General features: G+C 28.3%; 2 protein-coding genes across 4 annotated transcripts in view; one reads left to right on the forward strand and one right to left on the reverse strand.

The window, feature by feature from the left end:
• Window positions 1-4,074: 4,074 nt before the first annotated feature.
• On the reverse strand, window positions 4,075-35,431 carry TRAM (translocating chain-associated membrane protein 1). Of its 3 annotated transcripts, none has more exons than XM_087153860.1 (10): window positions 35,196-35,431; window positions 33,777-33,831; window positions 32,145-32,263; window positions 27,514-27,630; window positions 18,339-18,403; window positions 17,461-17,545; window positions 13,656-13,726; window positions 12,290-12,400; window positions 9,869-10,173; window positions 4,075-4,320 (listed from the first exon to the last, which is right to left on the reverse strand). In XM_087153860.1, coding segments are annotated over exons 1-10 (1,056 nt in total). In that variant the 5' UTR covers window positions 35,322-35,431; the 3' UTR covers window positions 4,075-4,318. The 3 variants fall into 3 exon arrangements, with proteins under 3 accessions (XP_087009986.1, XP_042910104.1, XP_071040093.1); XM_043054170.3 differs by having other exon boundaries at window positions 4,075-4,325; XM_071183992.2 differs by lacking the exon at window positions 4,075-4,320 and adding an exon at window positions 7,947-8,280.
• Window positions 35,432-61,024: 25,593 nt separating this feature from the next.
• Window positions 61,025-72,089, forward strand: part of LOC107446125 (uncharacterized) — a 16,850-nt gene continuing 5,785 nt past the window's right edge. Inside the window, exon 1 of the mRNA XM_043054172.3 lies at window positions 61,025-61,445. Within this exon, the coding sequence (XP_042910106.2) occupies window positions 61,397-61,445 (49 nt within the window). The 5' untranslated portion in view covers window positions 61,025-61,396. The remainder of the gene's footprint in view (window positions 61,446-72,089) is intronic.

The following is a 72,089-nucleotide window of genomic DNA, read 5'->3' on the forward strand; positions in this document are numbered from 1 at the left end:
TTTCTCAAGAGATTGTTTCGATTGTTGAAGAATTAGAAGGAAAACGTGAATTGATTTCGGGGCAATTAGGCCGCTGCTACAAAACAACAAAGGACATTAAAAACGCGTGGGATGAGATCGCTGGTGTTCTAAACAGCGTGAGTACCAGTGGTTACATTCGTTCCGGGGAGGAAATAAAAAAAGATGGAAAAATCTTTCACAAAAACAAAAGCTGCTATGATTCAGCAGTACAATAACTGCACAGGAGGAGGTCCTCCCAATGAGGAGTTCTTAAATGATCTTGAATTAAGAGTAATTGCTCTGTTGGGTCAGACAACAATACAAGGTGTCGGTTACGACAGTGCTAGAGAGTTTCAAGCAAAGCCCGTGGTAAGTACCTTGCATTTTTATATTAATTTTTACAGAATAGTTGTATGTACCTATACCGAGTGACTTTGAAATTATCAAGAAATGTAAGTTATTTAAAGTATGTTCGTAGGCACTATGATCTAAATAATATTTTTCAAAGTAACTTTTTTTTTTTTTCGTTTTCTTTCCACATTAAATCTTCAAAGAATAATTTTGATAGTTTCACAAAATTTGAAACTACATTAGTGTTTTTATAACAATATCTCTAGCAGACTCCAAAGTTTGAAGAATGATACTCAATATAAAATGTACTAATGCTTGTTAACCTTAAATGTTATTTAAAAGTAATTTATGTTAAATATAATGGTGCAGTGGTTCAATTTTTTCTCTGTTGAAGACTTCGTAATAAATTTTTTTCTTAATAGGAAAGAGCATCTAAAAAAAAACAGCAATTGATGTGGCTGGCACATCTCATTTTATTCAGGTCACCTTTTAGCCTGCTGAATTTCAATTGTCTACTCGGGTTTTGTTTTAATGCTGTGATTGTTTTAACTTTGAATTTTAACCAATTGTTCTTAGCATCCCTTTTTCTTATTTTGGCTTCTCTTATCCTTAACTAATTCTTTAATTGACGTTAACTTGTGTAGATTTTACAATTTACTTGATTTTATTGTTCTTAGATTTATCTATATCAACACCTGTTAATTCTTTTTTTTTCTTCTCTTTTTTAAATTCATCTTTTATACTTGGTTGCCTTATACTGGTGTTTTATCCCCTTGCATGATTTTACTTTTCTATGGTTTATTTATTATGGTTGTTGCAGCGTGAGCCCCCTAGCGGCAGAACACGGAGAGGACGAGAGAGTTTCAAAAAAACAGTAGTTGTAGGGAAAAAACGAGGAAAACGCCTTGCCTAACTATCTCACTAAAAACTTTTCATTAGCTATTATCTATCTTATTTCATAAATGTAAATACATCATGTTTTGTTAATCAATCCAATAAATGTTTTATAGTTCAAATCGATGATCATTATAGATATTTATTGTTAAATATATTGCCAAGCCCGAAAACAAAAGAGTAAGGTTGGTCTTACTGCTTCTAATAATTCAGAACAACACAAGGTAAGTGATACCTTCCCTTGATTCATTTTTTGAAAGTAGTGACGCCTCCAGTATAGAACAATGGTTTTAATTTTGTCGTTGCCGCAAACCCACTTTTAGTGGTTGTTTATTGTGATTTATTAGTGAATCATTGTGTAACCTATTTGCTTGTATCATTGCCTATTTGTTGTAGTTTGTATCATTGCCTATTATGTTGTGAAACTAATCTTTCTTAAATTGTGAATTTAAAAAATTACGCCATATGCCCTATTAAATCCCGGTTATTTATTTACATATCATCCGTCTACAAGAAACTTGGCATAATTAAACACTCCACTACCCCCTATCATCCTCAATCAGACGGCATGGTTGAGAAATTAAACGGTACCTTAATTCTCTTTGTCACCTTGTATATGAAACACAAACTGAATGGGATAGACATGTCTAGTTTGCCTTTATGGCACATAGGTCTGCTATTCATAAGTTTGCTCTGTATCAAAACATTATCGTTCTTTTCTTGCGCTTTTACAAATCTGTTTGAGTTGAAATTAAAAGTTAATGGCACTGGCAAATACCAGACTTAGAAATGATGCTCTAAACGTAAATAGTATACATAATTTTGGTAAGTTGATCCATCAGTTCTTTAAATAAAAGTCTGATGAAGAGAAGAAAAAAATGATCACTGGGGCACCTCGGGGTTGTGAGACCCGTGTTTACCTTGAAGTAAACCCCCTGAGGAGCACAATAGAATTAAAGGAAACGAATTGATCTGAAAGAAAGCATGTAAACCAAAGTGGTTTACCACAAAAAGTACTGCCCAATGATTAAAGCTTACTGCATATAATTTAAAATATGCTGCAATGTGAAAAAAGCATGTATTTAACACTACGGTTCATCAATGAGTGTGGCTTTGAAACTATGACAAACAAACGCCGCTGTTTAAGACTAAGAAAAAGAAAGCTTACTTGGCTAATCCAATTCTTATCAATATCTGAGTGTTTACATATCTGGCATACTATTCGAAGCATCATTATCTAATTTAAATCCTGATGTTAGTAAATAAAACGAAATAAGCTGCACCTCTTGCATTAACAAGCTCCTTTTCAAAAATTTATTTAACTTATTATGGATATGAACAGCTCACATGTCCTATTCTTTTATGTATGAATAATTTATTTTATTGCCTAGGATGCTATTCTGAAAAATCTACAGTGAGTATCGGCTTATAATTTAGAGTCGAATATTGTCACTATTAACAATAAGAAATAAAAAAAATTGTAGGATGCTTTTCTAAAAATAAAAACATTTCCCTTTTTTAACTCTGTTTAAAAATAATAAGCTATGAGAAATATACTATTTACTTTGAACACCCAAGAATTATTTAATTATTCACTTTAAAAATTTACCAAACATTATGTTTTCAAAATTTTTCGAAAAATTTAATTAGCAAAAAGTTCTATTCAGTTAGTCGATAGAATGTTGAGAATAAGAACACAACAGAAGGAATTATATTGTACTATACATTTTACTTAGAGAAATTAAATGAATGATAGAATGAGAACATTTACAATCGTAGCTCATGACTTTTCAAAATTTATTTTTTATATACCTATTCTTTAATCTCTTTTAGAAATTCTGGGCAAAAAGCCAACTCTAGGAAGAGAACAATAATATTTATTCAAATTAACATGCCTATAAGTAATAAGGCTGTAGATTATTATTAATAATTAACAAGATTAATATGGCTACTTTTGAAAACAGAGGAAGACGACTTTAATTAGTAGCAACTTACATGCATCATATTAACTCCTAAATATAATTCATAACTTAACTGTCAATAATTTAATGCGATATAACAAGTCATGAGAGTTGTACCTTTTCTACCTGGGGTCACACAGACACATTAAGGGATCACAAAATTAAAAGTTGCAAGTATATTTCATCAGACTCGAAACAAAAACATATTTTTTAGAATATTACACTAGTTAGTGTCATCACTCAAAAATTCTCTGATTATTACAGGAACATTAGGTAAAATTCAATGAAAATCCATACCATATTTTATCTATACCATGCAATTTTTAATCAGTAAACTTAAGATTTTTTTAAATTTTTTATTTGTATTGTCAAATATATTTTTGTGAGCAAAAGCATAATAAGAATAAAAACACGGAAAAGATTCACTAAAAAGTGGAATTTTATAAATAATTTTAATGGATGTTAGAATTATTTCACTCTAATCTCAATAAATGATTACTGTTGCTAATACTAAAATTATAAAAGCAATATAATTTCTTCTTTCTTTGAATACAGAAATAATAAAGTCGGCAAAATTACAAATTTTGATTTTTCGCTACAAAAATGTATTTGGTTGCTTCATGCACTTTTCGGAGGAGGGGTGCTCATTTTGGAAGACATCACTGTTACCATGCATGCAAACCACTCAGTTCAGGGTATGCAAAATGTTCTGAAAGTGTACTTTCAGTGCATGTTTAAAACACAGCTACGATGCAATAAAGCACAATTAGAATTTACTTTAGAAGAATTTTGTGCGAAGTTTACCTGCAATAAAGATTTGATTTGGAGTAATTAGCCACAACAAGCTGGAAAATATATTGAAAGAATATTAGAAAAAAAAATAACTTTATTGTAAACTCTGAAAAGAAACATAACATACAAAATTCTTTCTGTAACAGAAAGTTGTTTAAAATAAAAAAAGTCCCCCCACAATAGTACAGATGAAATTTTGTAAGTATATTCATTAGTGCCTTTTAGATTTAGGACTAGCAGCAACTGTAGCCCTTTGTCTCAAATCCTTCTTAGCATTTTGATCCACTTCAGGCAACTCATTCACATCATCTTCTGATGCCTTCTTCACTAAACAAAAAAGAATGAGTTTACAATATTCATTCAATATTAAAATGAACACTATTACAGCAATAGAAAAACAAATTATTGGTAGATATTAGTACTCAATTTGTGAAAAAACAAAATTAACACAGGTTTTGGCATTTTTTTAAATGAAAAATTATTCCTGAAGGAAGTTCTAAACCGAACACATTGTATATTTTCAATAAATTCTTTTATTTAAGGAGACAATCTAGAATTAGAACGAAAAGTCAAATGATGCTACACAAGCAAAAATCCTGGTGTGTTAACAATTTTTTCATAAACCACCATTTGGCAACTGCTTTTCAGGAATATTCTTTAAACTTATAAAAGGACCTAATAGTAATCAATACCAAGGAACAATTAGATGTAAAATGCCACCTTCAGAAAATTTTTTGCATATCAAATATATTACCCAAGCCTTTCAAATATTAATGATAAAAAGAACACCTTATAAAAAGGTTATGCCAAAGATGGTAACCATTTTCCCCTATCCCACACTTTCTTTTTTTAAAAAAAGGGAAATTTAAGTACATGAAGGCCAAAATGCATATTTGACAAAATTGAACAATACAGACTAAGTAAGTAACCATTTTCAACTGCCCCACACTTTTCTAAAAAGAAGTAAAACTTTAGAACATGAAGGAGAAATTGCCAATCTGATAAAATTTAGCAGCACAGACTAAAATGATTATTTCACTTCAAGTAGCTTTTCTTTAGAAAACAATTTAGTATGATCTCAAACAAAATACATGAATAAATATCATCATACAACTTTTCTTAAAAATACATTAATTCAGAAGTAATAATGCTCTTAAAACTTATAGAAACCAATGAAATTATATGATACCATTGATGCAGAAATGCTTACAAATCAAAGTTCAGAAAAACCTGAAACTAGCTCTCAGGGGTTAAAGATTACAGCTATTAAAAATTATTGTCTTAATAGTCCTCGAAATGCCTAAGTAAATGTGGTCTCTACATAAATTTTCATAATTAAATATTTGAACTGTGAATAATTTTATAGATCTACAATACATTAAATTTCCCAAGGATGGAATATTGTTTAGTTTGAATTACTTAATCCAACAATTGTTTGTTAATTATATAACAACTGTTTGTTAAACATACACTCACCATCACCAAAACTGATACTCTATAATTGTATGCTCACCATTAGAAACCAAAACTACAAACATCTATTATTGAGCTTTCCAGTGGAAATATTATTGCTATGGTAAAATTTTTGTAAGCAAGTACTTAGAAAGTCTTAAGTGAAAACTGTTGTGTGTGCATTAGAACAGATGTAATGGGGGAAAAAGTACTTTTTTGTGTATAATTATGGTGCTTAAATTGTTAGTGAAAATTTCGTACCAGCTCCTTAATAATCAAATTTAGTACAATTGCAAAGTAAAAAAAATACTTTCATATTTTTTACAAAGGCTTGTAATATATTACAAGGAACTTTTAATTTGCTGCATTTTTACTAATATTAGTGCAGGAGAATATTAGAATATAGAGTAATATTAGAACTGAAGAAAAAGAATGTAGATGGCAATATTAAAAAGTAGAATTATACTAACTTCAAAGTAAAAGTCAAACAGAAATAAAGTCAAGTTACGACATTACGGAAGTTTCTGATTTGGATGTAGTGTAACTATGTTAATAACGTTCAGCATTAAAGAAAAAATGATCTTACTACCAGGTTGTCTTACTCTAAGAAGCAGAAATTATTATTACTCATATCCCATTTCATTTTTGCTCGTAAATAGTCATCAATATTTCTTTTCTATCGTTAACAAATACATTTAATGTAAATGTGTCTTTCTTTAACAATTTTTGTAATTAGATAACAGATTATCACTAAGAAACAATTTAAGAAATATTTATTAATCAAGTAATAAAAAGAGTTGAATTTACATTCTAATGAAAAGAGATGAACTTCTACTAAAATTGTAAAGCAGAGATTTTGATAATAAATATTTATGAAAGAGGTTAAATTGGTTTATTTTTTATTATTTCTTATGCACCATAGCAATAATTATATTTAAAATACATCATATTCATACAATTGTCCATCATCAAAATTATTATTCAAGGAAGTATTCAATAAAGTTTTAAGGCAATAACTTTTTTTTCACAGGTATTATAAAACCCTACTAATGTTAAGATTTTATTGGTTTAAGCAATCACCGATCAAACCACTTTTTTTTTTATTACTAAGAACAATTAAATAACTAATTATGAAGTACCAATGGTCATAAAAACTATAATTTAAATAGAAAACCTGTGCATTTGTATACATCATTCAACAATGAATATCTAAAAAATCTAATCAATCTAACAATTAAATTTGATTACCAAAAAATTCATTAAAAAAGACATATGCATTATTAATATGCTTTCATTAATAAAAAGTTTAATTTTAAGTTTATGTAAAAATAATTAATAAGACTTAAAAAATAATAAAGTAACAAATAGACATCTTTTTAGAATAGCCTTTAAGAACAATTTTTTACTCTCATTTTTTTTCAAGCAAGTTGTGAACAATTTTTACTTTTTTAGCTTCCCCTCCCTCTCTCATAATATTGCAGCTTTATGAAATTGTATAGATTATATTAGCAAGGTTTTTACTTATTATGTAGATTTAAATGTGAACACTTTGTGTGTGCATTTTTTTAAGAATCCTAAAAATAGTAAAACCACATATTATAAACTTAGCCTGACCATGGAAAAACACAAATCAAAACTTATAAATAATGCACCCCAAAGAAATTTTACAAACAAAAAATGGTTATCTAAAACATTTTAATACTAACTAAATAAAAATGTTTAATTCATAGGCTATGATTAAATCAATTAGTATTACAGGGTAACAGTGATCTTAGTATATCTAGGGTTAATACAAAACTATAGATGGTTAATTACATCTATTATTGGTGTAATATTTGTATTTTGTAACAATTACTACAACATAATTAAGAGATTTATTCAAAAGAAAAATAAGCAAATTTTTTTCTCTTTTAGATGTGAACAATTGAAAAACACATTAAAGCAAATATTTATAATTAAGACCTTTCCATTAGGATATTAATATACAACTATTATGTTAGTTCATTCAAGTACAGTTATATTAACAAGTACAGACTCTTTTTTTTTTTTTTACCCCCCTTGGTTTTCTTCAAAATATATCTGGATGAATTGGTCAAACATACACATTATCGTAAAATGGAAGAACGGTTTTGGGAAAGAATGATGTTGACTTTTCGAATGAAGTTGCTTAGATTTGTATCATCTGGGATGCTTTTCGTATAGTTTAATTTCTTTAACTTATAACAATACTTATAATTTGTAAATTTAAAAAAAAAGAAAAAAAAATCTTATATAAATCTTGTCTGATCAAAAGAAAATAATAACTGCAATTCTACCCAAATTGTCCCTTTAATAATTAAAACAATATAATGATACCACGATTTGAATTTGCTACTAGTGTTAAGAAACACATTCACAAAACCATATGTGTACACATGGAAAGGATATATTTTCTCCCTTCAATATAGCATCCTTAACAAATTTGTTTTTATAGAAGAAATAATTTGCATTTGAATAGTAAATTAAAGATTTTTAATACAAACATGCATTTTAACATTTTTTTTCTCATATGCATATCATATACTTAAATAACTTAATTCTTATCACATTTTCGATATTTTCATAGGTATCTTAACCAGTAGCTTCACTTTCGACAGAAGATTTTGTAGTAGTTTTTGATGATTCAAACTTTTAATTTTTTGTTGCTTTAATTTTTTCACATGCTTTGCCAATTCACAATATTCTTCATTTTTTTGCTTGATTTATCATTTCCTTTTCTTTCATAGTTCTGCATAATAAAGAAGTTTTTTTGCAATGCAATGTGTATGACTTTTCTGTGCTGTTCATTTTTCTGCAAATATGACAAATTTTTTTTGTATAAATTGAACAAGTAGAAAATTATATTTATGTCTAAAAATAGGTACAGATCTTATCTTAATATTTCTTATCAATATTTTGTTAATCATAATTATATAATTAACTCAAAAATAAATAAATTTAAATTTAATATTTAAAAGATCTAATTAGTCAAAATTTACATTTGGGCTTAAAACTTGTAAATTTTGTTAAATGCAAGATTTTATTATTATTTTTTTTTAAATGATGCTGTAATATAATTCAAAAGCTTTACAGATGTCTACAACTACATAATGCAATTTTTTTTTTTTTTTTTTTTGATTTTAGCTGTTTGTTAAAAATTACAATATGTGAATTAAATAAAAATACATTGTCAATTTTAACCATGACTTATAAATCTAAAGCACAGCTCTTGTCGAAACTCAATATGCTATTAACAAAATTTTAATCTTTCTGAAACACACTTGAATCTTTAAGCAATACTTTTACTAATCTAGTCATAGTACTCACTTTTTTAATACGGGCAACTGAGAGACAAAATTTAAATTTAGAGGGGCAATGTAACAAAATTATTCTTCAGCTATTTTTATTTATCTGAATTAATTACTTCCCACAATACCATAGCTACAAACCCAGAAATCCTCACTTCCCAGAATATTTACAGCAGTAGCCAAATATTTTAAGGTAATCATCAATTGTCTGATTCTGCCCGCATTTGAAAACTTCTCTGCTCAATCAAAATGTTCTATTTATATAAGTGGTATGTAGTGGTGGAGAAAATCATTCTAAATTGAATTCATTAAATCAATCACAAAATGTAAAATCATGAAGTTTACTACCAATCTATTCAAATAAAAATGTTTCAATAAATCTGAACAAGTTGGCAGGTATGCAATACTAACAACTTTCAAAGTAATAATAATAAAAAACATTACATTTGTGATAGAGTCTTTTTTTCCCCCTTCCACAAACATAATCTGAGATACAATAAGAATCTGATACGAAGTGATAATAAAAGTTAGTTGGTTAAAAAGCTAGTTATTTGTTCAAATTAGTAAGTAAAATAAAATTAGTATTAGTAAGCAAAATAAAAATTAGTAACTTGTCTAAGGTCATTTTATAAAATATTTGTTAAATAAGCAAATTGTTTATATTTATTTAAGGTACCCTTCTGTAGTCATGTTTAAGGTTTAATCAGTTAACAGTATTTAAAAAACTAAACTTTTTATTGTAAAATTGTACACTTGTAATAAATAGCTTAGTGAAATGAAGATTTTCAGCTAATCAAACTTTGTTTGTTTCTTTCTTCATTTCTTTGGTTCATGAAATCTTAATAGAGAAAAATGCAGCAAAACAGAATTTAAGAATTAAATTAAATTTAAACTAAGTTATCTAAACCATAAATCACAATCATAGTGTCAAGCTCACAAAATAACAAAGGTAAAAGTGGCTAATCTGTTAAAGATATTTGTGGTAGATAATAGCATTTCTTCATATCATCATTAATATTATATTAAGAAAATCAGCAAAGCTAAATTTTTCTAACGAAAATGTTAATATAAAGTCCTATAATCATTACTTACATTCATCCTTTTTAAGCTTCTTTTCCTTCTTGGCTAGAGCCTTCTTCTTGCTAGATGCAATCTGGGCAGCTCTTTCTCGCATACGCTTCAAATGGAAATTAATAAAATTCCACATCATCCATGCTTGGAGAAGGCAGATTGCAAAGAGGCAATTGATGCGAATCACTTGTGTATTGAAGTTGCCAGAGGCAGGATCAATGATGCTCGTGGAACCCTGTTGAGCTAAGCCATACCAGAAAGTCAGGACTGAGAGGGTAATAGAACCCAATCTCACAAGCACAAACAAAGCATTCCATATGGTAAACCTAATAGGGGAAGAAAAAAAAGCATTAATTGACACAATGATCAGTATTTCAAGTCTTTGTTGAGTTTACGGGGTCACAAAACTTTTGGCTGCTTTTTAAATTGCCTAAAAGGAAAACATGTTAGCTTGCTCAAATTAAATTGTTGCAATATAAAAACATCTGTTGAAATGTTTATATTTTTAAAGCAACTCAAAATAAAATGAAGATAACATTAAGATAAGATAAGAAATTATTAAAAAAATTTATTATCAATTCATAAATGATATTCTTTTATTTAAAAAATATATGATTTTGTTTTCAAGTTTTTAATAAAAATAGACAGCTTTATTTTTTCTACCAATTATGCAAATAATTCAAACTGAAGGTAGTTTTCTAAATAGCTGCAAATTTTCAAATAAAAATTCTCTTAGGCCTTTAAACATGAATTTATACTACTATCTGCAAGTGTAAATTTAATTTTAATCATAATATCAGAAGAAAAAAATCTTTGAGGCCAATAATTGAAGATCTTTCTGGACAACATCAATCACATGTAAAAATTTTCAAAAGCGCTTAAGTCACTTAAAGCAAAATTTTCATAAGTTTAATACAGCTAAGTAAAAAATCTCTAATATCATTTTTTTTTAAAGAAACGCAGAAAAAAACTGGGTTCTTTTCAGATATTTTGTGGATATCCTCAAAATTTGCAATGCATGTTATATACTTAAAACATCTTCCTAAATTTTTTGAACAGTTATCAAACTGTAAAATGCAAAATATATAACAGAGATCTGAGTTTAAAAAGCGCACCTACATAATATAAAAGTATTACGAAGATATATAACACAGAAAACTTTCTTGAGACAGTACACTATAAATGAAAAATATCAGGTTGTAACGAAAGTTCCTTTCCACCGCTAATATCGTCTGCTAAAACATGGTTGCTCATATTTTGTTGGACGATTTTTCGAATTTGAAAGAAAGGGGATTGCATTAGAACACTCAGTTGTGATGTATGCAAAAAAAAAATATCATTATCATTAAGTACAACGTATCTGAAATTTAACTATCATTCTACCAGATTAGAACCATCATTTACTTCCAGTTTTATTGCAAAAATTCAGCTATGGAATATCGCTGAATCATGTGTACAGCTTTAGGTACTTTTGTATCACAACACTGCAGAGGTTTGGTACAGAAAGTTTAAAAACAAGAACTATGACATTCAAGTAGCTAAGCCATTTGGTCGGTATACTGATGTTGACGAGGCTCATGAGCAAGAACTTGTGAAAGAAAATCAGTATTCAACCAACTGAGAGCTAGCCTAAGAAGTTAGATGTATGTGCCATGTTCATTAGTCACTCTATGCATCACATAACTCTAAATACAAATTGAATCACTGAGTGCCACATCAGCTGAACATACAAGGACAGTTGAGTTCTGGCCTGCACTAATCTGCCCAAAACTCAACGCAAAAACTACATTCTTCAACACAAGACAAAATTTAATATACTTCAACACAAGCCAAAACGAAGGTTGGGCTACTTCCGGTGAGCCCATCAGTAGCCTCTCAAAGTATAATTTGCTAAACAAAAATATCATGTTTTGTATCTGAAGGGGCCGATGCATTATTATCCACTAAGAGTATCTCGGAAAAGGTAAAAACAACATACAGTAAAGTGTACAGCGTGATGCTAGTCTGTCTTGATACTGTTATCAAGGTAAAACACTCAACTGAGTTCCTACGCAAGACAGTACTGTTCCATCAAGATACTACAAAACCTTCAGACTTTCACCTTTATTTTACCTAGTTTTCAGGCAGAAGTCCTTTAAAACTATTAAAGCATTGGCAGAAAAATCATAGATTCGATAATGCTACTGCTGCTACCAGCACTAAGGGTACTGCTCCATATTTTTTCTTAGCATTATTAAGAACTTTTTTCGTGAAAAAATTTCATTACAATCCAAAATAGCCATCAATTAAAGGTTTAGGAAATCTTTATTTACTATAATTTTATTTTACTTCCACTTAATTTATTTATTTTATTTACTTATAATTTGCACAGTAAGTAATCCACATGTAGGGAATATAAATATAATACTCAAAGATTTAATAACAATTTAAATATTTCCATACCCATAGCTGGCAGCTTTGGCTTTTTCTGCAAAATACAGAAGTCGAGCAATATGGAAGACACATTCTACTAAATAGTGTAGAACAGATAAACAAATAGCAATTCTTGTGAAGCTACAAAAAAAATATACAAAGTAAGTCTTCTACAACAATAAATAACAGTTTGAGCATAAAGACAATTCATTTTAATATGACCCCTATCACAGAACTTTTTCGGGCTTTCTGCGACAAACACTGATATCTCTCTACAAGACATTTAATAATAACAAATATACTTCTTACTAATTTAAAGTGACAAAAGCACTGTGTTAACAAAAAAATAAAAATTTTATTTAGATAAAATAAATTGTATATATATATTTTAATAGAACATGCAATAAATTTTAGTCAATATTATGGGCAATATTCTCTGAAGGGGTCTCTTTTTCGCATTTTGTACATCATGATCACATTTAAAAATAAAAAAAAAAACTAATTAAAAATAGTGAAATTCCTTGCAGTAACCACCAGAAAAAAATATTAAAAAAAAAAAAAAAAAAAACTAGGAAATCATGCAAATCAGTTTCTTTAAAAAGGAGTTATACTCAAGCGCGTTTTATTTCGAGATTCGGTTGTGGTAATAAACATTGTATTAAAAATATCAGATTTTAAAAACCATCTGAAAATAAATAACAATAATTTCGAAAATACAACCAAAACACTATAGATATGATATTATTAGTGTAAATTGTGATTTACATCAGAAAATGATTATTTAAATTTTACACTCAGAAATAATATCAAGTGAACTGAATTCGCACATGTTGAAAGAAAGGTAAAGGATTAAGAGAGGTTGATATTGACCCTTCAATAAAATTAATTACAATATTGCTCTAATACTGCCAATAATCACAGATGTGTTGCAACTTAGAGTAAAATAACTCCGTAGTTAACTCCATAAGCATTCGAATGAATCTTCTAGAATGCCTTGGATTCATCTTTTTTTTTTTACGCAACTAATTCAGATGTTAACTGTCATATGAATTTTGGGAGGGAAAAAAACATAAAAGTGGGAGAAAAAAAAGCATACAAACTTAAATTCAATATTATCTTATTTATTATGCTAAAAAAAAACTTGGTCTAATTAACCTTAAATGTGAAAAAGTTAAAAATAGTGGGAAATAATTATTTTTGTTAAAATATTCAATCATTTTGGAACATTTTACAATGCATAATTAATATGTTAGAATGCTAGCAATTTACAAATATAATCATAATCTTACAGTTTACTTCTCAGTTTCAAATTTCATTCGTCCAACATTAAAATTAAGGGAAATTACTCTCAAAAAAAATATTTTTAGTCCTATGGTGCAAATCAAAATATACTCACTTTAGACAATAGGCGGCAGTTAAAAAGACCAAGTAAAGAGTGGTGTAGATTATTCTTGGCTTCATTTCATCCTATAAATAGTATACAGATCTTAGATATAACTGCAACATACATCACTATGAAAATCACTATGAGTTACTATTATCAGATATTAAAACCAATGCATGCTTTTCATTTTTATTTTCATAATATTCATCATAAAACTGTTTGAGAAATCTTAAATTTTCTTTTATTCATTATGAGCGAACAATTTTTTTTTATATACATGATTAGTGTCAAGTAAAGAATTAATTGTTTTATTTTTATCATATCAATGATATGAACGATTTTGCTTCATAACTATTTTCAATTTATGCATAATCTAGATACATATAATCAAAAATCAAAGTAAAAACGATAAAACACCGATTTATCGATTTGTGTACATATATATGCACACAATGAAAATCTCTGTTAACAACTGCGTCTAAACAACAATAACCTCCAAAAAACAACCACATGGTGCCAAACATTTTTCATCGAACATATACAACGGGAAACATCTGAACAGCAATTTCTGGAAACATATTTCCCTCAGCCTTTATTGCATTCAAGACATTTTGAAGCATCCTTTCGATAATCAATCATAAATTAGGCAGTTCAATTCAAATGCTCCAACTACAGATAAACTGCATCTTCAAGGGTGGTTGACAAAATTATTTTTTTTTTTTAAAAAAACGTGGAAAAAAGGTATGTTTATTCAGAGAAAGTATGTTCATGCGTCTGATTTCGTAATTCAAAATATTGTCTGCACCTATTATATAACATAGGGGTGCACAACCTTTTTGATTGAAGGGCCACTCACACAGCAGGTTTGCTCACGAAGGGCCGCACATGTATTTAGACATGTTAATGACAAATGTAGTAATGTTTATTTAAACATTAGCGTTCCATTTTTTTTTTACCAATAAACTTAGTAATATCAATAACTTAGTAGTGTTCCATTATTAGAATTCATTCAAAAATAAAAAAATTTATACTTTTTTTTTACAAAAAAAAAACTTGCTATTTTTATTATATGAACAATAGATTTTTCAAAATAAATAAACATTGAAGAAAAGAAATGTTTTTTTTTTATCATATCATGCAATACGAAAATTCATTTTAGAATTAAATTCTAATAAATAAAAAAAACTGCAATGCCCACAGAATGAAAGTAGGAAAAAGTTTAGTCATATTTAGGTATTATAAATTCACATTAAATATTTTAATTGAAGAAAATTTATAGGTTTTAAACAAAAGCCTAAAATAAAAAAAACTGTGATAGTTCAAAATAAAATTCAATGCTTATTTTGTAATGTACTTTATTATTTTATTTTATTAATTATTAAATTTTTTTATATCGTAAACATTTTCCCTTTTTTTATCGAAAAAGATCACTTAAGCAATAAAAAATTTAAATCTAAACTACAAACAGTGAGCAGTTTAAAAATTCACGTTTTCCGCCATTTTATGAATTTCTCAAGTTGAAATAACATTGCATTTAAATTAGGGAGGGATGTAACGAGTATTTGTCCATTCTGTGAAAAATTCAGTTGATTGAATGATCAGTCAAATATTCGGCAGAATATGTTTTAGAAAGGTATTTTTCCAAGATTTTGTTATTTTTGAATGTTTATAGATATTACTTTTTTTTTTTTAAAATTATAATCAGACAAGTCAATTTTGTCATTTTTTCGATACTTTGAGAATTGAGAAGGATTTTTTTCCATTTTTCGCTGTTTTTATTATAACCCAGCATTTTAACAGAAAGTCTCATACTATTAATTTATTATCACTCTTTCCCTGTACTGTAATATAAATAACCAGTAAATAGAAAAGTGTGATTTTCAGTATTAAAATTTTGTTTCAGGAACTAAGAAAAATTTGTTTTTACAGTTTTTCTTTTTTTTTAGGTATTTTTATTATGACTCAGCATTTTTTTTTATTTTTTAAATAAAGTTAATAACAAAATTTATTTTATAGCAAGTTTTTTTCTTCTAAAATTATGGCAATGAGAAAAATTTAAATTGAGATTTTCGGCATAAGATTTTCATTTAAAAAATTAAGAACACTTTCTATCTTTTTATTTTCTTTAAATAAAAAAAAAAAACTTTTTTTAAACATTTTCCTTATAACGCAGAAATTTTTAATAGCATTTCTGTTGACTTAATTCTTTTTTCTTTGCTTTTTCTGGTAATTGAAAAACTGAGATGTTCAGCTTTAAATTTTTTTTCCAAAAATTAAGATTGATTTTTATGTTCTCTGTTTCACTTTTCAACATTTTCAAAAACGTTCTTGATTGGCCTTATTTTTTAGAGTTAATTTATGAATGCGTTTTTCCAGGAAATATTATTCTGAGCATTGAAATTTTAGTTTCAGTGTTGCTATGCTGCTAAAATACTTTGCTATTGGGCCCCAAGTGTACGGAGTTCAGTCGATTTTTTCTTCTTTTTTTTTGTCGAATATTTGGTTTTTGATCAAATCACAATTCATTACCACATTCGACCAAATCATATTCGCTGCGGAAATAAAAACGTTGAGGAAATAAAAACGAAAGAAAAATAGCTAGGATTTATGATAAAACTGTACTGAAACACCGTATCAAAAACGGATTATTTAATTGCGCGATTAACAATCACGTGTCGTAATAACAACTAGTTAAATAACAGGATCGTCAAAATCATGTGGAAAAGTATAGAAATAATTTGGGGAAAATATATTTATGCTGAACTCATCACAAATAAAGCGTGTTAAATGCATGATTTAAAATTTGTATGTCGTAATAGAACAATTGGAATTTTTTATAATACATGGGAATGCATAGCAATAACTGTCGAAAAAAATTGCTGAAAAAAAAAGAAAGAATTGCAAAAAAAAAAGATAAAAAATCACTTAGATTTAAGATGAAATCGTCACAAATAAAGTGCACAAAAAGTGATTATTTAAATTTGCGATCTGAAACTAGCATCATAATAAAAATTCCGGGTTTTCGAAATCACGTAGAAAATCAGAAATAACCGCTTAAAAAAAATAATTTATATTTACGATAAAATCGGCTTAAACGTACATTTACTAAAGAATCTGTTAAAATTGATTGGGTCAAAACGTGATGACTTAAAAGTGCGATTAAAAATTGCCATTTTTTAAAATTTTTTTATTGTGTTTAGAAGCTCTCGCGGGCCGCACTTCAGCAGTCGAAGGGCCGCAGGTTGTGCACCCCTAATATAACATATTTCAAAACATCTCAGCGAGCCATTAAAATTGAGTCCTAGAATGTGAATATCAGATCATTAGATCAAAAGTTATTCAGATTGGTCAGTTTTTAATTTTGAGCAGTGTACCTTTATGTGTAATACCAGGTAAGTGAACTCATTTTACGCCATGTTGTTTGTAGCTATGCATTTTTTTACAAAACTACAAACAAGATGGCATTACATGTATGCTATTTGTAATTTTTTTCAACACCAATTTGTTTATAACTCCAAATACCAGCCACATCTTAACACAGGTCACATAGCCACAGACCCGCAAGGGTACCTTGTTTGACGGTTTCAAAGTGTGTGTAGATATATATACACACATATATATTAGTTTACAGCATTAATGCATGGTTTTAGACATATTCAAGCATTTATTCACTAAGTTATTTTACAGTATTTAAACACAATACAATTAAAAACAGGTTAATATTTTATTGGAAATAAAACATTAAGTGGGTCTAATATCTATGACACATGATAATTTTAAAAAGCTGTTTAAATAAAATGGTAAAAATTAAACATACCTTTTTAATTTTCTGGAAATATAATTCAGGATAACAATGAAGCCAGTAAGAGAGTTGTATTATAAAATAAAACTTGAACATAAATCTAAAAAGAAAATATTTAATAGATTAGTAGCAGCAACACAAATCAATCCTTGACTGTTGTGTAAATTTGCACCATGCAAAACATATAAGCTCAAAAATTACATACAATAAAACTGTTATTTTAAGCAGGAAAGTGAACAGGTTGTACTGTAAACAGTTTAAGAATTCAATTTTGTATCCTTAAAACAAATTATTACAGAAAAACAGTATAATTATCAATTACTCTCCTATTGTATCTTTATAGAAGATGTGGCAAAGGTAACTTAGCAATTTAAAATTATTCTTAATATAATCATCAAATTTACTTAAGAAAAACTTCAACACTCTATTACAAATCAAAATGCAGTTAAGATGTAAATGCAGAGAGTTTTTTTCTTCAGGGTAATAATTAAATTTTTTTAAATTTATTTATTGTTTATAGTAATCAAATATTAGTACTTGAATCAAAGTATACTTATGTTTGCAATTTAAAAAGAAAATTATATTGAATAAAGATTATTATGTTGAGTTTATTGATGATGATTAATATTGTTAACTTGTTTTTTATTACAGCCATAAAGCAGCATAAAATTATATTATATTATTGTTAAAAAGCTAACTATAAAATACACAATAAAATCACTTATATCTTCGGTTGTGACAAATTAAGGAAGAGTAGTGTAACTAAAAATCCCTATGCTGTTGACATTTTAACAAACTTTACAAAGTATTAACCATGCAGTATAACAAACTAATGAATAAAATATGGTACACAACAAATTATGTTGAAAAAAAGAGACATTATGATAACTTACGTCATTTGACTGTGCGCTTCAGGATAATCTTGCCACAATTTGCTGATATTTGTTAAGTAACCTTCCTAAAAAATATTAAATGAAAAAATTAATAAATGTAAATATTACATGAAAAACAACACATTGTTAAAAGAGTAATTTTTAGAATGAGGGGAAAAGTCTTAAAATTAATGTATAAAATATTAAATTAAAAAATATAAATATTATACTTTCAAGTGTAAAGTATCAGTTTAACATGTGGAATCTTTGGGCAAAAGTAAAAAAAAAAAAAAAAAAACAGACTCAGGGAACAATTTACTTTAGTGCAGAGAAAACTGGTGTCCCTACTAGTTATTCAATTAGCATGCTGTGCTTCGCAGGTAAATTACAATACAAATATGTTCAAGTAGAAAATTAGTTAACACTTTCCTTCCTAATCACCAGATGGCGAGGGATGAGATTCTTCCTTACAGTTTATATCGATAACACAGATCAAGATCATAGAAGAATATTATCCTTAAAAAAATATGACATTTTCTCATAATATATTGTTTATTAAAATAAACTTATTGTAAAAATTAAAAACTAAAATAGTTGCGTAAATTAGAACATGTAACTTTGATTTTATCTTCATAAAACACCACTATTCAATGGTCGATATAGTAACGACCTGCACTAAACTGGCAGTGAATGTGACAACAGGTTATAAAACAAATGCCTTAAACAAAAAATTAAGATCATATGATCATTGAAAATTAATATCACATATCAAAATAAAAGAAATTGTTCCCTTCGATTTTCATATCAAATATTTTTGATTTAGCTACTCAGGTATGTTTATGAGTGACGGTTTTAGTCTTTGCTTATTGGCTGTGTATATAATAAGGAAACACTTTTTTTCAAATAAGTTCAAGTTGTTCAGTATCTGGTTCAGTTAAAGAGATAGAGGACAGGTGATTACTACCACCTCCCTTAAGATCTAAATTGTGGTAGAGTTGAACACGCTGGTATCAATATTGTCTTCGGATCATCATGCAAGGATAAATCCTAGACTTATTTCCTAGATTAGACTATTAGCCCAATAGTGTAACTCTAATTAAATGCTAAAAACCAACCAAAAAAAAAAAAGATTTTCAAAAGATTTTTTATCTTTTTACTATATTTTGCCAATGCTGAAAGAAAAACAAATAAACTAAGGAAAAAAAAAAAAAAAACAAGTTAAGCGCTTTAGTTTAATAACAAAAGTTTTTAATAATTTCTTTTTTTTTTTCTTTATAAAGTAATTTTACACAAATCTTTCTAGCTTAAAAAGCACCATTTTTAGTAATTATACGGATGAAACTAACAAAACTGAAACATAGGGCCCATGCAGATACTTGCCTGTATTGCATACACTACCGGTCAAAAGTTTGCGAAAATTTTGAAATCTACAAAGAAAAGGTCTAAATTCAAATGTTCGCAGAACTGCGAAAAATCATTCAAATTGCATGAAAATTTGATATGTTCTAAAGTGAACCCTCTACAGTTAGTTGCATATGATTAAATTGCAATACTTTGTTTTTGGTGAACTGAATCTAGCTTTTTATCATAGGTTGTTCTTATGGTGAAAACATTTGTTAAGTTTGAACACTTGCCAAATTCGCAAAAAAAATTTTTCATACTTTCTGTAAATGGAAAATAGTTATTCAAGCTGTTCTATGCAAGCCCTAAAACTTTCAGATTGATTTGATTTTTTTTGACGAAGTTATAGAATTTTGAAAAATATGTGTACTTTTCTCGATTTTTGAGCATTCCACATATGCAATCTTTTGGTCTATACATCTTCTACCAAAGAACTTTTTAATTTTAATGTTTTCTATATTTTCAAATAATTAATATTTATTATAAAAAAATATTCTTATTCATTATTGTAATTATTGTTATTACAAAGAGTTAATTATGAATGTAATTAAAACAGTATCTCATCCCTGCACATGATTGCACACAATGCGCTGGTTCATTGAATACTAGAAGTTTAACAAACAATACTTTACTTAACAATTGTAAATAATCAAACCAAAATCATTGCACTAATGTAATGGTAGCCACGACTGGCTCAAACAAGAGTTCAAGAGCAACTGACTCGTTCGAAACAATTACAACAGATGGCGTTTTGCTTAAGACCGAACAGTCATATTTCATCGAAAATTTGTTTGAAGAATGTACTATAAAATTTCATTGACTAATTTTTTTACTATTAAATTTTTTCATTTGAAGCAACTTTATAAATATGTCTCCTAGAAAAGAAATATCTACGGAAAAACGTGCAGCTGTAGTATCTTTAAGAAAAGCACGTCATACTATAGACAAAATCGCTGCATTAGAAAACGTTTCATTATCACGTGTTCATTCTACAATTAAAAGGTTCAACGAAACAGGACTCTACGTTGATCGTACACGTTCCGGAAGGCCAAAGATTACATCAAATCGAGATGATAGAAAAATTATTGTTACAAGTTTAAAAAATAGATTCGATACGCCTGCACAACTGAAGTGTAAATTATTCCCAGGTTCAGAAAAAGTTTCAACTTCAACAATAAAACGGCGTTTGCGTGAAGCTGGCTTATTCGGACGTGTCGCAGCAAAGAAACCTCTTCTTAGACCCAAAAATAAAATATTACGATTAGAATGGGCTCTCAAACATCAGCATTGGTCAATCGCAGATTGGAAAAGTGTACTATGGTCTGATGAATCAAAATTTGACATTTTTGGGACCAAACGTCGCATGTTTGTAAGGCGTCGTGAAGGAGAACGAATGCAACCAAATTGCATTTGACCAACGGTTAAACACGGAGGGGGTTGTATAATGGTTTGGGGATGTTTTGGAAACGATACTGTAGGAGATTTAATTAAAATAGATGGAATAATGGACCAAAAAAAGTACCATTCTATTTTGCAACGTCATGCTATTCCTTCGGGTGAAAAAGTTGTCGGTCCAAATTTTGTATTTCAGCAAGACAATGATCCCAAGCACACGTCAAAATTATGAAAAAATTATTTTAAAAAAAAGAAAAAGAAGGCCGATTGTAAATTATGACGTGGCCAGCTCAGAGTCCTGATTGTAACCCGATTGAACTTTTATGGGATCATTTGGATCGACAAATTCGATGCTCTGATATTTCGAATAGAAATCAGTTATGGGACATTTTACAACAGGAATGGAACTCTGTATCACTTGAAGTGATTAATGGTTTGTTAGAACGAATGCCACGCATATGTAAGGCTATAATAAAAGCAAAAGGTGGATGGTTCGAGGAATCTAAGATTTAAATGTTAATTTATTGAATTACAAAATACGAATAAGAATATGTTAAGTATTTGACCTGTTGTAAATAAAATAGTTTAGTAAAAATGCAAATTCTTTATACTATTGTTATTATTTTTTTAGAATTATTTATGTAATTATTAATATAACTTTTTATTTTAATTTAATGTAAAGTAAAAATACCACAACAAAACTAATACATATAAGCAATAAATGTAAACAATAAATATAAACGCTAATAATTACAATAATGAATAAGAATATTTGCCTTATAATAAATATTAATTATTTGAAAATAAAGGAAACATTAAAATTAAAAAAGTTCTTTGGGGGAAGATGTATAAACCAAAAGACTGCATATGTGGAATGCTCAAAAATTGAGAAAAGTACACATATTTTTCAAAATTCTATAACTTCGGCAAAAAAATTTAAATCGATCTGAAATTTTGAGGGCTTGCATAGAACAGTTCAAATAACTATTTTCCATTAACAGAAAGTACAAAAATTTTTTTTACGAATTTGGCAAGTGTTCAAACTTAACAAATTTTTTCACCATAAAAACAACCTATGATAAAAAGCTAGATTCAGTTCGCCAAAAACAAAGTATTGCAATTTGATCATATGTAACTAACTGTAGAGGGTTCACTTTAGAACATATCAAATTTTCATGCAATTTGAATGATTTTTCGCAGTTCTGTGAACATTTGAATTTAGACCTTTTCTTTGTAGATTTCAAAATTTTCGCAAACTTTTGACCGGTAGTGTATATACTTATTTACAATAGATTATGAGTCAAAATTTTAATAGCGGTAACACCCAAAATTTGATATCATAAGTTTTACATTTTTTGCTGTCTTTTAAGAAGTATATATTATACAAAACAATAGCCCAAAACGATTTTTTTTTATTTAATTTATTTTGCAAGATATTAACAATTAAATTTTAAAGCCCTTTTTAATTAAAAAATAAATATCTAAGGATAGAATGAATGGATTTTAAAAAAATGCATCTCATTTTACGCGGAAATAATTGAAGTTTTTGATAAAATAATTATAATAAAACAAATGTTTAAAAATTTTAATTTTTACTGCAAAATTAAGTTGTAAAATGAAAAACAAAAATGTTGTTAATGTCGTACAAAGTTCAAACAAAGCCCATTTTAAAGTAAATTTTATTCTGAACAAAATGGCTTTTTAAAAAAAAAATGGATCGCAATTCCATAAAAAGTTCTAGCCTTTTTCGCGAAACGCTGCAACGGGGCGCGCTCTGTGGTCAGCGCTGATTACCTCATGTGCTGCGCGAATACTCGAATTGTGACGAGCGTTTGTGAAGGCAAATCGAAGATTCGGAGATGTCTGATCTACGTGATAATAATTGTCAAATAAGGTAAGTTTCAATTGTTATTTAACTTAGTAATATCAACTTTAATAATAATTATTGTTTTTTTAAAACATAGAATTACATTTCTAAGAATTTGATTTGAATATTTACCACGAAATTTAATTATAAACTTACAGATAAAATCAAGAAATGGTGAACTATTGCTGCAACCCGCTGAAATTAAAGCATCGAAGTGTTTACAAAAATGTTAAGCTTGTGACAAAAAACTGGAGTTTGGTATTTTCAAATTTAATAAATCAATTCATATGTGAGTCTTGTCGTCGGACAATTTTTCAGAAAAATATACCCGTAATAATTACTAATGAAAAAAGTAAGTCTTTTCTCAAATTTGTAAATAATTTAAAATATTAATTTCAAATTAGATAATTCTAATAATTAAAATGTTTTGTTAATTTTAGAAAATAACCAAAATGTGGTATCGAATTGTTCTGATGAAGAGTGTGATTTTGACGATAAGAAAGATCCAAACGTTTGTTTTAAGAATATTGACCGTCAAGAAAATTTGAAAAAAGTAAAGCGAATTTTGCAAGAATGCAACGATACATCGAAGCGGCAAAAAGTGTCTGATGAGACTGGTGATGAAACGGCAAACTCCTTACTTGATGTGTTGGAAAAGAGAACAAAACTATCTAAATCATTTGAAATGGACGAGAATTTGATTGCAGAGATAAAAAATGCGGTAGATCAGGAAAAAAATCATGCCAAAAAAGTTGAAATTTTGACTACTTTGCCTCAGGAAGTTAGCATTCGGAAAATGCAGAAATATTTTCAAATTTCACACAGAATGGCAGTTAAAGTAAAAAAGCTGAGGAAAGAAGGAGGATACAAAACCTGTCCAAAACGGAAAAAAAATAAGAAACCAATTAGTGATGAGATAAAAAATAAAGTGAATGAGTTTTACTTGTCAGACGATGTAAGTCGCATAATGTCAGGATCGAAAGATTTTATTTCTGTAAAAACTAGTAGTGGTCGACAGCATATTCAAAAGAGATTGTTACTGAATAACTTAAAAGATTTGCATGCTATATTTAAGAAAAAAATTATCGACATACAAATAAGTTTAAATGCATTTCGTAAATTGCGACCTAAAGAGTGTATTATGGCAAATAAAGCTGGATGTCACACCGTTTGTGTTTGCAAAATACATCAAAATTTAAGATTGAAGTTCATTGGCCTAAAATCTGAATGCCTAAAACACAATGTAGTTTTCGTATCATCTTATCGAGATGCTTTGCTTGATATTATATGTGAAAACCCTCTACCAGCATGCTATTTTTCAGAATGCAAACAATGCCCAGGAGTTAAATATTTTTGTAATAAATTGCAAAATGTTTTCTCTGATAATTCTATTACACAAGTTAGTTATAAGGAATGGACGAAAACGGACAGGTATATAAATATTTCTATCTATTTACAACATGATTTTTTACGAATTAAAATTATTTATATTTTTCTTCTTTTACAAAATTTATCCTTACAATTTTTTATTAGTTCATACAAATAAAGCATATCATTTTTCTTATTCTAATCAATATTGCAAACAAAATACAATCTTTAATGTTTCATCAATAATTTTGTTAATATTTTTTTTGCAGAGGAAGTTTTGTACAACAAACTAAATCAATTGAAGAATTTATAAATATACTTAGCGAAGATCTTCCTCATGTCTTGAAACATGATTTTCTAGCAAAATCGCAAAGTGCCTATTTAACTGAAAGAAAAAACAGCTTGAAAGATGGAGAGTTTCTGGTTACCCTTGACGTTTCCGAAAATTATGCTTTCAAAATACAAGATTCTATTCAATCTTTTTATTGGTATAATAAGCAAGCAACTTTACATCCGTATGCTGTTTATTGTAAACAAAATGAAAAGCTTAGACATCATTGTTTTACCATAATTTCGGAAGAGGAAAAGCATGACACTACAAGTGTGCACTTATTTAATAGTAAACTAATTCAATATTTAAAAAATATCTACGGCAGTGATAAGGTTAAAACAATTATTTACTTCTCGGATGGGGCTTCGTCACAGTATAAAAACAAGAATAGTTTCATGAACTTACTCAATCATAAAAATTATTTTAATATCGATGCAGAATGGCACTTTTTTGCCACTTCTCATGGCAAAGGGGCATGCGATGGTATTGGTGGTACGGTGAAGAGGGAAGCAAGAAAGAGTAGTTTGCAAACGCAAAATATAACAACACCCAAAGAATTGTTCGATTGGGCATGTAAATTTTTCGATAATATTCAGTTTGACTTCTGCACGAAAACTGAACATGAGAATGAAAAAAAAAATTGGAAACAAGATTTAAGAAAGCTTCAACAATTAATGGAACTAGAGAATACCATACTTATTTAGTTGAAAATTTTGAAACTCTCAAATGTAGAATCTATTCTTCTAGTTCCAAGTTTGAACTCAAAAAATTATGTAAATAAATTATAAATAACTAATTATTCATAATATTATACACCTAAAGTTATAAATTATATATTTAATATTTGACATAATGTTTGTTATTTTGTGAAACTTTAGTTGAGGGTTTTAAATTTCCTCCAAATTAACTGATACAGCGCGATTGAGCGATCAGCGGAGTGGAATGGCAGAGTGCGCCGTGGTGCAGCGTTTCGCGAAAAAAGCTATAACTTTTTATGGAATTGCGATCCATTTTTTTTTAAAAGCCATTTTGTTCAGAATAGAATTTACTTTAAAATGGGTTTTGTTTGAACTTTGTACGACATTAACAACATTTTTGTTTTTCATTTTACAACTTAGTTTTGCAATAAAAATTAAATTTTTTAAATATTTGTTTTATTATATTTATTTCATCAAAAACTTCAATTATTTCCGCATAAAATGAGATACATTTTTTTAAATTCCAATCATTCTATCCTTAGATATATACTTTTTAATTAAAAAGGGCTTTAAAATTTAATTGCTAATATCTTGCAAAATAAATTAAATAAAAAAAATATCGTTTTGGGCTATTGTTTTGTATAATATATACTTTTTAAAAAACATCAAAAAATGTAAAAATTATGATATCAAATTTTGGGTGTTACCGCTATTAAAATTTTGACTCTTATATTAATATCACAGTTGGAAAAAAAAAGGAGAAAAAACTCTTACAGTAAATAAGTTCTGTCTGGGTGGTAAGAACTTTTTTTTTCAGACAACTATCAATTTCTAAAAAATTGTTAAACTAGATAACATAAAATGCCGATTTCTACATAATCAAAACAATTCAAAAATAAATTTGCCAACACCAATCAATAAGTAAAAAAAAAATTACAATTTTTTAAAACAAATCAGTTATTTTTCAGGGATAAATACATTTTAATAGAACAATGATTTTTATGACATAATTAAAAAAGAATACTTCTCATAATGTAGGGTAAACCGACCAGTGAAGGAACACTACCCAGTGAAGGAACATTTCTTATATATTGATTAAGAATAAGAATTTGAAAGTTTTTCTGTAGATTGATTGGTAAGAATAACTTACTGCCAAACAATAGGAAGTCATCTAGCAATGTTTTGGATTACCTGGTCAGATAGACATCTCTGGAAAAATTTGTGAATTTTTTGTTATCTCTGCAACACCTTGCTTCTTTGAAAATAATATAAGGTGAGTGTTTCTATTTATATGTTTGAAGTGGAATTAATTGCACGTAATAGTTTTATTTTTCTCACTGTGAAAAAGAGAATTCAAAATATAGTTATTGAAGTTACGTTTTATTTTTTTCAAGCATCATAGTATAATAAAGTACTGAGATAAGGGGGTGTTTATTCACTGGATCACCAAATGATGAAAAACCAGTGAAGGAACAAGTGTTCCTTTACTGGGTTTTTTTCTAAGTTAATGAAAATAAAAGATAAACTTTAATTTTCTTGTACCTATAGTGATGTTCCGCATCAGAAATATGTTTAAAATTCGAAAAACAACTTCTAACCAGTGAGGGAACAGGCATGTTCCTTTACTGGGCATAGACTTCCCCGTGAATGAACAGTATATGCTAATATGTTGACACTTTAATTTTCAACTCATGATTACAAAAGAAAAGTTAACATTTTCCAAGTATTTATATGTTATAATTTCAAGAATATGCTTAATTTTAAATATTTCTATGGCTTATAAATTCATAAAGAGCATTAAAAAATAACCAAAATTAAGTGTTCTTTTACTGGGTGTTCCTTCACTGGTAAGAGCTGTTCATTCACTTGGTCTTCTTACTAATTGTTATTTGAACCTCCAAAACTTTAAAACAATATTATGTAAGTTCTCTACAATTTTTTTTACATAATTTGCAATTAGTAACAAATATGTCGACACTGTTATTTAAGTAAAATTACGAATTTTGGAATTAATATGATTTTTTAAAAGGCAAGCAAAGCTTAAGTGTTCCTTCACTGGTTAGTTTACCCTACCTACAATATTAACTTTTTGTTATAAACTATAAATAGCACAATTATAGATAAAAGTAAACTTACTCTTATTATTATATCTCCTCCCCATATCAAAGATATGAGATAAAAAACAAATAATTGGCCACTTTCATTAAACTTGCTATGTTTTACTTTTGAGAGATGCAGTTTTCTATTAAGTTTCTAAAATGAAAAAAATAAATAAATAAAAATACAATCACTAATAATAAAAACAATCAGCCACATAATTATTTTTCAAGAGTAGAACACCAGTACCAAATAAGCCAAAACTTTTTATAAAGTAGAATTCAATTTCAGCTTGTTAGAAATTTTTTTAAAAATTTAAATTTTTTAAATAACATTTTTAAAGAATTCATTATCCATATTTGCAAACACTATAATTCCTTCAACATTATTTAATACACTTAAAAAAATTTTTAGCATATTAATGCAATCTTCTTTGACTTTTTAAAAAAATTTATTTGCAGTTTTGGATAATAAACTAAACTCACACTTTTAGTGCATCAATTGTTCTATATTCTACCATTTTATTAAAAATAATTTTTTTGCAAAAATCCTACATAAAATGTATCAATGATTTCAGTACAGTTAAGAGCTTGACGGGATAATTCTGCCAAACTCAAAGTGAAAAACTTAATTTAGCACAATCAAAGTAACAAACGTTATAAATTTGATCAATTGGAAAGCATGTTTCATCCTTAAAGAAAGATATTTCAAGAACAAGAAGAAATCCTTAAAAAAGTTAACAAAAAAAAGCTTTTTTTAAAAAAACTTAAGAGTTTAACAAATAAAGAGCTTAAAGATTTTAAAACCGTTAAAAACCTTGGAAACACTGTCTGACAAAAAGATGAAGAAAAAAAAAACAAAAAAAAACAGGAAAACAAAGAAAAATATATGAAAAATTGAGATCAATTCAAAATTATGTACTTTAGCAAAATTTGGTTAGCTAAAAGTTTGACAAGGCTGTACTATATTTTACCATAGCAAAATAATCAAAAAACAAAGCAAAAATGCAGACATTATGAATTATTAAGTAAAGAATTCAAAATATTAAAGCAATTAAAAATAATAATAATACATCCTATGGAAAACGCGATTAGCAGCAGTGAGTCCAAAAGTAATTAAACAAATGAGAAAATGAAAAAAATTGGAAAATATGACAACCAAAGCTGATGTCTTCAGGGGGTACCAGCCTCAGATGTCACAAAATCAAAACCTTTTCTATCGAGAAAAGCAAGATGAAAGTCTAAAATTGCTTTTTCTGTACCCCAAAGGATTTGCTAAAGTTCAGGAAAAGAATAGAATGCATAAAATACAATAAAACACCAAAGAATACAATATAAAATACAATTTAAAATTCAGAAGCATATACAGTAGAATAAAAACAAGTACAAAAAAAGTAAGAACGAAAGCGTACTTGAAATAAAAAAATCCAATAGCTAAATAACACAATCGACTGCAAGACAACTAAAATAAAATAAACATAAAAACAACTCCCCCTATCCTGCACAGTTTAAAGAAAATAGGACAGAAGTAAGTAGTGATGTCATTGAAAGAAAAGCTTGACCGTGGAGACTTGAACAAAATTTGAATTTTGCTAAACCAAATGAAAAACTAATAATTCTCAATCATTTTCTTAATTTTAAAATCAATATTACAAAAATTAAATAAAAAACCATTATTTTCTAAATTTTTTAAAAAATTACTAGTCACCTCTTGAAAACTTAAAACATTACAAATTCTATTAATTCTAAACAATTGAGAAAAAAATAATGTTTGAAAATTTTGCTGTACAAATTAGTATTAAAATTACAGAAAAAAATAACTTTAAAATTAAAAGCTTGTTTTTTATCATAAACACCAATTTTAATTTGTTTATCAACAATATCAATTTTAAAATCTAAATATTCAGCACTTAAGCAATTATCATTAGTTTTCTTCAAAACCAATTCTTTAGGATAAATATTAGAAATAAAATCAAAATTATCACAATTAAATAAAATTAAATCATCAATATATCTAAAAGCTTTAAAATCACTAAACTTGCTAAATTTAGCTTCAAAAAAATTTAAAAAATCATTAGCAAAAGCATCAGAAAAAGAATTACCTTGAGGAATCCCTATAAAAATTAAAATGAATAAAAATTAAGGCCATTAAAAAGCACATTTTCGAAGATTAAACTTACAAATATCCATCCAATAAGATTTATCAATATTTTCATTAAATAAATATTTATCAATACTACAAATATCAATTATTTGTGCATGGGGTATACTAATGTACAAATTTTCAAAGTCAAAGTATTAATATTAGAAATATTATTATTAATAAAATTCAAAACATCAAAATTACTATCAATAACAAAATTTTTCTTTTTTTTTAATCCCATGTAAAATAATTTTAAGATAATTAAAAAACTTTTTACTAATACTACAATTATAACAATTAATACCACATGCAATGAATCTAAATTTTATTGGATTCTTATGAAATTTAACAATAGGAAATAAATATAGAAAAGTAATTCTATTCAATTGAAATTTTATTTTTTTACTAAATGCAATAATCCTTTTTTCAATAACTTTTTTATCTACCTTTAATTTAAAATAAGTATTATTAGCATTATATACCCCACCAGTAATGATAAATTTATTAACTTTAACAATTATTAACTTTATTAGCTTTATCAACAACAGTAATGATAAATTTATTTTTAAACAACAGTAATGATAAATTTATTTTTAAGAGTTTTAATCTTTTCAAACAATTCAAAATCAATAATGGTACCTTTAGAATAAGTAAAAAACCTAGAATTATATAAATTATATTTAACTCTTTCAACTATTTTTGTTTTCCATTCTGTAAAACTTTCAACAGGCAAATGATATTTTCTAGAAATTTTAGCTATAAAAAAAAAATCAAGATATTTTTTAACCAATAAAATAAATTCATAATTTTTCATTTTACACCTAGTCCTGAATTTTGAACCCTTACTCATAATATTAATTAAATCTAGATCTCCAACAATTTCTAAATTTCCTGTAATAACATGGCCATAATCTTTATCAATATATTGAGAAATATCTTCATCTTTACAATAACAATCAGCCAATGAAATATAATTTAAATTCAGACTTAAAAAACTATAGTTAAATATAGTTATATATAGTAAAAACTATAGTAAATTAAGATACAAACCCTTTATCTTAAAGTAGAGGAATATTTATAGGCAGCTGACTTGTTTTAAAGGAAAAACAATCCTACAATTTCACATTTTTTTATCATGAAAATTAATGGTACAAAAAACCATCTGAACATTAGAAACCTTTTTGAAAAGCAAATCAGTTTTATCAATCCCGAGCTTTGATTTAACTAAATCCAAAACTATAAATTTAATAAGCCCAGTACCAAATTTAATTTTATTCCCAAATTTAAAAAAGAAATTAAGAACTATTTTTAAAGCCAAAAATATATTTCCTAATAATAAAAATATTATTAAGGTTAACATAATAGTTACAAATTTTCGAAAATTCATCAAAATCAATAATTTTTCCAGGCTTTACCTTTACCTCTTTTATATCTAAAATTAGAACTAAAAGCTCTAGGAAAATTAAAAACTTTAAATTTATCATAAACACAATAGTTAACAATATCAATAGTACCTTCACCATTAAATTTACTATTTAAACTATAAGGAAACGGGGTTTTAAGACTGCTAATATAAATATTTTCTAAATCAAGCCCATTATCTAAATTATCCATAAAATCTAAAATAAAAAGAGTAACATTATTGAAATCGTGAAATTGAAAATGTAAAATTTCATAATCTGTTGAACCATTATTACAATTAAAATTTTTATAGCAGATCTGTGAGAATTAATTCTCTTATGAAATTCTAAACTTGTTTGACCAATATAACATAAATTACAACAATTACATTGAATTAAATAAATAATATTAAAACATTTACAAAAAAATTCATAGGAATGACAGTCAATTTGCGAATTATCAGCTAAAGGACAAGTTTTGCAATTATTATTTTAATAGTTTTTAAATTTTTTTATGCTATTTTTTAATTTATTTAAACACAAAAGTTGACTTAGTATCGTTTTATCCAAAGTAATCCCCAAATCAAGATTATCATCAGTGCTCCTTGTTTGGGCGCGCGACGAGCCATGCGTCATGAAATTGTACTTTGCATAGAATTAAATTTAACCTAATAGGCAAAAAATCATTTAACAAAAATAACTCAAAACCTAAACCAAGAACAAAACCCTTATAACGTTAATAGAAAAAAACATTAAAAGACGCTAATAAAAATTTTTAAAATTCAAATTAATTTTAATAAATATAAAATATTTCAAAACAGAAAAAGTGAAAAAATGCAGCTAAAACCAGATTTGAAAATTACATATTAAGTAAAGAATTCAAAATATCAAAGCAATTAAAAATAATAATAATACATCCTATGGAAAAGCGCGCTTAGCAGCAGTGAGTAAAAAAGGAATAAAACAAATAAGACAATGAAAAAATGAAAAAAATTGGAAAATATGGCAACCAAAGCTGACGTCTTATGACATCCGAGGATGGTACCCCCAGAAGATATCAGCTTTGGTTGTCATATTTCCAATTTTTTCATTCCTTCATTGTCTCATTTGTCATTATGAATTACTTACATCTAGAGCATACTCCTGCAGAATTGCATGCATTACAATAGCTATCAAAAAGTAGAATGTAACAACGCATGTATCTAAACGGCCATATGTATAATGAACAACGTCACTAGGTTCCAAAGCTAAAAGGTACAAAAATAACGAAGTTACTCTTTGTCAAAGAGAGTAATATATAATATCAACAAAGTAAGTAGGTTAAGTGACTTCTAAAAACTAAAAACATTGATATAAACATACTTTGACAGACAGAATAGAAAAAAAAAAAATTTCTTGGAATGAAATGTATAAAACTCTGATCAATTTCTTATACATAATTTATAAACTGAAATTAAATTCCATTCACATTGTAACTTTAGAAGTATTAAAAATACATGTTAAATAAAGTGTTCAATTAGAATCAAAACAAGAATGTTTTTAAAATTTATAAATATCACATAATATACTATCAAAGCAATTTAAAAGGCTTTAAAATGCTTTAATATCACCCGGAGCCCGCAATAAAATTTTGCAAAGTAGAATATTGGCTTGTATGCAATTGTTAATAATAAAATTTTAATATTAATAGTAAAAATTTGAAATTATTAGGTATCTTACACTATTATAAAATCATTCACAAGAGAGTGAAGAAATTAAAGAGATTCAACAGTCATAAATTATTGAAAATTATGTACCAAGTTATTACAAGTTCTTAAAATTTTTTATTCGAAACTTAACTTCTCATTCTAATAATAATCTCTTATAAACATTTTTATTTGTATATCATTTCTAAATTTCCCAGCTTGCAACGAAACTTAAATAAGTAAAATAATTTGAAATCTGAGTGATAACAGTATAGGCAAAATTGAAGCAATTAAAAAAAAAAACAACCATAGTAAAGTTTTGAATATCAAATTAAGTCACACAGTTGCAAAACTCATATGTACAAGCTACACATATTTTTTTTCTCCACCAAATCAAAACAGGCTGATAACTTGAACCCTAAAATATTTAGAGTAAAACAAAGTACGCTAAGCTAAAACAAGCTAAATATTTTTAACTCTTCATAGCAAATTCTCTTTCAAATATATAAATTTAAACTTTAAATCGTAGAAAAAATATGTTCAAATAAACTAAAAGCTAACTATATACTTTTATTGCTACCAATTTTTATTTTTCAAAATATGAAGTTGTTAGAATTGAAGTTGTTATCTAATTTGAATAGATTGAGTTTATCAACTGGACAACTCAATTCAAATAAACTGATTATCTAATATAACACTAAAAAATTAATGTTACCAAAAGCAAATAATTGTTTTTATGGTATAATGACATTTATTTTTTTTCATACTTTAAATTACAATTTTATTTCCAAAAAAATTTTCATCAAAGGTTTAATCTTTGGCATTGCAACAACTTAAGCTGAAAACTAATTTTAAGTAGTCAGTAGAAAAATTAACTTTAACCGCAGTTATTTTTATTCACCTGAATAGAATAATATAATTTGAGTAGAATGAGTTTATCAACTGGACAACTCAATTCAAGTAAACTGATTATCTAATATAACACTTAAAAATCAATATTACTAAAAGCAAATAATTGTTTTTGTTACATCAATTTTACTAATACAAGAACATTTAAGAAAGATATAAAACTTACCTTCAGTTACATTATGGTGCATAACAACAAAAATGGATGCAATTGGAGCACTTGTCTGCAAAAAAAAGAAAATAATAAGTAGGTAAATTTGGTACAAATGCAAAATATTTTCCAGAGTTACAAGACAAATAAATAAGAATAAATAACATTAAAGAAAAATTAAATTGATAAATTCGAATTTTTACTAAAAAATAATATCATGACTTGGCAATGATCAAATTTTCTCCAAAAGAGGGAAAATTTCCACATCGTGATCTGCAACACAATAATCAGCAAGTTTTAGCTACTTTCAGGCAGTGGCCCACGAGAAATAAATAAAAATAAAAAAATGCAGAAGGGGACTTACTCAAAGGGTGTAGCTTGTAGCCACTCCGAGGGATATTTCTGTATCGTGATCTGTTGTGCCAACTACAATTGCCATAGATGACAAATAGATTTTACACTTGCGTTTTTCTTTTTTTTTTTTAAATATGTAGATGTTTGCTTGTGGGTGCTTCTGAGTTTTACCTTTTGAGTTAGTTCTTTTCCGTGATTTTTTTTTTCATAGTTTCTCATGGGCCACTGCTCAAAAGTTGCTAAGACTTGGCCATTATTCTGCCACTGATCACGTTACAGAAATCTCTCCAAACCTTTACCTTTTTTTAAAAATCTATTTGGTACCTTGGTGACTGTAGTTGGTGTGACATAACCCCAGATTAACATGCATTAACAAAATAAGGACTATAATTTATGCAAACAACTTTGGACTTAGGTAGTAAACGTAATTTATGAACACAATTTTTTCCGATATGCATTTTTCATTAAAACATTCTGGTATCTATTTGATAACAATGAATATATTTTAAACATTACTTATACTTAAGAAGTTGAAATAAACAGATCATAGTACATTAAAATTAAAGTAATTTCTTTTACCAAGCAGTTTACTACACTTAAAATAGGCACAAATATACACTAACACAAATATCAAGAGTAAAATTTTCCATCATTAAAACGAATAAATATAGATAAAAATAAATTAAAAGTTACTGCACCTCTGACTTATAATTGTTATCTTGAGTAAAACCTGAAAAGCATTTTCGTTGATCTTAAAAAATAAAAAGCAGCAAGAAAAAATATTCTCGCTAACTTTGAGCTTTAAAGACATCAAAAAATAAAATGCAATTAGAATGAGACAATTGTTTCTACATTTACTTCAATTTCTATAAAATTTAAAATACCGGTACAGTGTTACACAATATGTTATAAATGCCACGTATTTCTGATCATAAACATTAATGAAGTTTTCACAATTTTATAATTCGATGACTTAATAATACAAATTAAAAAACTAATAATATTTACTAAAATTAAGTACAAGCGTACGAGACATAAATTATTTAGGTCAAAATTTTGTCCACGTAAACCGCTAGACTTTACCTGAAATAGCAATCCCAACACAAAAAACATAGCAAAACAAGAGACAATATCTGCATGATTTTGAATTAAAAATTCACTACTAAATATAGGTGGATTTTTGGTTCCGGTCCGTCTTTTTAGACCCATATTTAATTATAAAAAAAGCTATTTGTTGGAGTTGGATAATCTAAACAGCTAAACTAAACTGACAGGTATCCAGGTGCGACCGTTAACATACCACTGCCAACTCGAAAGTGAAAGAAAAATTACTATCAGCTAAAAAATCAAAACGTAGTTTATGGTCGCGTTCCAATATTCACACCGGTTACACCGGTTACCAGTTTTTTATGGAACGATTGGTGCAAGGTGTAACCAAAGATTGAGATATACAACCAATGAGAATACGCATTGAATATCAGAGAAAAGGATCCAAGAAATTCGTATTTGCGTGGGGTGATCCTCATACTTTTTTTGGATTCAATTAAATTTTTTTCACTCGTCTACTTAATTTAGTAGCTTTAAGTTCTTTATATTCGTGCGGCAATTCATTTTAGGACTCTTAATTTATACGATTTATTTTAGTTAGAAAATGTAGGAGTCATTCGCACAGTATGCGATTCATGCACGTCTGATCACCTTCGAATGACATGATGAACTTGATTGATGAGTTTTTCGAGCATGAAAATATTTCACTAATCATGTTCTCATTATCCTTTAGAGTCCCACAGTGGACTGATCGTAAAGACACAGCTCCCAGCAGATCTCCGAAGTCAAGTATCACTGACTACGGTCAGTGTGCGGGTGGGTGACCACTTAGATCAATCTGCGTAGGGACCGAGGGTGTGTGTTGTTGGTCCTCGTTAAACTGTTCTACCGTAAAGTGCGCGACTTCGCGTGCAAGTCGTCGGGCTACCAAAGCGGGGGTGCCATCCCCTCTACAGAGGATCAAAATTGTGATGGCAGGGGTGTTTCCCAGATCGTCGACAATAGCCAACTGTGCAGCTCTAGTGTGACGTAAATGAAGAACAACATTATCCCACGAAATTGATAGAAAATATATGCCACTTTTTTCGTAAGAATGGCCCTTAATGAATTCGTAAGCTGGCCAGTAAGAATAGCCCTTAAAATAATCATTACACTTAAAACGTTATGCAACTATTGGCGATAGGCGATCACAACGCTCGAATACGCCATCTAGGGAGAAGACCAGTTCCATGCTTTTGGCTAAAGACGTATTACTTACTTTACAATTCTATGTTTCCATCATTATTAAATTAAGCAAAAAATTATATTATTTTTATGTTAATTTAATTTTTAATAAAATAAGAAGACGCGAAAAAGTGAAATTATTTCTGTAAATATAAGAAAAAGAACGAAATATAAAAATAACATCAACGGAATTTAACTATCTTAAATAGTTGGCTTAGCACTAAAAAATAATAGTATTGATGTAGATGTGTTAATAAGAAAGAAAAAACATTGGTATTTACATATTTAGAAAATCTGGGAGCACATCAGCACTACTAATTTAACTTTCACCTATGAAGCCCGTGCTCTTTATTATTTTTATATATATTACGATCATCGTTCCATTTTGTTTTCTTTTTGTAGTATACTCAATAAACCATTAGTTTAACTTTGAGATGTTATGTTCAGTTATTACTTGCATAACTCAATAATTTCTACAGGTTATGGACTCCAGCAAGCTATTTACGCGAAGTTAAAATAATGAAATAATTGAGTTTGGCGATAGTTAAGCGGAAGTGTTAGTGCTAAGTTAATTCATATTCCGAAAGTCAGCAATTGCAGTTAGTTTAAGTAATGGATCAAGGAAAAATCCAAGTGAAACCATTAAGTGGTAAAAGTGATTGGGCAATTTGGAAATACAGAATTAAGTTTGTTTTGAATTATCACGCAGATGCTCTGGAAGTTGTTGAAGGAAAGATGTACAAGCCAGAACTGCCTGAGCCAACAGCTTCTGAAACTATCAAAAAGAAATATAAGGATGATCTCAGAGAATTTAATAAGGCAAATAATTGTGCTATGATGGTGTTAACCAACTCTATGACAGAAGACACATTACAAAAGGTAATGAGATTTAATAGCGCAAGAGAAGTTTGGCTGGAACTTCAGAAAATTTTTGAAGATTCTTCTGACAACCAGCTCTATAACATTTGTCTTCAATTCTTTAAATTTAGTTGGTCGGATGATGATATGTCAGCTCATTTATCAAAGCTCAAAAATTTATGGAATGATTTGAATAGTGGTCTTGAGAGTAAAAGTGAAAACCGGCTACCAGAAATGTTGCTAATTTGCAAAATTTTGGACACTCTTCCTCTCAATTATCGTACCTTTAACTCTTTCATTCCGGTAGGGTCTGAGATTTTGAGTTCCCCTGTTACGGCAGTTTTCAGAAGGAAGGTTTTTCACTTGAACTCGACCACGGTCCCACCCAGTGAGATAAGTAAAAGGGGTGTAAATGATTCTCCTTTCTCTTCATTGAAACTCAGTCAAGTGGGGAAAAAATGCATGCAGCAACAAATTGTTGGATAAGTTTAAAACACCCCATTTACCAAAACGTTAGTTCAGCACTTTTTTGGCGACGAATAACTAGAATTGTAAAAGTTTCCTTCCTTCTTTTTTTGTTTTCTTTTTACATCTTTTCTATTGTTTTTTTTCTTACTCGATTTTTTTCACAAAATCATGAAATGTAAAAAGTTTAGATAAAAATTGCTCTTCAATAAATTTTTTATTACATTGCATTATTTCAAATAATTCCTGAATAATTAATTTAGCTTTAAATAATATGTATACCATACCTCACAAATTTCTCTGTTTTACCACTTCCGATATCGAATCCCGAGACTTCTTTACTCAAATTTTATTTAACTTAAAAATAATTTGAATAATCTATTATTTTTTATTAAATGGAGATTTTTATTAAATAGTTTTTTAATAGTATATTGCATTAAATTTTTCAGAATCTTAAAGATTAAATTATAAAATTTTGCTCAATCTTAAAGATTAAAGTTTAAAGATTAATATTTTGCAGAATCTGAACGATTTAGCTATCTTAGTTTTATAAATGAGAATACCCATGGCTCGAAATGATCAGTTGCACAGTCCCTAAAAAATACTAGATTTTATTTTTTAACCGTTTGACGAAGATGAGACACCGGTGTTCCTTTTATATATACTTTTTCTTGCACTCAAATTACCATCTATAACTTATTTCAGTATTTTTTAATTGTAAAAAACAGTATGATAGTTTCTAAAAACTCTGTTAGATTATTAGAATTATATTTATACTAAAATATGAAACATGAATATAATAATTTGAAAAAAAATTTTATTTTCATACATGTAAAAAAGTTATCCGAAATTGATTTTCAAAATTAAAGAAATTGTAAAAATTGAAAATTAAAGAAAATTGTTTCTTTTAGATCAAAATAACTGTGTGTGAAAATAAAAGCAAACTTTAAAAAAATATATATATAATGTTTGGAAGTGATCTATGTTTGGAAGATTTTATCTAACTCAGAAAAAGATACGGGTGTTTCATGCTCTATTTCATAACCATAAATTATTAAAATGCTAAATATAATATTTTTCACTTATTTTCAACCAAATTGTCTTAGTGTAAACAAATTTTATACTATTTGAGTAATACTTTTTGATCCCCATAATTAGATTCAGAGAGAGTAATAGAAAGGCATAATAGTTAAAGGTATAAGTTTCAATATTTCTGTTCACTGATCTATGAAGGCCATATATTCCAAATTATCTTTTCCTTTCTGACAACAATATTTTGAAAAATATTTATTTTCATTCTGAGGAATCACCTGTGTATTGAATTTTTCATAGAAATCAATAGTTATATGAAATAATATGCATATTCTAAGTGGACCTCTTAAGACAAAAATATTATTTCTTTTCATTAAATAGAATCATCACTCAAAATTATTAAATTTTGAGTGATAATATTTAGAGCAGCATTTTATTGCAGAGCACATCTTATATTGTTCAATAAATTAGTAATAAAACTGAATGATATCAAGACCTGCGTTTTCATCTTTAAGAACTAAGCCTTTGTATAACGTGCTCGCTATCTTGTAGGCAAGAATATTCGGATAGTGTCATCGGCTTCATTAACTTTAAATTAAATTATAACAAAAACTATACCCGCCTCTGGTGGCCACAAGTTATCACATTTTATTTGTGTGTATTATTATAGATATATGGTTAGTTTATGATTGAAGAATCAGAAAGATGGATTAGTCTGTTTAGTATCTTTTTTTTTTTTTCAATGAAAAGAAATCTGTGAAAAAATAGAATACTATCATCTTAGCTAATTTGTATATAATTATCTGGCATAATTTACTTTTAACGGTATAAGTGTAATATTAAGCAATTTGTTGACATTAATATTTGATAATGGAGAATTTCAAAGTTGGTAGAATTCCTTAAATTCATTTTTTAATAAAAATAAAAGAATTTTCTTTTGTAGTTTGAAAGTATATTATTTAGTCTAAGTTTTAAAATACAAGTCTAGTTACAGATTCTTTTTTTTCTCCCAATAACCACTTTTGACGTCGAATCGGAATTTGTTTGCGTAAACGTTCAACAATAAATTAAAGAATGTGGTTAGTTCTTCATGGTTAAATGCAGCCCAACTGTTATTTTTCTAAGAAAATGTTTCTTGCTGGTTGCAATCCTTTTCAGCAAAAATGGCCAAAGTAAAATAAATTTTAGCTTTTACTATCTTATGTCAAGAAGTGTTTTGCATAGTATATTATTATATTCTCATTACGCAGCAGGTATTCGTCTTACACGCCTCAACTCAGTACCCTTTCCAACCGGCTCAATCATTCACAACACACATCGGGAATTCTTTCCCTTTTGTATAGCGATTAACACCACTATATTCTTCGATCAAGGTGTGCTGGCCTCCTTCTCCGAAAAAAAATAAATAAATAAAACGGAAACTGTATGTGAATCCTTCTTGCTCGTATATTTTTAGAAACATTTCGCCCTAGATAATTTTAAAAAAAAATAATTGCTGTCGTAATTTTACAAATGTTATTAATTTATCTATTTAATTATCTTTTTCTTATTTATTTCTTACGTTAGAATGCTTTAAGTCACATAGGTGCTAAGCATTGTTTATTGTTGCAAAAACAAAAGTTTATACAAAACAGAACTAAAGTAATTCAGTTGTTTTTAAATTTTCTCCATAGAAAAAAAGTATAAACGATAAAGAAATTAATACAATTAAAGATACTATCTGATTAATTTTAATATTTTGGAAGGCTTTTTCTAAATTTTAAAAGTATTTTTTATTACAGTCAGTTTTTTAAAAAATTAAATAAATGAATAAAGTAAACAGCACATTGGAGCGGGAAGCGGGAAGGTGATAATGTCCATTCCGTTATATTAACATTTTAAATAAAACCTGTTGATACTTGAGTTTTTTTAAAAGTAAAATGTTTCATTTATGCTCTTTTTTTCAATATTAACGTGAATAATTTTAATAAATAGAAATAGTAGTATGTTGCATGGTTAATAGCATTAAAATAACTTAAATCTTGAAAGAAAATAATAATAATAAATAAACACACTGAATAATTTTTTTTTAAATTTAATTAATGAGGTAAAAACATTTCTAATTTCTTAAAACAAAATAGGAAGAGATACATGCAATGTCAGAAAAATCAGTGCAAGATTAAATTTGCTACAACCGCAAAGAAACATCAAGTTAAGCCATATTTTCTATTCAACTCTAGCCAAAGTATTGTGCGATTCAAAATTTGATTGACGCAAAATGAAATTCATTTATACGTTGCAAAAAAAAATTACAATTTTTTTATAGAAATATATCACTTTTTAGTCTTAGACTTACTTTGAATAATTATTGCTAAATTATTTGAAACGTGTACCATTGTTTTTTTTCGCAATAAAATTTAAAGCATAATATTTACTTCACTGATAATTTGAATATAAATTATTATATTATACTCGATATGATTGTTTTAATGCAGACATGTTTGTATATAATAATATTTTTTTATTTTATATTTTGCTATATTGGAGACAATAGTTACAGACAGAAATCATACGTTTTGGGGCGGAAAAAAATAAGGCACAAATCGTTAGTCTAGAAAACTTCTAGAAGTTTTTATTTTATACTTTGGTTGATTCCAGGCGAAAATCGTTTAATATTTGAACGCGTAATTAGTGATTCTAATCAATGACATAGCAAGGTTTTTGATTTTCATTCACAGATAGGTAGCGTCTTAGGTGCAAATTGTGGATTTTTATTAGATAGCTCAGTTCTTGTAAGTATTGCCGCAAAACTTTTCGTGAACATTGTATACAAATTCAAGAAAATTCAGTTGGGAGCAAAAAATAATACACTGAACTCAGCAACCACCAAAAAATAAAATAATTGGTCGAACAAACTGGAAGATATTTGGGGGAAATGATAAAACGTCTATTGGTGATGAAGGAAAATGCCCAAATGTCATTTTAATTACTCACAAAAGGTAGATAAGGACAGAATAAGATAGATAGAGGAAGCTACGAATAAGAAAGGGATGAAAAGGTTTCTTTCCTAGTTTTTCAGGAATACGAACTTATAGAATGCATGGTGTCATAAAATTATTCCCACTCGTTCTTGCAGGCTAACAGTAAATACTTTTATACGTCGTCTAGAACAATCAAACTTTCAAAATATTTTTGAAATAGAAACGATTTTTTAGAAATTTTATCCATTCCTCATATAAGAAGAAAAATTATTGCACTTTCTCCTAAATTAGAACACATAGAAAAACGGCAGACCACATTCATTCATAACGAAAATTACTAGACTTAGTCCCCCTCGTTTCCTCCCTCGTGAAACAGTTGATTTTTATTTATTTTTTAATTTAAGCATGCGTAGACAAAGAGGTTATTCAAAAGAAAATAAAAGTAAATTGTGACTGACTAGGACTAAAGTCTTTTTCAAATTGTATTCAAATGATTAATTTATTGACAAAATTTGAAATTTATTAAAATTGCTAAAATCGAAACAAAACAAAAAACTTGGGTAACTGTTTCCAATTGCGTTATTAGAAAAAAAAAAGAAAATTTAAAAAGGAGAAAAAAAAAAGCTGAAAAGACAGCAAAACAACTATTGTTTTCTTTTTAAGAATTTTCTTTAAGAAAAAGAAAGAAGATTCGATTACATAAAATATGATACAGTTTTCTTATGTCTACCAATATTAATCATCAGATTTTGAATAAATTGTTTTGAATTAATTTCAATTGAATGGTACCATTGAAATAAATTTATTTTATGAATATGCTTACAATTATTTAATGGTTGATTTTGTGAAGTGATTCAAAATTTAAATATCACTATACAATGTAATTTCTTATATCATTGAAATCTTTAAAGTTTTAAATTATAATTTCTGCGCAATTAGATTTTTTTGAACAAGTATTTTAAATTCCTTAAAAGTTCTGTTTGCAAAATCTTTATTAAATATTCTAAATATTGTTAAATCTGTTTTAAGATTGGCTGCCAGCAAAGAAAAAAAAAATGCCCACAATATTTAAAATCTTTTAATTTTTAAGTATTAGTTTTTAGACATTAAATTTCATTATTTCTAATAAAAATCACATTTCTTATTTTGAAAAAAAAAAAATTTAAGAAGAGAGAAGAATAACTAAGTAGAGGAAGTTTATTTCTTATAATTTTCTGTTTCTACTTTGCATTAGTAACAATATATGTCTCTGCTTAATTATTTACTTACTTAATTATATTTTTGTGTTTGGGTGGATAAAATTTTTTCTATTTTTTTTCTTAAATCTATGGGAAACACCATTAACTAGGGTACGTAGTCGATCAGAGAAGGTATATATGAAATTGAAAATGCATGAAAAATTTGCACTTAATAAATTGAAGTATATATTATTTTCCCCTAATTAAAACAATTAAAATTTAATTTACTCATGTTATTGTTTAAAGAGAGAGAGACTAACAGTTGAATTATTAGACATTATTTACTAAAAGAAACTAATTAAATACAATAGAAAAAGTGTAATAGAAAAAAGGCTAGATATCTTTAATTTTATCACCATAGAAAAATCAACAGTACTTAGTTAATATTATATTTATAAATCTGATGAAAATTGCACGACCTTTTGGTGTGACAATGTTTGAATATGAATTTCTCTAACTTTTTTTCCTCCAATATCAGTTTTTTCTATATCTTTTTCTTAAGGTGTTCCGTGTTTTTTCTTTATTTTTTACGATGATCGCTAATCTCTCTCTCTCCCAGAAAAAAAAAAATATAGTATAATTTTTTCTTGAATTTAAAAAAAAACCCAACAGAAAATGAAGTGGTTGAATTTCGTGTATTTTTCTTTGGTGACGTTTACTGTGTGCAATACCTTACAATGCCTTTCCGCAGCTATTGTAATTCCACAAGTAACAATGAAGAAGGAATAGACAAGTATTGAAAGAATTTCTGCCTCTGGTAACTGTGGGTTAGTAGGATAGTTTAGATGCCCTGTGGTGAAGAGGAGTCAAAAAGCTTTGTGAAATTTTTCTATGTAAAGCAAATAGTGGACAACCGTATTGTGCAAATCATTACTCAGAATACTTACAAACATTAGTCTTTCCCTTGCCGCGAAAAAAAAAAAGAAAGAAATATTCCTAAGGGAGTACTACCACAGTAATATAAATTTGAAATAGAACACTGAATGATTTTTATGAAGAAAAAAAAATGATTACGCATAATTAAGAAAAAGAAAAAAAAGAAAATATTATTTAAAGTTAGTAAAATATTAACACTAATCATTAGCATTTTGAATAACATTAAAACGGTTTGATATCAATGAGGTTGAGAATCAATGAGAAATTAAAGTAGTATTTTGATCGATAAAAACTTGATTTTTGTATGACAAATGAAAGGCTTTCAAACATTTTCGAAAATTTGTTAGGTCGTCTATTTCTAAACATTTTCTGAACAAAAATAAACGAAAAAGATATTGAAAAAAGTAGAAATGCTGAAAATTCCTTAGAATAAATTCGTATCTTTTCTTACATTGAAATAAATTTGTAGACATTAATGTATTGTATTTTTAATATTTTTATGCACCATAAAATATTAAAAGATAATGTCTAAGTTTCTTTATTCGCGATCAATATCGAGTAACATAACGACGCATATCATAGTGAAAAATATAAGTTTTAATGTTGTTATACATTTTTAAATTTAAAAAAGTGACTAAAACAAGAAATCAGTCCTTTTTCAATTTCAATCCTTTTTTTTCCTTTATCGATTTATGCGGCGTATTATTATTTAACAATAAAGCATTGATCTTTATCATTCAAAAGTTTTATGTAAGTGTTCCTGAGGTTTCCTTGTGTACCTGCTCAAAAGCACATTAATTCGTATATGTACGTATAAAACACTACATTTCCTCTGTGTACCAGATACATTGTTTTGAAAAAAAATTCCGCGAAAAACTATGTAATTAAAATTTGATTCCACTTTTTAATAAGAAAAATTAAGTATAAGGTAATTGCTCAAGCATCATAACCTCCAAAGACTTGAGAATAAGAATTGTATTAGGTAATTAAGTTGAAATATCAAACAAATTTCTGTATGCGCTAATAACAAACGCTTTTTTTTTCTATTACAAAAGTGTTTTTTTTCCCTTCTTTCTTTTATTTATTCATTTTTTTTAACCACGGATGTATTTTAACAAGTGTAAAAGAAATGTTAATCAATGTTTGACATAATTAATCAAACAACTTTCTTATTCCTATGAATAGCGAATATTTAATGTGGTTAGAGTGAAGTACAGTTTCGTCAGTTTAGGCTATTTTGTCAGTAAACTCGACATGGAAATCCAATATGGCAACAGTTTATTTTACGTTTCAGTTAAAAGAAAAAATTTTAAATTCATATATACTTATATTTAGCACGATTTTAATAAGTCAAATTGCCACAAATGAACATAGCCGTTGATTAAATGGTTCTTTTTTTTTTGCTTCAAAAATAAAATTTCATAATGTGATATGAAAAAAATTATAATTTCGTTTTGAAGTTTATAGTGTTGATGCAAAGAAAAATTATTAAACCGAAGAAATTAATATATGTTCCATAATTATTCGAAGTTTGCTTAACGGTTGCACTATGACAAACTCTTGTGGCTAAGAGAAAAGAATTATTAAAGTATAGCAGCTCTTAGGAAATCCCGCGAAGAATAAAAAAAACGCTATGTTTTAGTTTTAATTGTAATTTGACACAATTATAAATTCTTATTGATTAAATAATTGTAAATACTTTAACATCAATTCTGAAAAACATTTATTTATTTTTTATAAAAAAGGGCTGTGAAGCATTTCGTTATAGCACAGGATACGTCCATTTGTTGATTTAAAACAGTGTCTTTTTTGTGAAGTTTGCATTAGAAGATAAAATTTGGTGTTTGGCGCTTTCTCTAAGAGCCATGCCTGCAATTTTTAAAGTTAAGAATAGCAACCTTAGGAGAAAACTTTTCAACAATGCATAGGGAGGGAACTAATTGATGATAACTGACAATCCTATTTTCTCCCCTCCCCCAATGAACCCCAACAACCGCGAAGCTACCTTCCCCACCTTATATACCTGGAGAGTCACGAAACAACACCTATCCGGAGTTTGCATGTAGATGTTTTTTCGTGACGCTTCGGAAATAAGGGGTTAAATCAAGTTGGCTACTTTTGAATGATGAAAAAAGAACTCTAGATGAACTAACAACACAGTTGTGTACTCATGAAAGAGAGATAAAGAAAGATTCAAGTTTTAGTGAATCATTAAATCAAGAAGCATTAGAGGCAAAAGTAACTAGAGCCAAGCCGATTTTTAAAAGTAGAAGACAAATTGGAAAGTGCAACTACTGTCATCAAAATGGTCACTGGGTGAAAAATTGTCGAAAGTGGATTGCCGATGGTAGGCCAGCTAAGCCAAAGCAAAATGAAAATCTTCAAGATAGAGATAACGTTATTGCAAATAATTCATTATTAGCTCTTCACGAAGAAGTTTTTTCATTTGAAGAAAGCAGCTACGATTGGTTTATAGATAATGGTGCTTCAAAACATGTCACCAATAATAGTAAATTTTTCGCCAGTTTTGAAGTTTTCGAATCCCCGCATGGGATTACTGCTGCAAGTGGTAAGGTACTACCAGCTATAGGCAGAGGCACTTTAAAGATTATGACAAAAGTTAATGGTGAGAGACAATTTAAAGAACTTAAAGAAGTTTGGTTAGTCCCAGATATTAAGAAAAATTTATTTTCAGTACTAGCAGCACAGGATAGAAACGAAAACAGTAAATTCGTATCAACAACGGAAGAATGTTGGTTAAAAATTGGTAACAAAACTGTACTCTATGGTACAAGAAATGTAAGAGGTGGTTTATATAAGGCACATATGCAAGTTCTTATTCCAAACAATCCAGTGGAAGTGAACTTAGTTACCACAAGTGATTCCATTCTGCAATTATATCATGAGCGCTGGGGACACCAAGACAAACGCCATGTAAAGAATGTTCTTGAAAAGCAAATGGATCTTAAAGTTGAATTCAACAATCAACTCTGTGAAGCATGCATCTACGGTAAAGCTCATCGATTAAAATTTGGTAATAGACAGAAGACCAAGAGCCCAGGAGAGCTTATCTCAACAGATGTCTGTGGACCTTTTGATCAATCATTTAAAAAGTATCGTTATTTTGTAGTTTTTAAAGATCATTTTACTAAATTTCGCTATGTATTTTATCTTCATAAGAAATCAGAAGTTACCCAAGCTCTTGAAAATATGTTAGCACATGCCAAAAATCTAGGGCACAATATCAAGGAGATCTTGAGTGATAATGGGGGAGAATTCGATAATGAAAATGTGAGAAGAATCTTGCATAAAGGTGGAATTATTCAAAGACTAACAGCTCCTTATACGCCTCAGCAGAATGGCGGCAGTGAGCGAGAGAATAGGACTTTAGTAGAAATGGCAAGAACTTTGAGGAATTCCAATTCAGAAATAAATTTTCCTTCATCATTATGGGCAGAACTGATAAATACGTCTGTGTACATATTAAACAGAACAGGAAAAAGTTCATTACCAAACATAAGTCCTTATGAATTATGGATGGGGCAAAAACCCAGAATAAAACATATGCGAATAGTAGGATCATCATGCTATGTCCATATACCAAGACAGAAGCGTAGAAAAATGGATAAGAAAGCTATAAAAGGTTATCTATTGGGATATGATGGTGATGAAAGATATCGTATCTGGATAAAGGAAAACAATAATGTTATCTGTTCTCGAGATGTATTATTTGATGAGAAACCTCTAACTAATTGTGAAGATTCTGCAGTAATACCTTTGATTGATACAATGAGTAAGTTACCTACAGAAGCTGAAAATGAGGGAAAGCTTGATCAAAGTTACTTAAAAGAGAAAATGAGTTCAGAAAATGAAAGTGAAGATAGAGAAAATTTATTTACCATGAAACTGAGAAATCGCAGTGAACTAAAACAGCCTAAAAGTTTTAAAGACTATGTAATGGCAGCTGAAAGCTTCATATCAGATTCAAATGAGCCAGAGTCATACGAAGAAGCTATCAATTGCAAAGAACACAATTGTTGGATAAAAGCAATGGATGCCGAAATGAAATCACTAAAAGAAAACCAAACATGGATATTAACACCTTTACCAGAGAAAGCTAAGGCTTTGCCTTGTAAGTGGGTGTTTCGTATCAAGAAAAATCCTGACGGTACTATAGATAAGTATAAAGCAAGACTTGTGATTAAAGGATTTAATCAAAGAAAGGGTATTGATTACAATCAAACTTTTAGTCCAGTTACTAAGTTAGGAACTGTACGTTCAATAATAAGTATTGCAGCTTGTGAGAATATGCATCTTACGCAATTTGATGTATCAACTGCCTTTTTATATGGTGATTTAGAGGAAACCATTTACATGTATCAACCTGAAGGTTACACTAATGGCACCAACGATGTATGCAAACTCAAGAAAAGTTTGTATGGTCTTAAACAAGCTCCTCGTTGTTGGCATAAATGTTTTGGTAGATTCCTTTTAAACCTTGGCTTTATAGTTAATGAAGCGGATCAGTGTTTATTCATTCGCGAGAAAGAAGATAAAAAGCTACTCGTAGCTCTCTATGTAGATGATGGACTAGTTGCTGCTACTCACGAAGAAGAGTCAAGAGACTTCATAAATCAGTTGAAAGCTCAGTTCAAAATTACAAGCAAGCCAGCATCATATTTTTTAGGAGTAGAAATTTATAGACTTGATGATGGAAGCATTAAAATTGGACAAGAAGCTTACGCCACAAAGATACTACAGCGGTTTGGTATGAGTAATTGTAGGCCAGTTCATACACCCATTTTGAAAGAGGAAGAAACATGCACTACTGAAGAAGAAAATAAAACAGTATTTCCTTATCGTGAAGCTGTCGGTGCATTAATGTATCTTATGATGGGCACTAGACCTGACTTGGCATACGCTATTAGCGTTTTGTCACGTAAATTAGAAAATCCTGCCAAAGAAGATTTTATCAAAGTAAAACGTGTATTTCGATACATTGCGAGTTCCAAGCAAAAATGTATTATTTATAAATCAGGCTACAAACCCGGAATTCTAGAATGTTTTAGTGATGCTGACTTTGGAGGCTGCTTGAAGACAGGAAGATCGACGAGTGGAGTTTTAGTTTTGCATGCAGGTGGGGCTATATCTTGGTTAAGTCAGCGTCAACCTATGGTTGCAATATCAACCACAGAGGCTGAGATAGTTGCTGCAAATGAAGCCGCGAAAGAATTAATTTGGCTTAAAAGACTCTTCAATGGAATTTCCTCCTTGACAGAAGTGCCAACAATTTTTGTTGATAATAGTGCAGCTGTCAGATTGGCTCAAAATCCCGAGTTTCATCGTAGAACAAAGCACATCAGTATAAAACATTTCTTCATTCGTGAAAAGGTTTTAGAAGAAGAAATTAGTGTGCAGCAGATCTCAACGGAGGTGCAAACTGCAGATATATTGACGAAGCCCTTGCCTAAGCCAAGGCTTTTAAAGCTATGTGAAAAGATGGGACTCTTATGAACTCTTAACATTTAAGTGTTACTTAGAAATTAGTAGTTTAGTTTTTTTTTTCTTTTTAACAAGGGAAAGTATTGATGTAGATGTGTTAATAAGAAAGAAAAAACATTGGTATTTACATATTTAGAAAATCTGGGAGCACATCAGCACTACTAATTTAACTTTCACCTATGAAGCCCGTGCTCTTTATTATTTTTATATATATTACGATCATCGTTCCATTTTGTTTTCTTTTTGTAGTATACTCAATAAACCATTAGTTTAACTTTGAGATGTTATGTTCAGTTATTACTTGCATAACTCAATAATTTCTACAAATAGCATTCAGAAACCATTGAACTTATGTTTGAAAATTACTCAGAATTACCAATAAATTTTTATGTGTTTTTAATTTAATGCTTTTTCTATATATAGATATATACATCCCTGAAAAATTTTCTGCTCTTGACTTTAGATTACGTTTCATTTTAAGATATAAAATAAAGATTTACTGGACTTTTAGCTCCTGGGAATACTCTATGTTTCAATTTTTCCGTGAATTTGTGTTCTACCGCTGTATTCATCCTTGACGAAACCTGCATTAAAAACATGATTTTCTAATGTCACACGTTTCCAACGCATTCAAATTTCCAATGTTGGGAACATCTCCAGTAGGAAGTGTCTCAAATTCTCCTGATTAAATTAAAAATTTATTTTTCAAAAATTAAAACCCACCTTCTTCTCTTTAAGAGCATAAAATAAAATGTCCTTACTGAGAAATCGAGCGCTAAGAATCGAACGACGATCGACAATAATACATATGACATAAATGAACTATGTGCGATATATTAGAGCCAATCCTTATGAAAGAGGAAAGGTATGATTTTTCAATAATAATATTGGCGAGAGTTTTGACTACATATTATCATGCCAAAGATAACCCCATTAGTTCTTTTCGTTGTGAGGATATGTGCCCCAGGTGCTCCTTTCAAATGGGATGGTGGTAAACACCGCGGGTGGTATGTTCGGTGAAACGACCCCAGAACCGTTTTATTAAAAATGTTTTGATTTAATTATGAAGTTGTATTTGTAATTCATTTACGTCGCACTAGGGCTGCACAATGGGCTATTGGCGACGGTCTGGGAAGCATCCCTGAGGATGATCCGAAGAGATGCCATCACAATTTTGATCCTCTGCAGAGGGGGTGGAGCCCCCGCTTCGGTAGCCCGACGACCTGCACGCGAAGTCGAGCACTTTACGGTAGAACAGTTTAACGAGGACCAATACCGCACACCCTCGGTCCCTACTCAGACTGATCGAAGTGGTCACCCACCCGCACACTGACCGCAGCTAGTGATGCTTGACTTCGGTGATCTGCTGGGAACCGTGTCTTAACGATCAGTCCACTGCGGGACTATTTATTTATGAAAGATGCGTTATTTTTTGTTGCTGTTCATTTGCGTCGCACTAGAGCTGCACAATGGGCTATTGGCGACGGTTTGGGAAACATCCCAGAGGATGATCCGAAGACATGCCATCACAATTTAGATCTTCTGCAGAGGGGATGGCACCCCCGCTTCGTAGCCCGACGACCTGCACGCGAAGTCGAGCACTTTACGGTAGAACAGTTTAACGAGGACCAATACCGCAGACCTTCGGTCCCTACGCAGGCTGATCCAAATGGTCACCCACCCGCACACTGACCGTAACCAGTGTTGCTTGTCTTCGGTGATCTGCTGGGAACCGTGTCTTAACGATCAGACCACTGCCACTGCGGGACGCGTTATTATTATTATTATTTTTTAAATAATTATTTGAAATGGGGACTGAAACTATTTCTTGCCTTATTAATGTTTTTCTCGCTATTTTAAAGTTTTTCTCGCTATTCAGATTGGTAAAAGTAATTGGTCAGACTTTCACGGTCGAAACTTCGCCGGACAAAACTTCGCGAGGGCAAAACTTCGCACTGACTAAGATTCGCGTGAACATAACTTCGACTGGACAAAAGTTAAAGTAAAAAAATTCTGAAATTAATAATTAACATTAAATTATTATAAATAATTTAAGTAGAAGTAAATTTATCTATTATATAATTTTAATTAATTCAACGTCATAATTATCTTAGAATAATCGCCATGAATATTTAAAATTAACCGTTATTTATCATTTATTATTGAATTGGAACAATTACTATCATATTACACTAATAAGGTTGAAATATAAAATAAAGCAAAATTTATTATAATTGGCTATTTAATCCCGTTCGTTGATCTTCTATTCTTGCATTTTTTTTATTCGCATTTTGCTAACAAGTTGGTTTCTATATAAATATTACTTAAATTTTTATACATTATCAAATGCCAAATTATAAGCTGCTTACCGTCCCTGGCTAAATTATTAGACGCACTATAAGATTCTAAGATAAATTATAATTATCTGGTGATAATATACATTTTGATTGTTTTTACGCGACTGAAACTGGTCTGCGCTTGTTTACGTTCGTGTATTAATTAATTAAATTATAAAATAAGATAAGTTTTCGACGGTATATTATATAAGTATAGAATATTTATTATTTCAGGTATTATATTTGTATATTATAATAATTCAACCAAATTATTCGACACACTGAAGTTTTTTTTAAAAAATTATCTGTTTCGCACTTGTTTAAATGCAGTACTTTTACATTTAAACATACATGTAATGTGCTTTTATTCGGGAGATTTTCTATGTACTTCTTATTTGTATTTATTTTTAACGTATTGCATTACAATGTTAACCAATTAATAAAGGACCGTAAACAAGAACAAACCAGTTTCAGTCATGTAAAAACAATAAAGCTGTATAGTATCACCTCATAATTAAGATTTTACATAGAATCTTCAGTGCGTAAAATAATTTGGCCAGGAACTGTAGTTTTATTTAACTCATTTCAAATAATTTTTTAATTAACTAGTTTTGATAGTTATCAATGATTTTTTTTTCTATTTAAACTTAAGAAACAAATTATATAGTCAAATAAAAATTTATTTTCTGAGAATTTGCCATAAAAAAATTCGTTTCGGCCTGAACTGCTCAAAATTTTCTACCCCCTTCAATCAGTGACATCAATTATCGAACTCTCCTCCTCACCAAAATTCGTCATGGGTGGGGAAAGAAAGTAGGAAGTACATTTCAAAAAGACTAGTTTAAAAGGGTAGCTACAAAATTGACTGTTTTTCGCCAAAAGACATTCTTTCTCAATATTCTCTAGTTCCTTTCCTTTTTTTTTTAATTCTTCCGATTGCTAACATAAGCATGATATTGATAGAAACTTATTTTCATAATTTATAATCAAAGTTTTTTTTCCAAGCACATATGATAAATAAATAAATAAATAAATATTATATTGAGAAATGCTAAATAAATATGTTTAAATGAGGCGGAATTGGACAGATTTATATTAAGATCCTTCTTTATGTGAGAATAGCAGATAAGTTTTGGTTTCATTCGTTTAATTAGAAGACATATTAAAAATGCGAACCTCTAAATATTATTTTTCAATTTAGAGGACTTCCCCAAAGTGGGAATCAAATACTGTTTCCACCTATCTTTATATATATATTTCGTCTGTTCGTGTGTTTGTCACTGAACACCTCCTAAACGGATGGACCGATTTAAATGAAATTTTCTGTGTACCTTCAGAAGGATTCGAGAATGGTTTGTATCTAATTTTTTTTCATTTTTTGGGACAGATTTAACGTATATTTTAAATATATCTTTATTTAATCGTATTCGGATCAAACTACACATAGAAACATAATAAATCAAAATTAATGTTCACGCACGTTGCAACAAGTCATATTAAACTCTAATACTTATGTATGCCCTTAAAAGAAGAGCATCAAATATATTTGCAAGTATGTGAATAAAGGCAATGATATAGCAGTATTTCGAGTTGAAAATACCAATGTGACTGCTCTTCCAGTGAATAACAACGACGAAATAACGCTGTATCAAATAGGCCGGTACATCAGCTCCAATGAAGCTGTTTGGCGTAACTTTGGATTCCCAATTCATGATCCAACCGTTAATCATTTAGCCGTCCATCTTGAAAACGGTCAGAGCGTATATTTCACGAACGAGACAGCGATTGACCGAGCTATAAATCCACCAAAAACTACACTCACCAAATTTTTTGAATTGGGTAATCGTACGGATGCTTTTGGCGTCTTTGCACGGACATTACTCTACTCAGAAGAACCACCCTATTTCACATGGGTTCAAAAAAATGGACACCCCACAAGCAAGGCACACCGGTTGATGCATGTCCCGGTTTATTCAAATCAAACGCCTTGGGGAGAATATTTACAGTCAAACCGAGGCAGACTGAGTGCTTTTATTTTCGACTGTTGTTGGTTAATTACACCGGCTCATTGTCATTTCAAGATATATGTAAAGTCGATGGATATCAGCATCCAACGTATAAAGATGCATGCTTTGCACTCGGCTTGCTGAAAGACGACAACCAGTGGGAATGTATGCTTGCTGAAGCAGCATTGAACTGTACTGCAAAGCAAAATCGTCTACTATTTGCTATAGTATTAGCTACATGTCTCCCGGCCCGCATAGAAACGTTATGAGAATATCACAAAGATTCGATGACTGATGATATACGGTATCAATATCGCACACGTTGCAACGATCTAACGATAGTATTCAGCGATGCTATGTACAATGAAGCACTGATTGTTATTGAGGATCTATGCATTATTATTGCCAAATTGCCACTCAGTCATTTCGGTATGCTTTCGCCGAATCGAAGTGCATCTGATTTATTAAACACTGACATGAATCGTGAACTTCAATACAATACGATAAAAATGGCAGCGATTGTTACTCGCAATGTTCCACTAATGAATGAGAAACAAAGGAGCATTTATGACCGCATTATGCTCGCAGTTTCAGCAGGACAGTGTGGATTTTTTTCCTTATGCACCAGATGGAACTGGCAAAACATTAATTACTTTGCTAATTCTCGGTGAAATACGATTAAATAATGGCATCGCGTTGGCCGTTGCATCATCTGGCATTGCGGCAATTTTAATGGACGGAGGCAGAACAGCCCATTCAGTATTTAAGCTGCCACTAAATATTCAAAACAACCCAGATGCAGTGTGCAACATAAAAAATATTTCTTCTATGGCCACAGTGTTAAAACACAGTAAAATTATCATCTGGGATGATTGCACTAAGGAACACAAAAATCGCTTGAGTCGTTGAACAGGACATTGAAAGATATAAAAAAATAATGACAAATTATTTGGCGGCACTCTGTTACTCCTTTCAGGTGATTTCAGACAAACACTTCACGTCATTCCGCGTTTAACGTACGCTGATGAGATCAATGATTTCTTGAAATCATCTCCACTTTGGCGTAATGTTGAAAACGTTCTACTAAAAGTAAATATGCGCGTCCAAATGCTTAAAGATCCATCTCCTGAAACATTCTCAAAACAATTGTTAGATATCGGTGATGGAAAGGTTACTAAGGATGAGACTGGATGCTTAAATTACCGGACGATTTCAGCACAATCATTGATTCACAAGATGCTCTCATTAGCCTAATATTTCCCGATGTACACACGCAATGCATCATGAGTGGCTGGCAGAAAGGGTGATTTTAGCAGCAAAAAATGTGGACGTCAACGAATTGAATCTGTAGATGCAACAGTTATTGCCAGGTAACTTGGTGACATGCAAATCCGTTGATGCAATTTGCGATCCCATCGAAGCTGCAAATTTTCCAACAGAGTTTTTAAACTCATTGGATTTACCTGGCATATCACCGCATAATTTAGTACTCAAAGTTGGATCTCCGGTTATTTTGCTTCGTGCTTCCGGTTATTTGAACCCACCTTGGCTGTGCAACGGCACGCGATTAGACATTAAAAAATTAATGAACAACGTCATCGAAGTCATTATTTTAAATGACAAATTCTGGGATGAAAGTATATTACTTCCACGAATCCCTATTATGTGCCAATCCCTATTATGCCCCCACAGATGTGCCAATTCAATTTAAACGCATTCAGTTCCACATTAGATTGGCATTCGCAATGATAAGGCCAGACAATGTCTGTTTGCGTCTTAGATTTGAACACACCATGTTTTTCGCACAGATACGTGGCATACTCTCGAGTGGGCAAACCATCCAGTTTATTTGTGTTAGCTAAAGATGGAATGACAAAAAATATTGTACACTCCATTGCACTAAGAGATTAATATTGTTGACTAATATTTTCAGAATTCGTTGTATATATAATTTATAAGAAAAAGTTGCAATAAATTAAAAAAAAAATATTATTCCGTGTGTTGTTACTTTCACATTCCGTCATCGTTCACAGAGCTCCATGCCTCTACCACTCATATACCACATACGCACACATTTACAATAAATAAGATATATTTTCATACTCTAGAAATAATTCATATGGCAAAACATCGTTTGCCGGGTCAGCTAGTTTACTCTAAAATAAGTTTACGGGGAAAGTATGTTTTAACAGTTTTTCGTTGTAAAGCATATATTTTAGAATGTATAAAAATTTGTAATTTTTAATGGTCAAATGCTGAGATTGAAATAATTAAAACTGTATCTTTGCCACCATTTTATTTAAATTGAAAAAATATTAAAAATAAGAAAACTGTTATTTATTTTAATTTATTTATTTTATTTGTATATTTATTATTATTTTTTTTATAAGATTCAATTCTCGAATGCGTGAATTTTATTAATAAATGCCGTGAATTTATGGTTTATATAAATTTGTTCTAAAAGCGAGATAAAACATATTAAAATAGATAATAAAATTGTTAAAAAAAGCTCCAAATTTATCGTACTTGTCATGTTTGTGTGCGGTTTTGAAACTTAAATTATCTTCATTAAAATAATCTTCATTATAATAATCAATAAGTAGTCTTCACTGTTATATAGAATATCTTTCGTTATGTTAGGAATATTGCATCTTAGTTCAGAATTTTTCGATTTTAGGATCAAAAGTTATTCAGAATAAAACGTTCTGTACATCTTTTTATTTTATAGACTTATTTCTGGGCTAAGAAAATGGAATTTTTAAATGAAAAAGAAATTAAAAGACATTAAAGAATAATAGCCATAATGCCATTAACAAGTCAGTTCTACTCCTCCGAAGGGCTAATAGAAAAATACCTCAGAGGTGATTTAAAAATCTATTCTCTTTACGAAAATTGAAAATTATCACTATCCAAACCTAACACAATCATTGACTAACATTGATCAATTACATTAAGTTTTGCTTTAATGGATTCGTTGGATTACAATGATTCTTAGTACCTTATATTAGCGAACATTGAATGGAATTGTGACATATGAGTTTAATGAAATTTAATTCAAAAAAAGATTTTGGTATTTATTTATAACGCTTTCTTTCTATTCTAAATTCTTAAGAATTCTCTATTTTAAATTCTTAAGAATCAAATGAAATGTTTAACACTGAAATTAAAATAAAAATTTATTTTATATATGGGTCATTCTCACGAAAACTGTCATTTTTCAGTTCATAAAATCCCGAAAAAGTAAAGTGAATAAAAAGCTCTGAAACTTTTTATATTAATAGAAATATGTAATGGCATTATAAAGAAAGTATATATCCTATAAAATATACTTAATATTTAAATTAATTAATTTTTTAAATAATTAATTTATAATAATTAATAATTAATTAATTAATTTAATAAATAAATAAATTAATTTAATAAATTAATTTATTAATTTTTTAATTTATTTTTCAAATTAATTAATAAGTCAATTAATTATTTTCACTATTTAAAAAGTGAGGGAATGATATTTTATTTTAATACATGTTTTTATCTAAGTTACATCTTCCTAAAGTTTGAAAATGATAACATACTAAGTATATCTAATATTTATTATAATTTACTCTTATATATTTAATAGTTTTTACAGGTTTGGGAAATAAAATTGGCTGGCACGATTGAACAAAAAAAAATTTAATAATATACTCATCTTGAATCATTCCCTCACTTCAGCGTCATTCCCTCACTTTATACACTAGTGAGGGAATGACGAATTCAATAAAATTTAAAAATAACAGTTAGGCCTAATTAATTTCTGAAGTCAATCACATACAATTATATTCATACAAGAAAGCAACATATAATTATCCACTTTCTCGATAAAGTTGTATTTTATTTTACTCTAAAAAATGACATGAGGGAATGACAAATGTAAAAAATTTTACCTGGTTTGATTCATTCAAATTTATTCCACAGCAAGGCTTCTTTAAGTTGAAGATGGAAACATATTGCAATTTTGTTCTATGATGACAGTTGTTAACTTCTGAAGTTTTTATTAAAATATTTTTATTCTAACAAGATTGCAGGTGATAAGAACATTGTTGTGAGGGAATGACGCGAAACACTGGGGACAAAGTTTAAAATAGTGCTGTGTTAATATTTTTATCAGAAATTAAATTTAGAATTGATTTTCTGAATTCTATATTTTAGTATTCTGAAATAAAAAACACGAATTTGTAAAAAAAAAAAATTTTGTTTCAGTAACAATTTTTTTCTTTTTTTAAATCAGCAGTGGGGACAAGTGAGGGAATGACATATTGGTATATTTTAATTACCTAAAATAAATAAAAAATAAAAATTGATAATTTTATTTTTATTCTTTCATTCTGAAGGACACTTTCCCTGAATTTTTTTTTTCGTAAGCTGTAAAACAAACATGAAATATACTGGGGACATGAAAATGACTGTTTTTGTGAGAATGACCCATATATATATATATATATATATATATATATATATATATATATATATATATATATATATATATATATATATATATATATATATATATATATATATATATATATATATATAAATGAAAAGGCAAAACAAAATGAAAAAATTACTTTTGATTGATAGAAATATGCTTTAAAATCAATGTGCGCGCGCAACTGAAATGTATTTTAAAACAATTAACTAGATTAGTAAAGAAAAAAATAAAATTATTTTCAATCAAAATTTTAAGTGATATTAAATAAAAATTGTATTTAATAACAGTTAAGTATTTTTGATGAAAATTCTGATTCTGAAAACTAATGAGTATAGTGCTTTGATAATTTTGAAAATGAATACTAAATAATATCCAAATGACATTTTTTAAGGAAAAAAAAAGAGAGATAATAAGAGATTACAAAAATGTATACAAAATAAATACAGACATGTAAAAACAAAAATATTTATACGAGAATATATACAAATACTAGTAAAAATGTAAAAACAAACATGTCGACATATTTGTATTCCTGCGTATTTTGACAAAGTTGTTTTTTTTTTTATATAACTATTCTTACTTTTTGGAGAGAAAAAAAAGACAAATAAATAATATTTTAAAAAATATAAAAAATTACAAAATACAGAATGGTATTAAAAAAATGTGTAAACTTTATCTTTTTTGTTTTCAAGGCAAATGCTTCAATTCAAGTAGAACCAATAGAACCTTATTTTTTGACTTTAATATATTTTAACTATTTTTGTTCAAATTTTTCTTTAAATTGTTTTTGTTTTATATGACACTACATTTAAGAAGGCAAAATATCTTATTTTTCCGTTTTTAAACTCATTAATCATTTTTAAACTCATTAATCATTTTTAAGCTCATTATCGTTTTAAACTCAATCATTAATCGTTTTCAAACTCATTTTTCATTAATAAATAGTTCTTTTTTTGTTCTTTTTCGAGGTTCACTAGCCTCGGCAGTGTTTATTCTAATGTAGGTATCACTTTGTATTAAATTAAGGTTTTTGTCAAAAAGAAAGATGTTAGGTTTTTTTTATTTCGAAAATGTTAGATCACATCGAATCAGTCTTTAAATTTACATAGCTAATGTTATGATTTTTATGAGAACTTTACTAACCAGTTCTTCTTTTCCAGTGCCTTTTTAGTGCATTTCTCCTTCCTCTCATGTGACTCTTTTATGTTAGTTTTGTGATTCATTTGTGTTAATCAGTATTCAAATTTGACAAGACTGTGCAACAAACAAGACTACTTCGATTAATCCATTTTCACTGTCACACGTTACTCTTATAAAACACCGGTGCATAGCCATGAGTTAAAAAGGTAGCAACTGTTTTCAAAATTAGCAGCATATCGAATCAAGAAAAGAAAACTTGAAAGTTTTTTTAGTGACTTTACAAAAGTTTCATTTTGAGATAGTAAAAATCCATGCAAAGAATAAAAGATGTAAAGAGAAATATAGGAAATATTTGATTAAGTTAAGTAAATAGCTTCTTACTGTTTTAGCGGTTACATGATTTTAAAAAAAAAGTACCAAGAAAATTTAAGATTTATAATATGTCTTTTTGCTACATTTTGCTACTTTATTTTGTAGAAAATTGAAAACAAAGGAGAGAGAGAAACTTTTCTCTCTCATTATTTTTTTCTTTATGTGCATTTGTGAATTTTGGCCACAAAACATATTATTGCCTCACACTAAACTCATGGACACGAATTTTTCAATAGTCAGAGTACAAATTTACTTTGAGAATAATGACTAAATATTTAAATATGCTATTTCTTTAGTTATTATTATTAATATTCTTTATTTATTTATTATTATTTTTTGAAACTTGTATAATATTTTTAAATTGTATATTGTAATTCATATTAAAATCTAATTTGTGACTACGTAAAAAGTTAACAAAAACGTTTGTTTCATTCCAATACACTTTCTACCATTTCAAACTAAATGGTAGAAAACATATAATTTATATTTGGATATAAAATATGCATTTTGCGCATTCATTCAATTCCTGAATTAGTTCTAAAGAATTAGAGTTTAGCTTTCCCAAAAGCGAATTTAATAATATTTTGTAATCACAAAATTAATTCTTGTGTATTATTTAAAGTTAGAAGTAATTTCTATCTGAGCTAATGTTTCCAAAGTGAATCGTCAGTTGAATTCATCAAAATTTTAAAGCAAACATCACATAATTACTTCGTACAGTTTTGTATTTTAGTATTAAAAGCCTTTTTTTATTTTTGTGCTTTTTATCTCTCAAAATTTTGCTTATTTTACTTAATCTTTTTTTTTCTATAAGAACTTGTAATAATTTTCTTCTTTTTTTTTAACATATCTTTAAGTTAAACGATGTTTATTTAAAAAACAGGACTGTTACATTTCATGATTTATCTATCCTTCCCTCCATTTTACATTTAAGCTTATCTGTTGTATTTTAAATTAAATTCAACTAAAATTCACAGTTAAAATTTTTACATTTTTTTGTTACATTTTGGTAGGTACTTATTAAGACATTTTCTTCTTTAAAAATGGCTACAGTCAGAATTGCTGTAGACTATTAATACATTCATGATTCATCATATTCATTATTTAAATAAATAATAATAACATTCTGGGAATAATAAAATGTAAAATTAAGTGAAATATTTTTTATTTAATATCGCCTTAAATTAATATTTATTTTTTAAAACTTGCTTCTTTTAAATTTAATACAGTATGACTTACACAAAAATATTTTGCATAATTTATTGGCTAAAAATATTGAGAGTGATTTTATGAAAGTAAAGGCTTTATTTTGGCGTACTTACGCCCGTAAGTAAACTGAACTTCGCCAGTAAGTAAGGTTACAAGAAGTATTCAAAATCCCCCCTGCGCTCCACTTCCCTGAAGTATTGTCCAGATGTGTAAGTGTGGAACAGGTCAAAGGTCATTATTCATATCACACTTTCCCCCTTTAGAGCAATTTATGCTAAAATGAACGTTCCAGTTGATCTCAAAATTATTCAGAATAAATGTGAATTTACTTGTGAACAAGTATTGTTGTTTTAGAAAGCAGCAATAGAAAAAGTAGAACTCGAAAAAGTAGATAAGAAACCATTCATTTGAGAGTTAGTAAGGTGTGGTTATTCAGGAAAGGGAACAATTCGTATTCATGTACGGGGTTTAGTCTTATGAGTGCAAGGATCCTCAAGAAAAGAAACATAGCTTAGTGTATTCAGACTAATTCAGACGAAAGTGAGTAGATGTTTAAAATTGTAAGGATGGAAAGTTATGCTTTAGGAAATGATAATGGTAAGTACTTATACCCATTCTATATATAGTTAACTGAAATATAATGAAATACTGATAAATAATTTTCAATGAGAAGATTTATTTTCGGTAATAAAATTTACTGAATTGTAATTCGAAATAGAAAAGTATTTCCTTATTAACTTTGGAAAAAGAGCTTTTTTCGGCAATGCAATACTTTTTATTAAAAAATTATAATTTTTAATTTAGCTACAAATTTTTATTAAAAAATATAATGCAAATTATATAATTATTTAACAAATGTAAAATAAGTCATTATTTTATTGCAATCGGGAAAGCAAATTCATGTTTTAATAGTTTATGAATACATTGCAAATATGCATTCGTTGATTTATTCACACACGTGTTCAACGTTTTTTTGTATCAGCCATTGCGACTGGTTTTCAAAAAATGTTAAGAAATACAATTAGGTTAATTTCATTGTAAGTAAATATATTATAATAATATTTCAATTTTTTTATAAGAAGTAAAATGCAAACTGCTTAATTGACTTCAATTATTGAATATGAATGAACTTAAAGTCAAAAGTGATATTTTATTGTAATCGAAATTATTATTATTCAGTCATTATTTTATTTTAATAGTTTTGAGCACATTGCTAATCTTCATTTGTTGATTTATTTTAACGCGTCATCAAAATTGTTATATGTCAGCTATGGCGACTCAAAAAGTTGTACGAAATACAATAAGATTAATTGCATTGTAAGTAAATATATTATAATAATATATTTACTTGCATTAATTATATTATATATTTATTTCAATTTTTTAATAAGAAGTAAAATGCCAACTACTTATTTGACTTCAATTATTGAATATGAGCTTACAGTCAAAAGTGATATTTTAAAATATTACGTAAATAAGATATATAAGTCCAATTTCATAAAAATTATAATGTAAATTGTTTATAATTCTTGATTTGTGGATTCAATAACATTTCCGTCATCAAAGTTTGAATATATCGGTGATTGCGACGATATGAACATTAAAAAAATTTTAAAAAAATCCAGTTTCAGGCACTTTCCTTTCAAAAAACTTCAAAACTTTTTTTTCAAAAAAGAATATCTGCTGCACAAATTGCTCACGCTTATCATTTATTTTTATTAATTGCTATTTTCAAGAACATTTTTTTCTTTTTGCAAAACATGCTTTTTTGTTGTTGTTGTTCATTTATGTCGCACTAGAGCTGCACAATGGGCTATTGGCGACGGTCTGGGAAACATCCCTGAGGATGATCCGAAGACATGCCATCACAATTTTGATCCTCTGCGGAGGGGATGAAACCCCCGCTTCGGTAGCCCGACGACCTGCACGCGAAGTCGAGCACTTTACGGTAGAACAGTTTAACGAGGACCCAAACCGCACACCCTCGGTCCCTACGCAGGCTGATCCAAGTGGTCACCCACCCGCACACTGACCGCAGCCAGTGATGCTTGACTTCGGTGATCTGCTGGGAACCGTGTCTTAACGATCAGTCCACTACGGGACCATGCTTTTTTGGAAAAGATAAGAATTTATTACTTAAAAGCTACGATTATTCCCTATTTTACAGCCTTTAGTTTTTTTCTTCGTTTTTTTGCTGTGTAGAGAAAATGTCTAAAACAATTTTTTCAATCCTGAATCTTTTGTTAAAGTTCCGATGCAGTTATTTTATACTTCCAGTACTTGAGAAAAGAATTCAACATTTAAATTTAATATTTTTTTTAAAATAAAATAGATTATGCAGGTGTATAAGTATTAAAATAGGTTTTTTTCCACAAAACTTTTTAATCTTTTTACACATGGTTACGTTGTAAAAGTATAAAAGTAACATGTTATATTATTTTTATATTTTTCATGTTATTCACGTTGCTCGTGTTATGCATTTATATCTTTCCCCTATTCCTGTTACCAATCAGAATTAAGATATATTTAATTTCTTTTATGACATTAAATAATTTTTTATTAAATGCCCCATGAATCCTAAGAACTTTTATTAATTGCCGTAATGAATTATAATTTGCGGCATAAATTTACAATTAAACTAATTAATTTTAAAAACAAATACTTATATTTTGTTAGTGATGTATACCAGGTATTTATTAGGAATAAATTTCTGAAATATTAGTACACTAGTACTGATATTTCAGAAGTCCCAAATCCATTTTGATGTTTAATAACTCATAAAATAATAAAGATAGATTAAAATTAATAACATAAATGGTTATATAGAATCAAAAAGTTTCATGACTTTTGTCAATGAACTTCCACGTGTGCCCCCTTCGTCGCACGGTGAATATCAAGTTGATAGTCAATTTCATGCCAGGTAGCGGCCAAGCATGTCGGCATCCACAGAGGCTATTGCGGCTGTAATTCTGGCCTTTAGCTCAAAAATGTTTGACACGATCCTCCTGTAAACATTGTCCTTTATAAATCCCCAAAGAAAAAAGTCCAGCTGCGTTATATCAGGTGATCTGAGTGGCCAAGGAATTGGACCTCCTCGCCCAATCCATCTTCCCGTCTGATTAGTCGTCGATCTCATCAGTGGCGTAGCGAGGGGTGGGCAAGGGGGGTCATCATGCCCCGGGCGCTACTCACAAAGGGGCGCCAAATGGTCCGCAAAACAAAAAATTACTGGATAATTTTTTTTTATTATAATTGATTTCTAGAAAATATATTTTGAATTAGTGCCAGTGTAATATAATGAATGTTAATTCATAATATCATTCATAATATTTAATATTTAATTCATATTAAATATTATATTAAATTCATATTCATATTAAATATATTTCAATATTTAATTCACGTCCTTGTCATCGCGCTCTGCTTAGAATAAAAATGAAATGTTATTAAATGTTGTATATAAGTTTAATGTCAGCATAAATTATATTGTATATTTCACTATATTATTACCTTTCAAGTTCAAGGCATTCTTGGTAAGTAATAAATCAAATAAGATTACTTACTACATCTATTCGACGATTCTATTATTAAGTGAATAGAGTATGAAAAAATTTGTTTACAGAAAAATTTGTTGTTCTCACATTTGTCACCACAGATTCAAAATGAATTCATTCATCTTCTGGCATCTACAGTTCGAAATCAACTAATAAACGATATCAAAAGAAATAAATATTATGGACTTTTGCTTGATTCAACTCCTGATATTTCTCATCGAGAACAAATGTCCCAAATCGCTAGGTATGTAGATGCTGATTTTATCAATAAAAAAGTTTCCATCAAAGAATCTTTTTTGAGTTTTATTGAAATACATGCTAAAGATGCAGCCTCGATCGAAAATACAATTTTAGAGAAATAAAATTACGATGAAATTTCATTAACAAACTGCAGATCACAATGTTGCGATAATGCTGCCGTGATGGCAGGTCACACATCTGAAACGCGATGGAGCGCCAGAATAGAAGTGGTTATCGTTATCATCTATGGGCTATAGAATATAAAAGAACTAATAGAAAAATTAGCAGAGCACACTACCACTACAAGTGACAACAGAAGTGAAGCTACAATTCTGTTGCAAAATATACTAACCTTTAGTTTTATAACTTTAGTTCATTTCTGGTACGAAATCTTAAGAAGGATTGATCGTGTGCAGCTCAGATTACAAGATCCTAGAATGCATTTTAGAGAAGTGTTCCATGATCTTGAATCATTAGCGACTGAACTAGCCGAAATTTGAGACAAGCTCTGTAAAGAGGCAATAGAAAAAGCAGTCTCTTTGTGAAAAATGGGATATGGATACAACAATACGTGGCTGGAGAATTGGCTATGGTGGTTTTTCCGCAGAAAGTGAAATTTCTCGCGTTATGAAAAGCACTTTTGATCGTCTCCAACAAGAAATGTGTACACGATTAAGTGACCTTAATTTCAAATTTGGATTTCTACTAGACGTTGAAAATTTATTAAACAAGGATAACGACATTGAAAAAAAAATTGTAAAAATCTGGGTGAATTTTATAATACAGATTTCAATGTAATCGAACTTTTTATCAAAATATGTGACAGCAAAATGTTACTCCGCAGTAGAAAAGAAATTAAACCTAAAACTCCATTAGAATTTCTTCCTTTTATAATCAATCTCGAATGGAGAAGATGTTTTTCCAAATCTGAGAGCGGCATTTCAAATACTCCTGACTATCTCAGTATCAATTGCTAGCTGCGAACGTTCATTCAAGCAAATTAAAATTAATTTTGACAGATCGCCTAATTGACCTAGCATTTTTAAGTGTGGAAAGAGAAAAATTTTAAATGATCAATTTTGATGATATTATTGATACATTTGCTTCATCAAAAGCACGGAAAATTTAGACATAGTAATTAGTTTTATTAATGTATTATAATCATATGATTATTAAATATATGTATCACCTTAGAGACAATAAATATTTACTTTTTTATTGTTTTAAAACTGCGTGTTTTTAAAATATTTCTTTATAAATATGTAAAATAATAATAGGTATCTTTTGAACCATTCTAGATGATCATATACATTTCAAAATCTAGTCTTGTTCTCTCAACTACATTTTTTGTCTCAAATTTAAAGCCTAGCTTGCGTCTATGACTTTATTTATTTTACTTTATTTATTTATTTATTTGCGAGTATATTTTACATATAATATATATGGTTTTCGAATGGGGGGGGCGCTAAAAGGGTAATTGTGCCCCGGGCGCGAGTTAAGCTCGCTACGCCACTGGATCTCATCAGTCGTATACTTAGACATGTTGGAAAACTTCGTATTTCCACAACTAGAAGAGCTTCAGCCACATGTCTTTTTACAACAGGATGGTGCACCACCTCATTGGGGTATCATCGTTCCTAGTTCTTTGAATGACCATTTTCCAGGAAGATGGATTGGGTGAGGAGGTCCAATTCCTTGGCAACCCAAATCACCTGATATAACGCCGCTGGACTTTTTAGGATAAAGGACAATGTTTACAGGTGGATCGTGTCGAACATTGATGACCTAAAAGCCAGAATTACCACCGCAATAGCCTCTGTGGATTTCGACATGCTTGCCGCTACCTGGTGTGAAATTGACTATAGACTTGATATTCTCCGTGCGACGAAGGGGGTACACGTGGAAGTTCATTAACAAGGGTCATGAAACTTTTTGAGTCTATCTAATCATTTATGTTATTAATTTTAATCTATCTTTATTATTTTATGAGTTATCAAACATCAAAATGGGTCCGGGACTTCATAAACACCCTGAATATTAATTTCAACATCTTCAAATCAATGTTGCTATATGTACCTAAAATACAGCTAGTTACAAAAGCCATTACTAATTTTCTACATTATCAATTCACAAAGAGGTTATATTTTTATGTAATTTCATCAAATGAGTAAATTTTGGACAGCTAAGCTAATGTCGTAAAAAATTTCTTCAGAAATTTTCCTTTTTAGAACTTAGAAGTTGAAAATATATATATATTTGTTGCCCACTGAAAGTTCAGAGTGCAGTATAAAGTTTTAATTAAATTGAAAAAACCTTACTTTAATATTTAATAATTTGAGTTTATTTAATAAATTAAATTTTAAATAATTATTTACATGCAATTTTTGAATATATTTAATAATTTGAATTTCAAACCAGTTTTAACCAATCTATCTTAGCCAAACTTCTACATATTATTTTTAAAAAAATATATGAACATAAAATGTTTGAATTTTTACAGTTCATGTACTAAAAAGTTTATGACTTCAACTCTGACCAGAAGCCATGGCTGGCAATCATTATTTTTTTTACTCCAGAATCGTACATATTTGATTTAAATAGGATTTTTTTTATTTGAATAAAATTATTTGTATTTTTTAAAATTTACCATACTGATACAATATTTTAATAACACTGATACAATATTTTAATAACACTGATACAATATTTTAATAATATTATTGTTTAAAAGTAATAGAAGGGAAAAAATTAATACTAGGAGGCTTCGCCCCCTGTTCGCTGGCGCTCGCCAACTCCCGGAACTGCTTTCGCAGTTCATTTCGGATTGCGCTTTGCTCGCTCATTGGATACGTTCTTAACGTCTAGCTTTTGTATACTTTTTTGAACACTGAAGTTCCGAAAACTTTTCACTGTAGAAAATTCTAAACCTGTGCATTCCAATATTAATTTGAAATTGCAAACAGTTCACATATTTTTCTTAATCACACTATTCTGAATTTCAGTTGTTGAGAAAAGTAACTTTTGTAAGTTTTGTTTTAAAGTCTTTCCCACCAGAAGGCTAAAACCATGTGTTGTAAAACAATATGAAATAGTACTGAAAGCCGGTTGTAAAGCATCGGCTTCGATGAAGATAATTTTGTGATAATTCTTTTGATAATTCTGTGAAAATTCACCCGATTAGACATATGATATGCTCACTACGTGCTCTTGCGCGCCGAAGCCTATCAATTAAACATTAAAACTGTTGCCAACGCGAGAAAAGAAATATCATCGGTTTTATTGATAAATACATACGTATTAGCGTTTTATATAATAAGATAGATTTCTAACTAAAAAAGGATAAAATTATTATTATATTATTACATGCTAATCAGTGAGTTAAAAAAAAGAAACATAGTTATATTTTTCAGGTTCAACTTAGTGATAATTGCTAAAAATCGGATGACAATTTATCAACTAGACATCTAATGAAAAGTAAATTAGTTTGGTCAAGAAAATATTACTAAAAAAAAATTACGTCATTCTGGTTTGAGGGAGTCTTGATACACTCTAACTCTATATTCAATAAGATACAAAAGCATTACATTTTAATTAGCAAAAAACTAAATGGATATAATTGAAATATGTTTTTTGCTAAAAAATTATATCAATTATATAAAATGGAAAATTACTATTTAAACGTTTCATATCTCTATTATTTAAGTGTAGTCTATTTTGAGGCATAATAATTTACATGGATATCCCTTTCAATACTTCTTAGTCAAAAAATCTTTCAATTCAAACCAAATTTCTTAGTCAAGAATATTTTAAAATATGTTTTTTTCAATTAATATTTTTTAATCATTTTGTTGAAATTATTGATTTATTTTTTAAAAAAAATAATCACTATTGATTTACATTAATGCATTTTATAATGAAAGGGATAACATAGTGATTTCAATGTATATGCCTTTTATTATTCCGTAGTACAAAAAATCGCTTCCTTAATAAACATACATTATCAATTGAATCAGACTTTTAAAAATTCACACATTTAAGAATGTATTTATTAATTATACTGCATGAAAATATTTAAAACTTAAATTAATAATTTTTTTCCAAATTAATTCATAATTAATGTTATAAAAATTATGTTTGTCTAAGTTAATGTTTTTTTTTTAAAATTAAGCTGAATCAAATTAGTGATTTCTTTAAAAAAATTGAAATGATTAAATCAGGATTTAATTCATGACTAAAATCAAGTGATTTAAATCAAGTGATTTAAATTATGCCAACCCAGATAGAAACAATCAGAAACTTAGAAATCTATATTTTTAATTTAATGTATGTGTTTTTTTAAAAGAAAAACCTTAAAATAAAAGTTGAATTATTTCATCCATTTTATCTCATTCGAAATGATTTTTAAATTTTTTTTTCTATTTTGCTTACAGTAACTTCGTAATAAGAATTTGAATCAGCCCTCACTAATTTATCCCCAAAATTAGTGATATATAAAGAAAAATAGACAAAATAATTCGAGTTTATATTAATGTTTTCTTTAAATTAAAAACATCATAAATTAAGTGAATAAAAAAGTATACATGTAAAAGTTATAATATTTAGAAAAATATTTAAGCATTAATTTTTCAAACCATTGTTATACATGCCAGGATAAGTTAACAAAATTGATACAAATTTTTTTTCTTAAATGTTTGAAAAATTATTTTTTCGCATTAGTTTAAGAATAGTCATTGTTATAACTGAAACTACAGATGATTCTGTTTATGATTATATTGCACATTGTTTAATGCTTAATTTTTCTTTTACAAACTCAGTCCTCAATGCGGACAGCATGTCGATCGGTGATACGTCACTGATTTAGTCTTTTTAAAGTTATCTAAGAACACAAGATTATTTTGTTTATAATAATGGCTTTGAAACGCGTTTCCATAGAACTAAATGACTTAAAATCAACAACGGTAATTGAAATAAAAATAAGATATGTTCAATAAAGCAAAATCAATAGAGAAAAGATACTGATTCATTAATAGAAGCCATAAATAAATTGCTACGTATTATTGTCACCTATAATGCTTAATTTAATTTGGTAATTAGCCCTACTGGTATTATGCCAATTGGTGCTATTTTCAATAGGTACTACTGTACTGTGGTCCAAATCTAACAGCATAAAGCTATCGGGAAGGGCTATAAATAAATAAAAAATTTGGTACATGTCTTTTAATTTTATTTGATTTTGTAGTGTTGAATAGAGCTCTGGAGTCTGTTGAACAGGGCTGGGTTTTTGCCGTCAAAAACTGGTTTTTGACATGACAGTGGTAAAAACCGTCAAAAACCTACTGTTTTCTTTAATTTATGGCATATAGCGGACAATATATTATTTTCACTTAATTGCCTATATAAATGAATATTGTAAATGATTATGCTATTAATTTTGCAATTATATACATGTATTCTTATAGAAGGATATACATTCATACAGAAATATTGTAATATACTTATTGAAAATAGTGATACTTAACTTTTATCATTATAGCTTGATTTGCAAAGGATTCAAAATTTTGCACTTCTTAATTGTTAGAAATAAACAAACAAACAAAAAAACTTGGAACTATTAAAAAATTCAAGAACTAAAGAAGAATTTAAAATTTGGCACTTCTTAAATATTAGAAATAAGTTAAACAAAACTTTCAAAACTTGTAACTACTAACAAACTCTAAGTCAGGAATGACTTGACATTCTTCAGTAATGTAATATGCCAAACAAAATGATGCTTGAAAATGTTGAAAATTTTGTAGAGTATCCTAATATTTTACTTCAAATAGTATGATTTGATATAATCAGGTTGAAAAAGTTTAAAAATCTGTTCTTAAATATCTTTTAAAACTTTTTTTCTAATTTAATTGCCCAAAAATGAATTAATTTTAAATCATAAGCAGTTAAACTCAAATTAAAATACAGTTTTATCTAAACTATGGGTTTTTGACAGTTTTTGACGTTTTGGACAGAGGGGATTTTTACATAACGGTAAAAACTATGGTATAAACCGGTAAAAACCGTCATGTGTCAAAAACTTGCCAATCCTGCTGTTGAAATGTTCGAATCCAACTTTGATTCCGGATTTTCCCGTAAACTTAACTCCGATCAATAAACACAATTAAAATTATCACTCTATTCTACGGAAGAATTAATTGTTACGAAATCATCTCTTATAACTTTTTTGTAATATTACTTAATACTATTTCACTAATTTGAAGGCTAACAAAAAAAAAAAAAAAACTCTAAGTTTATTTTTTTTATCTACTAAGTTGATAATTGAGTCGTTCAGCAGATTAATATAAGCTTCACTCTATAATTATATGCAATATAAATATGAACTTAATTTCGAGATTTGCTGTCAATTCCAAATTTAAAAAGAGAAGAAAATATTGGAAGCAATTTTTTTTGTAAGGCAGATTCTTTAATCACTTGATAGAAATCCTAATATATCCTATGAAATAAAAATGTTTTTATATATAATTGGAGATGATATTTCTTAAATATAATAATATTAGAAGAGGTAATCATCTATAATAAGTGTTTTAATAAAAATACGTAACTGGAAAAATCACTAGTAAGAAGAGTAAAATAAAAAAAGAAAGAAAGAGAAATTTATAAATGTATATATATATATATACATATATATATATATATATATATATATATATATATATATATATATATATATATATATATATATATATATATATATATATATATATATATATATATATATATTATGAATTAATTTTATTTCTTTATTTCTTTTTTTGAAACACGAATGCACTTTTAAAAAAAATAATGTTTTTATATTAAAAATGTAATTTAATTTTTAAAGAATTTCTTATGAGAAAAAACATTTTTAAAAATATATTGTAAATAATGTTTCTGAAATAAATACCATTTTTAAGAAATAATTAAATAATTTAAAACGCAAAGAATGCTTTAAAATTAAATAATATTCATTAAAATAAGAATTTCCTTAACAAATAACAATATTAAAAATTAGATCTTTCTTTAAAAAATTAACAATATTTTTGTAAATAAAATTTTTTTTTTAAGAATAAGTAATAATTTAAAATTTAATAAGATTTTTGAAAATAAGAATTTTTTAAAAATATAAATAATGTTATTTAAAATAAGAATTCCCTTTTATGCATATGTTTTTTAAAACAAGAAATTCCAATAAAAGTGCTTTTTTGAAAAAACTAATATTTATTTTTCAAAAATAAATATTGCTTTTAATTATAAAATTTTAAGAAAAATGTGCATAAAATTTTTGATTGTTGAAAATATAATTCTGCTAGTTCTTTTTGCTGTTTCAAACATCCTAAGTATATGATCTTGTAATCTCTTTTTTCTTAATACCTGCCACAGTTCTAAGTTGGATAGTTTATAACAAAAAATTAGC

Source organism: Parasteatoda tepidariorum, chromosome 10, assembly GCF_982258835.1.
Source record: "Parasteatoda tepidariorum strain Cologne lab strain chromosome 10, Ptep-v5.0, whole genome shotgun sequence".
Lineage (NCBI taxonomy): Eukaryota > Metazoa > Arthropoda > Arachnida > Araneae > Theridiidae > Parasteatoda > Parasteatoda tepidariorum.

What these genes read in the sequence shown, in the direction of transcription:
- TRAM (XM_043054170.3), bottom strand. Translation starts at nt 35,321, where the DNA reads ATGGGTCTAAAAAGACGGACCGGAACCAAAAATCCACCTATATTTAGT. An exon ending in TGCAGGAGTATGCTCTAGAT is followed by an intron (nt 27,631 to 32,144) that starts GTAAGTAATTCA and finishes TTTTCATTTTAG; the next exon opens with AAACTTAATAGAAAACTGCA. An exon ending in ACTGCCGCCTATTGTCTAAA is followed by an intron (nt 12,401 to 13,655) that starts GTGAGTATATTT and finishes TTTTTTTTGTAG; the next exon opens with CTTCACAAGAATTGCTATTT.